Here is a 72,089-nt window from a genome sequence, read left to right on the forward strand (position 1 = left end):
GATCCTTCGGTCTTGGCGTGCATCCGTGCGTCGCTGCGGTCCGGTTCCAGGTCGACGGGCACGTGCACTTTCCGCCGACCACTGGCGACAACATCGATGTACTGTGGAGACCTCACGCCCCACGTGTTGAGCAATTCGGCGGTACGTCCACCCGTCCTCCCGCATGCCCTCTACACGCCCTCGCTCAAAGTCTGTCAACTTCACGTACGGTTCACGTCCACGCTGTCGCAGCATGCTACCAGTGTTAAAGACTGCGATGGAGCTCCGTATGCCACGGCAAACTGGCTGACACTGACGGCGACGGTGCACAAATGCTGCACAGCTAGCGCCATTCGACGGCCAACACCGCGGTTCCTGGTGTGTCCGCTGTGCCGTGCGTGTGATCATTGGTTGTATAGCCGTCTTGCAGTGTCCGGAGCAAGTATGGTGGGTCTGACACACCGGTGTGAATGTGTTCTTTTTTCCATTTCCAGGAGTGTACACAAGTTAAACATTAGTAAAATCAAGAAACTGGTAGGAAAGGTTCCTGACTGGAAATGGAGGAGGAAAGGTCCTATGGACACGTGTCCGGAAAACGCATCGTAGCCGCGGTGGATGGCGCTGACGAATGAAAATTCCTCTGACCACGTGCCGTGTGTTATATGTTTGTTACACGCTGTGTGACTGGCGCGGCGTACTGTAAGCAGCAGAACAGTTCGTTGGTAAAGGGGACTGACGACAGAAATCTCATAGTTGTGATTGTCTTATGCAAAAACCACGGACGAAATCCTCCCCATAGAGAGAAATCCTCTGAAGATAATCCTTCTACTCGTCGCCGTTGTACGATAATAGCGCTTATCATGCAGGATACGGATATCGTATTTTGGTTTACACCATGGCGGGCCACTTTGCTGAAGTTTGTTTTAGGGTTTGTCTCAATATTCTGCAGAACTCGGTTGTTTAACTGTATTGTACGCACAATCCGCCCCTCTCTGCACGTTCGTCTGTTTGAAAGGACCCATGATCACACAAACGCTCAAAAAGGGCTTGAAACATTGTTGGATGTGGCTGGTATCTGTGAAAGAACTTGTTTTGGTATAGCCGTGCTGCCTAAGGACCGTTTCCATCTGCTTGGCCGTACACAAACACCATCTCTCCTTGTTCCAGACATGAGTACCAGACCATACATTACGCTACGTCAATTACACAGCCTGAAACACACGGAATCCACAGCACGTAGCCAGAAAACTTTCATTCGTCAGCTCGCTCTATCGTGGCAACGATGAATTTCCAGACGCATGTTCATGAGACCTTTTTCCTTCAGTTGTCCGTCAGGAATCCATCCCTGCAGTCTACCGTTTCGTTAATGTTCTCCCTGTATAGTACTTTGTCTTTAATTAGGAGTGAACTGTCGTGCCGCGAAACAGCGAAGGCCATCTTCATAGCGCCTGAGGGAAGACGTAATTTTAACCAGTCTCCGGATAGGGTACTGTCTTTTTAGCCATCGACATCTTTTAAGCGGCGATCCTCCCTCACTCTGTCCCCACTGCTCTGAGCTATGGCCGGTGAGACACCTTTTACTTGAGTGCCCCTGTGTGTGCGTGTGTGTGTATGTGTGTGTATGTGTCTGAGGTTTAAGGGCGCTGAACAGCGTGGTCATGACCGCCCATGAGTGCCCCTATTTTACTCCGTTACGCGCCCGTCTACAGCTGTCGCCTGATATATCTTCCATTTTATCAGATGACACCCGACCAGCCGATCGCGTTCTCGAGTTCGTTAGTGCCATTGAGATGACCTCAGTAATTTGAAGCTCTTTTTGGGGACAAACAACACCCATTCTATAGAGGTTTTTCAAGTTTTCCTTCTGTTTTTGGTTTCCCCCACTTTTTTGAGTTTTCCTCCCGTTGCTGCTGGTTTCCAGTTTCATTTTTTAGCTTTTCCTAAGTCACAGACCGGGCGCTAATGACCGTAGCAGTTTTGCACCCTAAAACCATAATAAAAAAAATAGCGCCTGACTGTAGCCCAGCAAATAATGATAAAATTTAGATTTTAGAACTGTCTATATTGAAACTGAAGTCTCTTACAATTGTTAATCGCGTATAAATCTACTGTCGGTCTATACAACGTATTCCAGAGCATTTATTGAAACCCTAGGGCGTCGTTCTACCACAAACAAATTTCGCATTTCACTTCGCTACTTAGCTTTCATCGCCATTTTAATAACTAATGTTTCACACCAAAAAACGGTGCCAGTATTTACCACTGAGCCAGACATCCAGTATCAAATTATCTAAAGAATTTCTCTTCTGAATGTAAATAATTCTACCTTCTGCCGTAATACCTGTCGGCCGTCGAGATGGAACAAATTTTGAAAATAACTATGTTCATTAAACTTGATTTATATGTGAATGTAGACTTTCCCGCCTTCTACTGTTGAGGAAATCATCTCGTGTTTCCATCCATGTGGCAGCATTCCAGTTTTGTGACGTTTCGGTGAGTGTGATTCTCGCAATCTTCTGGGAAATTTAGCAACATTTCGATGAGTGTCATACACATTATGTACTGACCAGAACACGATGAGGATACTGCTCATACAAAGTTCGCGAAATATGAACGCAGCCTCGCGGGTGGAAGCCCGAGAAGACTTCTTCAGTTAATGATTTTAACTTTGAGTAAATATACTTTTAGTTATTTTAACCTGAACGAAAGTAACAGTAATTTTAATGACTATTTTTTCAACAATCAGATAACGAAACTTTACGGATGGACTTCGCTTTAGATACTAAGGAAACCTATTTAATCAAATTCTGTTACACTGCGAATCATAAAGTTGCGTATTTAATATTTCTTTTGTAAATGGACAAACAAACATAGCATTAACTGCAGTTACTGTTCGCCATATCATTTAACAGTTTTATGATAGGATTTAAGCAGAGCAAATATAAGGCACTTGAAATAAGAAGTTAACGAATTTGAAAATTGCTATTACTGTATTAAAGCAAAAGCACATTTACCACAGTTTCTGTTAATGTATGTCCGACTATCCTGTTATATCAATATTTACGAAATAAATGTAGAAACTTAAAGTAAATAATAATAAATGTAGAAATAATAAATGTAGAAATAAATGTAGATAAACGAAACACGCATATTCGTTACCGCTTGGAACCATTTTTGAAGTAAGAAGATGAAATTCTTGCATATCTTCAATTTTTGGATGGAAAAGTCCACAGATACAATTTACATAAGGCTACTTACTCTAAAAGTACTAAGTCTCATCTTCCTCCATTGTTGTTGTTGTTGTGGTCTTCAGTCCTAAGACTGGTTTGATGCAGCTCTCCATGCCACTCAATCCTGTGCAAGCTTCTTCATCTCCCAGTACAAACTGAAACCTACATCCTTCTATAGCTGTTTAGTGTATTCATCTCATGGTCTCCCTCTACGATTTTTACCCTCCACGCTCCCCTCCAATACCAAATTGGTGATCCCTTGATGCCTCAGTACATGTCCTACCAACCGCTCCCTTCTTCTGGTCAAGTTTTGCCACAAACTTTTCTTCTCCCCAATCCTATTCAAAACCTCCTCATTAGTTATATGATCTTCCCATCTAACCTTCAGCATTCTTCTGTAGCACCACATTTCAAAAGATTCCATTCTCATCTTGTCCAAACTAGTTATCGTCCATGTTTCACTTCCATACATGGCCACACTCCATACAAATACTTTCAGAAACGACTTCCTGACATTAAAATCTATACTCGATGTTAACAAATTTCTCTTCTTCAGAAACGCTTTCCTTGCCATTGCCAGTCTACATTTTATATCCTCTCTACTTCGACCATCGTTACTTATTTTGCTTTGCAAATAGCAAAACTCATTTATTACTTTAAGTTTCTCATTTCCTAATCTAATTCCCTCAGCATCACCCGACTTAATTCGAATACATTCCATTATCCTCGTTTTGCTTTGGTTGATGGTCATCTTATATCCTCCTCTCAAGACACTGTCCATTCCGTTCAACTGCTCTTCAAAGTCCTTTGCTGTCTCTGACAGAATTACAATGTCATCGGCGAACCTCAAAGTTTTTATTTCTTCTCCATGGATTTTAATACCTACTCCGAAGTTTTCTTTCGTTTCCTTCACTGCTTGATCAATAAACAGATTGAATAACATCGGAGAGAGACTACACACCTTTCTCACTCCCTTCCCAACCACTGCTTCCCTTTCGTGTCTTTCAACTTTTATAACTGCCATTTGGTTTCTGTACAAATGGTAAATAGCATTTCCCTCCCTGTATTTTACCCCTGCCACGTTCAGAATTTGAAAGAGAGTATTCCAGTAAACTTTGCCAAAAGCTTTCTCTAAGTTTACAAATGCTAAATGCGTTTGTTTTCCTTTCCTTATTCTAGCTTCTAAGATAAGACGTAGGGTCAGTATTGTCTCACGTGTTCCAACATTTCTACGGAATCCAAACTGATCTTTCCCGAGGTCGGCTTCTACGAGTTTTTCCATTCGTCTGTGAAGAATTCGTGTTAGTATCTTGCATTCGGGACTTATTAAACTGATTGTTCGGTAATTTTCACATCTGCTTTCTTTGGGATTGGAATTATTATATTCTTCTTGAAGTCTGAGGGTATTTCGCCTGTCTCATACATCTTGCTCACCAGATGGTAGAGTTTTGTCAGCAATGGCTCTCCCAAGGCCGTCAGTAGTTCTAAAGGAATATTGTCTACTCCTGGGCCCTTGTTTCGACTCAGGTCTTTCAGTGCTCTGTCAAACTCTTCATGCAATGTCGTATCTCCCATTTCATCTTCATCTACATCCTCTTCCATTTCTATAATATTGCCTTCAAGTACATCGCCCTTGTAATGGCCCTCTATATACTCCTTCCACCTTTCTGCTTTCCCTTCTTTGCTTAGAACTGGGTTATCAGCTGAGCTCTTGATATTCAGACAAGTGGTTCTCTTATCTCCGATGTCTCTTTAATTTTCCTGTTTTCAGTACCTATCTTACCCCTAGTGAGATAAGCCTGTACATCCTTTCATTTGTCCTGTAGCCATACCTGGTTAGCCATTTTGCACTTCCTGTCGATCTCATTTTTTAGACGTTTGTATTCCTTTTTGCATGCTTCATTTACTGCACTTTTATATTTTCTCCTTTCATCAATGAAATTCAATATTTTTTCTGTTACCCAAGGATTTCTCTTAGCCCTCTTCTCTTTACCTACTTGATCCTATGCTGCTTTCACTACTCCATCTCTCGAAGCTACCCATTCTTCTTCTACTGTATTTTTCCCCCATTCCTGTCAATTGTTCCCTTATACGCTTCCTGAAACTCTGTACAACCTCTGGTTCTTTCATTTTATCCAGGTCCCATCTCCTTAAATTCCCACCTTTTTGCAGTTTCTTCAGTTTTAATCTACAGTTCATAACCAATAGATTGTGGTCAGAGTCCACATCTGCCCCTGGAAACGTCTTACAAATTAAAACCTGGTTCCTAAATCTCTGTCTTACCATTATACTGTATAAGATATCTGAAACCTGTCAGTATCTCCAGGCTTCTTCCATGTATACAACCTTCTTTTATGATTCTTGAACCAAGTGTTGGCTATGATTAAGTTATGCTCTGTGCAAAATTCTACCAGGCGGCTTCTTCTTTCATTTCTTAGCCCCAATCCATATTCACGTACTATGTTTCCTTCTCTCCCTTTTCCTTCTGACGAATTCCAGTCAACCATGACTTTTAAATTTTCTTCTCCCTTCTATACCTGAATAATTTGTTTTATCTTATCATACATTTCATCAATTTCTTCGTCATCTGCAGAGCTAGTTGACATATAAACTTGTACAAGTGTAGTAGGCGTGGGCTTCGTGTCTATCGTGGCCACAATAAGGCGTTCACTATGATGTTTGTATTAGCTTAGCCGCGCTCCTGTTTTTTAATTCATTATTAAACCAACTCCTGCATTACCCCTAATTGATTTTGTATTTATAACCCTGTACTCACCTAACCAGTAGTCTTGTTCCTCCTGTCACCGAACTTCACTGATTCCGACTATATCTAACATTAACCTGTCCATTTCCCTTTTTATATTTTCTAACCTACCTGCTCGATTAAGGGATCTGACATTCCACGCTCCGATCCGTAGAACTCTAGCTTTCTTTCTCCTGATAATGACATCCTCCTGAGTAGTCCCCGCCGGGAGATCCGAATGGGGGACTATTTTACCTCCGGAATATTTTACCCATGAGGACGCCACTATAATTTAACCATACAGTAAAGCTGCATGCCGTTCGCAGTACCAGCACAGCAAGGCCCTTTTGGTTAGTGTAACAAGGCCAGATCAGTCAATCATCCAGACTCTTGCCCCTGCAACTACTGAAAAGGCCGTTTCCCCTCTTCGGGAACCACACGTTTGTCTGGCCACTCAACAGGTACCTCTCCGTTGTGGTTGCACCTACGGTACGGCTATCTATATCGCTGAGGCACGCAAGCCTCCCCACCAACGGCATGTTCCATGGTTCTTGGAGGGAGGCTTCCTCCATAAATTACACCAATAAATGCTGTGTGTAGGTTAATTACCGTCTTTTGCGGCTGTAAGATCAGACGCGTGCTGCTTTAGAATACAGCATCTTCAGTGGCCACTGTAACAAAATGGATTTTTTTCTCTTACAATTTTGTTTGCTATGATCATCAATAGTTCACATGCTTTGCTTATTACTATATACATCTTTAACTGTTATAGTATCATACAATTTTTCGTTGTTTACTTCCTTGTTTCTGTTCTTCGACTTGTTCGCGTTGGGATTTTCACCACGTTTCTGTGTCGAGAAAGCACTGTCATCCCACAGTTTCGTGAGTTTTGTTTTGCTGTTGCGGCATACGTTCGTCCTTTCTTCGTTTTGCTAGTGGTGGGAAAGTCTGTCATCGCCTTGTGAGTGTTACGTTTTCTAGTTGGTTTGCGTGTGCGCGGCATTTGAAGGGAGCGAACACGTCTTTAGTCTTGTCTATGTAAATTATTATTTTAGTATGGTACAGTGGTCTGATGGTCTAGAGAGTGTCTGCCTAATTTGTGAATATTATTTCCTGGTCTCTAGGAGGGTTGATTTTCCGTCCAATAGGATTGCAGTTGTTTATCTTTTAATTTATTATGTATTCTTTATCATTACCTTTTGAATCAGGCATTCTCTTGTAGGTTTAGAAGATTTTTCTTGTTGCTGACTCTGTTTTCATGTGTTTTATATTGTGTGTGATACGATGGTAGTTTAATTGCCTGATGTGTTCAGCAGATGTTGTGTGGCTAGTGCCACATCTCCATGCTCTTTTCCATTCCTTATACGTTATCTCAAATTTTCTGCATCACAGCTTTTTCACTGAAATTGGAAAATAAAAGAGTTTTGGTACACATCGGTGTGATCTCTCTCTTTTTTAGACTCTTCCTTATAGAGTTACTGCATTGGTAAACTTTTTTTATTCCTTGTTTGTTGGGGATGTTCCCACTTCTTCGTGTCACATTTTTTCTGCATTTGTGTGTGTGTGTGTGTGTGTGTGTGTGTGTGTGTGTGTGTGTGTGTGTGTGTGTGTGTGTGTGTGTGCGTAGGTGTGTGTGTACACACCAGCTTGTCTGTTGAGTTTCTGTGTTGTTCCCTCACTGTATAGTGGTGGAGATGTTGGTGTGCATGTGAGTGGTGGGTGCTGTCGGTCTCTGGATTTCTGCGTTGTTTTCTTTTTTTTCACGTTATGTGGATTCTCTTACTAGGGATCCTCGGTATCCGTTATTTTTCGCTCCCTGAATAGTTATGTTTAGCTCCTTATTGTGGTTACATTTGCCAAATGATACTTTGTTTAATATAGGACCATACATCTGAGGCTACATTCTTTTTGGACCTTTAGCCGGTTGGATGTCTGGTGTAATGTTGTGTCTGTGAGGTGTTTTTCCTGTCAATGCAGAATGAGTGTTGGCTATTTTTCTTTGTTCTTTATTCGCTTGTTCTATATCCAGGGTAAACATGTTATCATGTAATGTGTTTACCTCTGCATGTAGCTATTCTGCTTCATTTTATGTTATATATACCATATACCATATTCATTTATGTACGTCCACGAATACAGTATGTACGTCCACGAATACAGTATATTCTATTTTCCTGGTAATGTTCTGTGGAAAATACTTTCTTCTATTTTCTTCATGAACACATTTGCTAACTTTCTTGAAATTGTGGACTTCAATGGCAATCTTTCTTCTTTTATCTGGAATTTTTTGTTGAATTGAAAGTTATTTCGGTCGTTAATGAGGCGCAGGAGTGTGCTTATCTGTGTTCTTATGGTAACTGTAAATGTCTGTGTCTTGTTCTATTATCACGACTGTTTCTTTCACTGTGATTGTGGAGTGTATGCTTTCTACATGAAATGAGACAAACGTAGCTGTATTTGGAATATATACATCTTCTATGTGGTTTGTAAGTTATTGTGCTTTCTCCAGTGTTCTGTCATTTTGAGTCTTTTACTGTTATGTGAGCATGTTTAGCATATGCCTGGCAATGGTACAGTTTACTACAGGACTCACCAGAGTGTACCTTATCAACCTTTGTTTGGCCCTGGAGTTTTGGGGTATTAGGTTTCAATTAAGTCAAAGGAGTATTCTGTATGTCATCAAGGGTGTGTTCTATTTCAATACCACGTTTTTCATTTTTGTGTGGAACCTATCCGTTTGTCTGACTTTAGTTGTGTGATTTTATTCCTTATAGTAGCAAGTGAAGCTTGCAAACTGTTCATGATCATAGAAAACAAAACTGTAAGACAAATATTACCATATTGTTACAGTGACCACTAAGATGCTTTAGAATACAGTGAAATGTGTCTGGTCTTGATAAGACCTTCATTACAGTTGGAAAAGACGGTAATTAACCTAAGTTGTATATCTGCAACAACAGAAATACCGAGAAACAAAAAAGAAAACATGTATTACGCCAATGTTACAGCTAAATATTAAAATCTTGAAGAGTCCACCATTACATGACCTTACTAAGACTCTGATAGCTGGTTACTTCTCTCATTACAGGCGTTCCAGAAACTATCAGGAAAAATAAATTGTTGGTTCACAGCCCTAATGTCTTCCCAGTTTCGTTAACTGAATACCATCCTTTTCGCTGTCATAAATCATTACTACCTCAGAAGATACCACACTTCTCAAGTACGACTGTTTTAATTCCATAGGTATATGACAGTGAAATGAAGTGTTGATTTGCGTATCACAGTGTACCTTTACATATCTCTCCCATACTCAAATGAAAATAATCATTTGTATGTTATAGCCGCGCGGGATTAGCCGAGCGGTCTTAGGGGCTGCAGTCATGAAATGTGTGGCTGGTCCCGGCGGAGGTTCGAGTCCTCCCTCGGGCATGGGTGTGTGTGTTTGTCCTTAGGGTAATTTAGGTTAAGTAGTGCGTAAACGTAGGGACCGATGACCTTAGCAGCTAAGTCCCATAAGATTTCACACACATTTGAACATTTTTTTGTTAGTTATATCAATTACTGACAACATACTACAGAAATATAAACGTAACGTTGTTCAGCTACAAGTTCTTTTGTGGATGATTCTTCCAGTGTATCTCAATCTGGTATGTATTCTCCCTGTTTTCACTTTACGTGGCACATCCACGATAGGTCACTTTGGGTGGTAACACCAAAATATTTTGCAGTAGTTACTGTTTCCTTGATTTGTCATCAATAGTGTGATCGAACAATAGTGAATCTTCTGTGTGTCTTCCTGCAATAATTCAGTGGCCACCTTATTCACAACTGCATCTTCTTTTAACATTCTTACGGATGTTACGCCATTACCCATTAGGTCAATTACCTCCACTACTTGAAAGGAAAAGGGAAGCACAAGGAGCGGTGGATCGAAGAAAACGAAACTTCACCAGTTAAGCGCTTTCAGTAGGTACAAACTCGAGTCAAGTTTACAGAGAAATTGGCAGTAGAAAACCGCTTATCAGTACGACGTTGGATCCTGATGTCCTGGTGCCTACACTGATTCAGTTGGCCGTTGTATCCTCCCTTAAGGCCACAAGGCCCACAACTGTTGTAACTGGTAGACTGTGTCTTGGATACTGGCGATGGGACAGAGTTAATACCCGAGCTGGTCCCATACATGACGCACTGAGGCATATCTGGGGGTGTTACTGGCCATGAGAGAACTTCAACATCACGCAGGCAGTTTATAGCGACATGTACCGCGTGTGGGAGCAGGCACTGTCCTGTTGAAAAATGGCACCACCACAGTATAGCATGAAACGTACCGTAATAAAAAAAAAAAAAAAAACAATTTTGCCGTCTGTTATTTAAGTAGTTAGATAGAGGTTGCCTACATCATTTGGCGGGTTCTTTTATCTAAATAAGGTAGAACGACTCAGTTTATAGGATATGTATACAAGATTCATGTAAGTATTAATGAATGAATTATTTTTTAGTCCTACTCATGCATCTACGCTTAAAAACAAACTTTCTTTCAAAGGTTTTTGTTGCTATATATTATACTCCTTCCTGAGCCAAAATAGCAGCAATTTTTCCTGTAGTTTTACTTTTTTCAAACTGTGATGGATTATATATCATTAATTTCATTAATAAATATATGTACTGTGAGGACAGAGTTAAAATGCCTAGCATGTTGAAGGGGTTCTTCCATGGCATCCGTCGGTGAACACCAGATATTATTCTTATTGCTCTCTTTTGTGCAGTCAGTACTTTCTTTCTAATTGGTGAATTACCCCAGAAAATAATTCCACAGCACATTTGTCTGTGGATACATATTATTGTATTAGGGGATTAATTCGTCCGTTTTCTAATTTAGCAATTATCCGAAGAGCAAAAGTAGGTGAGCTTAATTATTTGCAAAGCCCAGTAATACGCTTCTTCCAAATCAAGTTTTCATCAATATGTCCACCCATTCTACACTAGTTACTAACTCCTGGTCATATATTACATCAGTTGTAAGTATGACTTTATTTGCTGTACAGAATAGAATACATTGAAATCTTTTTTTCAAAATTTAGGGAGACTTCATTTTCTGAGAGCCATTTAATAATTTCTTGGATAACGTAATATAGTTTAGAATCCCTTCTGCTACTTTCCCTCGGGTCCCACACCCTACCCCTTGTGGGGGCTGAGCGGAGGGGTGGGGGGAGGGGCTACACCGAAATATTCTATGAGAACCCCCACTCTTTATTGAAAATGACGCTGCTACGGCAAAATATACTTAAGTTTAGTGTTAAGCATTTACTTAGTTTCGCCACAGATGGCGCTGTAATCGGGAAAATAGAAATACGTACGTAATTGTAACTTACGATATACTTCTCAGTGGGCCTTGAGTATCCAATAGCACGTGGGACACAACCTGCACGCTGCGAGGGTACGACCGGCCAGTATTCCATCACTTCTAATTCGAAACCCCATTCACAACATTCTATCCGTCCGTCGTATCGGACAGCGGACAACTCGACACGCCATTGTGGCCGTGGCACGAGGCGAACGCTACTCTACTTTTCTAATTAGAGTAAACGTTCAAAAGCAGTTCCGCTGACTTCAGTACACTTAGCGATCCGCTTTTCAAATGGCCATACAAAGGACAGAGGCATATTTGCGGGAATGTTAGCACACAGGCGTTTCTGATGCCGTCCACCATGTCTTCATGACCTATTGGCACTTGCTGGTACACCATTTAAATATCCTTACCGAAAGAAATAAAGCGACTTCAAATCCGATTACCTGGGTGGCCAATTAATAGCGCCACCTCTGCCGAACCAAGGGCCAGTGTAAACGTGGTCTGATAGCCCCGTGACTCAATTACTCGTTGCGTAGGGGAATCGTAATGCTGAAACCACATACGTTGTAGAAATTTCAGACCAACACCCTGCAGTAGTACCCTTAGTCCCTGTTCCAAAAACGTTTAATATTTGCGTTCATTCAACGTTCTGTCGATAAAACACGGACGAATGAATTTGTTCCCCATAATGTCACATACTACGTTAACCGATATGGAAGTTTATGGTTACTTTCCGTAACCAGTGCGGATTGTCTACACTCCAGTAATGGATGTTACGCCAGCTAACGCTACCATGGTTTGTGAATGTAGACTCATCGCAAAATAGTACCTCGGCATAGAACGTGAGGATCGTCTGCTTTTGTTGACGTGTCCACTCACAAAAACTACTTGTTTAAGGAAATGGGCGCCTTGAAGCTCTTAATGCAGTGGCACATGGTATGGATGATACTTAAGACGATGCGGCATTGTGATAATATTACCAATGGACAAACGGGAATTGCGTTCTAATTGCCGATCGCTTATCCGTGGGTTGTGGTGCACTGCCACCAGTACTACTATTACAATAGCCTCACCTGTAGCGAGTTTGTTTCGTTTCCTTTTGCCAGTCTGTATGCTACCAAGAAATGTAAAGGTGTTCACAACCTTTTAAAAGAACGAACGAGAGCCATGTGTCTCTGGAAAACCCTCGGCGTACAACATGCCTCCAATATTCTTCATAAATCAGGATCATTTCAATTTTTTTCTTCTGTGGTTGCCACATACATTTTTTACTTGCACATCTGGTCTCCGAAAGATAGGGAGGTGTACAGGCAATAACCACTTCGCAAGTATTGTAATGTTTAGCGCCGCTATCTGTTGTACGTCCGCACGATACGTAAGCTCCAGTCACAGTGTAGTACCTGTTATGATACGTCGTAGTTCGCTAGACGATCGCGGTCGCTGGTGAGTAGTCCTCTGTTCGATGCGTCGTAGAAAAACAACGTTGCGAATGGGGTTTCGAAGTACAAGTTATGAAATGCTGACCTGTCCTACCCTCGCAGCATGAAGGAGGGGGCCACGTGCCATTGTATATTCAACGGTCATTGCGTAGCATGTTGTAAATTACGACTGTGTACGCATTTTTATTCCTCCGATTACAGCACCATCTGTGGTGAAACGAAGAAAATGCTTCACACAAATTTTGTGTACATTTCGCAGTAGTATCGTAATTTCCAATAGAAACGGGGTTCCCATTGAAGATTTCAAATTTGACCCCTCCACCCACGCACAGAGCGGGATGGAGAATCGACTATAGTGTCATTAGATGTGTTTCTCCCCCTCCGTGACAAACGAATTATATTTATAATTTTTTTTATTCCATATGCAATTTTCGAGATATTTCAATATGTTGTTGTTGTCTTCAGTCCTGAGACTGGTTTGATGCAGCTCTCCATGCTACTCTATCCTGTGCAAGCTGCTTCATCTCCCAGTACCTACTGCAACCTACATCCTTCTGAATCTGCTTAGTGTACTCATCTCTCGGTCTCCCTCTACGATTTTTACCCTCCACGCTGCCCTCCAATGCTAAATTTGTGATCCCTTGATGCCTCAAAACATGTCCTACCAACCGATCCCTTCTTCTAGTCAAGTTGTGCCACAAACTTCTCTTCTCCCCAATCCTATTCAATACCTCCTCATTAGTTACGTGATCTATCCACCTTATCTTCAGTATTCTTCTGTAGCACCACATTTCGAAAGCTTCTATTCTCTTCTTGTCCAAACTAGTAATCGTCTATGTTTCACTTCCATACATGGCTACACTCCAAACAAATACTTTCAGAAACGACTTCCTGATACATAAATCTATATTCGATGTTAACAAATTTCTCTTCTTCAGAAACGCTTTCTTTGCCATTGCCAGTCTACATTTTATATCCTCTCTACTTCGACCATCATCAGTTATTTTACTTCCTAAATAGCAAAACTCCTTTACTACTTTAAGTGTCTCATTTCCTAATCTAATTCCCTCAGCATCACCCGATTTAATTTGACTACATTCCATTATCCTCGTTTTGCTTTTGTTAATGTTCATCTTATATCCTCCTTTCAAGACATTGTCCATTCCGTTCAACTGCTCTTCCAAGTCCTTTGCCGTCTCTGACAGAATTACAATGTCATCGGCGAACCTCAAAGTTTTTACTTCGTCTCCATGAATTTTAATACCTACTCCAAATTTTTCTTTTGTTTCCTTTACTGCTTGCTCAATATACAGATTGAATAACATCGGGGAGAGGCTACAACCCTGTCTCACTCCTTTCCCAACCACTGCTTCCCTTTCATGCCCCTCGACTCTTATTACTGCCATCTGGTTTCTGTACAAATTATAAATAGCCTTTCGCTCCCTGTATTTTACCCCTGCCACCTTTAGAATTTGAAAAAGAGTATTCCAGTCAACATTGTCAAAAGCTTTCTCTAAGTCTACAAATGCTAGAAACGTAGGTTTGCCTTTTCTTAATCTTTCTTCTAAGATAAGTCGTAAGGTCAGTATTGCCTCACGTGTTCCAACATTTCGACGGAATCCAAACTGATCCTCCCCGAGGTCTGCATCTACCAGTTTTTCCATTCGTCTGTAAAGAATTCGCGTTAGTATTTTGCAGCCTTGGCTTATTAAACTGATAGTTCGGTAATTTTCACATCTGTCAGCACCTGCTTTCTTTGGGATTGGAATTATTATATTCTTCTTGAAGTCTGAGGGTATTTCGCCTGTCTCATACATCTTGCTCACCAGCTGGTAGAGTTTTGTCATGACTGGCTCTCCCAAGGCCGTCAGTAGTTCTAATGGAATTTTGTCTACTCCGGGGGCCTTGTTTCGACTCAGGTCTTTCAGTGCTCTGTCAAACTCTTCACGCAGTATCGTATCTCCCATTTCGTCTTCATCTACATCCTCTTCTATTTCCATAATATTGTCCTCAAGTACATAGCCCTTGTATAAACCTTCTATATACTCCTTCCACCTTTCTGCCTTCCCTTCTTTGCTTAGAACTGGGCTGCCATCTGAGCTCTTGATATTCATACACGTGGTTCTCTTTTCTCCAAAGGTCTCTCTAATTTTCCTGTAGGCAGTATCTATCTTACCCCTAGTGAGATAAGCTTCTACATCCTTACATTTGTCCTCTAGCCATCCCTGTTTAGCCATTTTGCACTTCCTCTCGATCTCATTTTTGAGACGTTTGTATTCCTTTTTGCCTGCTTCATTTACTGCATTTTTATATTTTCTCCTTTCATCAATTAAATTCAATATTTCTTCTGTTACCCAAGGATTTCTAGCAGCCCTCGTCTTTTTACCTACTTTATCCTCTGCTGCCTTCACTACTACATCCCTCAGAGCTACCCATTCTTCTTCTACTGTATTTCTTTCCCCTATTCCTGTCAATTGTTCTCTTATGCTCTCTCTGAAACTCTGCACAACCTCTGGTTCTTTCAGTTTATCCAGGTCCCATCTCCTTAATTTCTCACATTATTGCAGTTTCTTCAGTTTTAATCTACAGGTCATAACCAATAGATTGTGGTCAGAGTCCACATCTGCCCCTGGAAATGTCTTACAACTTAAAACCTGGTTCCTAAATCTCTGTCTTACCATTATATAATCTATCTGATACCTTTTAGTATCTCCAGGGTTCTTCCACGTATACAACCTTCTTTCATGATTCTTAAACCAAGTGTTAGCTATGATTAATTTGTGCTCTGTGCAAAATTCTACTAGGCGGCTTCCTCTTTCATTTCTTAGCCCCAATCCATATTCACCTACTATGTTTCCTTCTCTCCCTTTTCCTACACTCGAATTCCAGTCACCCATTACTATTAAATTTTCGTCTCCCTTCACTATCTGAATAATTTCTTTTATTTCATCGTACATTTCTTCAATTTCTTCATCATCTGTAGAGCTAGTTGGCATATAAACTTGTACTACTGTAGTAGGTGTGGGCTTCGTATCTATCTTGGCCACAATAATGCGTTCACTATGCTGTTTGTAGTAGCTTACCCGCATTCCTATTTTCCTATTCATTATTAAACCTACTCCTGCATTACCCCTATTTGATTTTGTGTTTATAACCCTGTACTCACCTGACCAGTAGTCTTGTTCCTCCTGCCACCGAACTTCACTAATTCCCACTATATCTAACTTTAACCTATCCATTTCCCTTTTTAAATTTTCTAACCTACCTGCCCGATTAAGGGATCTGACATTCCACGCTCCGATCCGTAGAACGCCAGTTTTCTTTCTCCTGATAACGACATCCTCCTGAGTAGTCCCCGCCCGGAGATCCGAATGGGGGACTATTTTACCTCCGGAATATTTTACCCAAGAGGATGCCATCATCATTTAATCATACAGTAAAGCTGCATGTCCTCGGGAAAAATTACGGCTGTAGTTTCCCCTTGCTTTCAGCCGTTCGCAGTACCAGCACAGCAAGGCCGTTTTGGTTAATGTTGCAAGGCCAGATCAGTCAATCATCCAGACTGTTGCCCCTGCAACTACTGAAAAGGCTGCTGCCCCTCTTCAGGAACCACACGTTTGTCTGGCCTCTCAACAGATACCCCTCCGTTGTGGTTGCACCTACGGTACGGCCATCTGTATCGCTGAGGCACGCAAGCCTCCCCACCAACGGCAAGGTCCATGGTTCATGGGGGGATCTTCAGTCAAAATGAACACCCTGTATGTCAGGACCCACCAAATGTTCCCTGTGGAAACCTTTGCGATTTCTCCCCTTCCTACATTGTTAGAATTACTCAGCAGAACTACTTAAAATACTTACACTCTGTTTGTTAAGTATAATTCAAACCATCAGAAGGTAAAGACATCAATTACCAAACAAAAAAAATTAAATTTTTCTAAATAAAATACAAAAGGCGCCTTGGAATGATCATAAAAATAACTGGCGACAGCTTAAGGCTTGTTCTATGAGATGAATAAATGTGTTAATAGCATTGTAACTCGAGCTTCCCTTCTGGAATCCAAACTGTGGTATACTAAGCAAATTGTTTCTACTTAAAAGTAAGACTACTCTTGACTTCATCACTTTATCCATTACTTTGGAAAAACATGTTAGTAAGGAAATTGGAGGGCAACTGTTTGAGAATTTCTTGCCAACTTTCGTATAAGGGGGTTTACCAGTTGCACATTTTAACCCGTCTGTGCCAGTGGCACACTGAAAGGGAGAACCGTGTTACGAACTTCGGCGCTGAAATAGTTTTGGAAGACTGAATTCAGTACTTCAGCCTTGTCCATATGAACTTCCTTTTCAGTGCCGCTATGACATCTGAGCGACTGGATATATCATCTCGACCTGTTTACTGACTTTCTGTAACACTAAAACATGTTGAGGCTTTTGATCAGAATGGTTGGCAGAATTTTACTTCTGGATTCATTCAATACTTTTCGCATTGCTCCTTCTATGTAAATTTTTCTTCGTTTAGCTTTTGCTTGTCAGCTACGCTTTGACTTAGCTTAAACCTGTAATGAAGCTCTCGTTTTACTTTCATATAACCAGTCTAACATGGCAATTCAAACGCGATTGATGTTTCCCGTGTCTCGAAAGCTAGGTCAACACATAGTGGTCTAAGGAGTATTGAGCAGTGTTTTGAATTGTATCCACTTGTGATCCACACTTTGTCCGTCAGAACGTGCTTGTTGATGTTTACATGGAAACTGTGTAATGTCGATTGTGACTCTTTTGGTAAGTCCACGTGCTTAGCCGAGTGGTAAAGCGCTTGCTTACCATGCAGTCGACCCAGCTTCGATCCCCGGCCGGGTTGCAGATTTTCTCCGCCCGTGGACTGAGTCTCGTGTTGTAATCACCATCATCTAATCATCACCCACGCGCAAGTCGTCCAATTTGGCCTCACCTGAAATAATACCAGCAGCTGGCGCCCGGGCATCCCGGACGGGGCCTCTCAGTCAATAATGCCATACGATAATTTCGTTTCATTTCTCTTGCTAAGAAAACATATTTTCATACCTTTAGTAACACACTTTGTAACACTCATAGCAATCGCTCATAGGAATCCGCATGAGGTTACGGAATTACTGGGGTCATTTTGTAGCCACTAAGCCAAATTTCATGAGTTGGTTCTCGGTCTGCTCGAGGATTTTCTCATACAAGACTTTCAGACCAATCCCTGGCTCCGGCACATACCCTCCCTTTCTGTAGCGGACGAAACTAAATCCCCCTTATTACGGTACCATGATGAGTAAGCTTATTGCAAGTCCCCTCATACCACTGTACGTTCTGATTACGTCCCTGTCTTTACTAGGATTCAATTTTGGACTATCATGAATTGCTTGATCAGACGTTGGACGTAGAAATCATCACCGTTTTCAGGCATATCCTAAACTCCATATATTTCCTGTACATCTACATCTACATCCATACTCAGCAAGCTACCTGAGGGTGTGTGGCGGAGGGTACCCTGAGTACCTCTATCGGTTCTCCCTTCTATTCCAGTCTCGAATTGTACGTGGGAAGAAGGACTGTCGGTATGTTTCTGTGTGGGCTCTAATCTCTCTGATTTTATCCTCAAGGTCTCTCCGTGAGATATACGTAGGAGGGAGCAATATACTGCTTGACTCTTCGGTGAAGGTATGTTCTCGAAACTTCAACAAAAGCCCGTACTGAGCTACTGAGCATCTCTCCTGTAGAGTCTTCCTCTGGAGTTTATCTATCATCTCCGTAACGCTTTCGCAATAACTAAATGATCCTGTATCGAAGCGCGCTACTCTCTGTTGGATATTCTCTATCTCTTCTATCAACCCTCTCTGGTACGGATCCCACACTGCTGTGCAGCATTCAAGCAGTGGGCGAACAAGCCTACTGTAACCAACTTCCTTTGTTTTCGGATTGCATTTCCTTAGGATTCTTCCAATGAATCTCAATCTGGCATCTGCTTTACCGACGATCAGCTTAATATGATCATTCTATTTTAAATCACTCCTAATGCGTACTCCCAGATAATTTATGGAATTAACTGCTTCCAGTTGCTGACCTGCTATTTTGTAGCTAAGTGATAAGAGATCTTTCTTCCAATGTATTCGCAGCACATTACACTTCTCTACATTGAGATTCAATTGCCATTTCCTGCACCATGCGTCAATTCACTGTAGATCCTCCTGCACTTCAGAACAATTTTCCATAGTTACAACCTCTCGATATACCACACCATCATCCGCAAAAAGCCTCAGTGAACTTCCAATGTCATCTACAAGGTCATTTACGTATATTGTGAATAGCAACGGTCCCACGACACTCCCCTGCGGCACACCTGCAATCACTCTTACTTCGGAAGACTTCTCTCCATTGAGAATGACATACTGCCTTCTGCTATCTAGGAACTCTTCAATCCAATCACACAATTGGTCTGATAGTCCATATGCTCTTACTTTGTACATTAAACGACTGCGGGGAACTGTATCGAACGCCTTGCGGAAGTCACGAAATACGGCATCTGCCTGTGAACCCGTGTATATGGCCCTCTGAGGACGAATAGCGCGAACTGGGTTTCACACGACCGCCATTTTCGAACCACATGCTGATTCCTACAGAGTAGATTTCTAGTCTCCAGAAAAGTCATTACACTCGAATATAATACGTGTTCCAAAATTCTACAACTGATCGACGTTAGAGATATAGGTCTATAGTTCTGCACATCTGTTCGACGTCCCTTCGTGAAAACGGGGATGACCTGTGCCCTTTTCCAATCCTTTGGAACGCTACGCTCTTCTAGAAACCTAGAGACCTCTCAGAGGGACAATACTTTGTGTAGACGGAGGAGGTCGAGATCGGCAGCAGACTCTCAATATCGACGACCAACTGGGACGTGGAGCGTTCTGAAGATGAAGCACCGGAATGTTCCTGAAACTTCGCTGTTTCTTTCCGGTACGTCTACGACAACTTCCTAATAGGATCTCAAGTACAAGATGAGTTTAACGGGTTCCTTACACATTTTAACTACATTCACCCAAGCTTCAAACTGACGATTTGAAATCGAACTATCCGGTCAGTTACCATATCTTGGTGGACAGGAAGGCGGACGGAAAAAATGTGCCCACAGACTTAGTGCTGACTGCTATCATGATCCATCAAGGAGAAAACGTGTATTTGAAGCCCTACTACACAAAACACGGAAGCTCTTTGTCACGGGGAATCTTAACCGTTAGCTAGAACATGTGAAGAGAGTCTCTGAGCAAAACGGTTCCACTGAGGGGTAGATACGACGAAGCACTATGTACTACATATACAGCACTCCAATACTGTGAAGGAACATGCGCTGCAATTATGACTTATCCCAGCTTATCACCAGGGAAGATGGGATGCATGCTCAGGAACCAGAATGAGTTGTACTGGCATCCATCTTATAGCCTCTTACCAAGAAACCATCCACTTGAGAGGGGGAACAATACTGTTAGAAATTGGAATTACAGAGCAGCCCAAGTCGCATGTATCTATACAATTAGACGTTGTTAACGAATTCTGTTCTAATCAAATTGGATGATGGTGTACGAATTAGAGTGCCAATGCAGACATTACATGCTGGAGACGAGTTTTGGTAACGGGGCAGCAAAATAGCTGGTGAAAGAAGTTGGGAGGACATAAAATGTAGGCTTGCTATGGCAAGAAAATCGTATCTGAACAAGATAAGTTAATACCGAATATAGATTTAAGTGTTGCAAAGCCTTTTCCGAACGTATTTGTCTGGTATGTAGCCATGTATGGAAGTGAAGCCTAGACGATAAGCATTTTAGACAAGACAACAGAAGTTTTTGAAAGGTGGTGTTACAGAAGAATGCTGAAGGTTAGATGGATAAATCGATTAACTAATAAGGAGGTACTGAATAGAATTTGGGAGACAATAAATTTGCGGCAAAACTTGATTAAAAGGAAGGATCGGTTGATAAGATTGATTGAGGTATTAGACATCACCAATTTATTACTGGAGGGAGATGTGTGTGTGTGGGGGGGGGGGAGGTGCAAATAGTAGAGGAAGAACAAGAAATGAATACAGAAAGGTTGCTGTAGTTATATGTGGATGAAAAGACTTGCGCAGGGTACAACAGCATGGAGAGGGCATCAAACCAATCTTGGACTTAATACCACTACAAGAAATGGGTATGTGGATACGTTTCATCAGATAATTTACTCATAGCTACACTTTCTGTCAAATTATTTCCTGCGAAATTTTACCTCTCAACTTCATTCCTATATTTCCTTTCCCTAGAAAGTACTGAATTTCCTACGAGTCCTCTCAGTAATCTCAGATGTGCATTTTATGTCGCTTTAATTGTTAGCGAGTGCGGTTTAGTAAGACAGTGGACCGGCATTCAGAGTGCCTGTCGTTCAAATCTCCGGCCAGCCAATCACATTTAAGTTTTCTATAATTTCCTTACATTGCATATGGAAAATGCTGAAATGGTTTCTATGAATTGGTCCTTTCTCTTCCTTTCGCCATTCGAATAGGGATTATTAACAGTTATTTTCTCACATGGCATCTGGAAATGAAACTGGAAAGGAGGTAGCTGTTTGTGGTACCAAAAGTACCCTCTGCCATACATCGTCAGGTGGCTCACAGATTGTGACGCATGTGTAGATATTCCACCTCTAACGACAACACTGTCAACGGAACATTAATGTCTAGTTTTATTTAATCTTCTCTACTTTTATTCTTTGCAAACGGCGTTGCAGCATTGGTGACACCGGATCTCATCATATCACCGAAGTTAAGGGCTGTCGGGCTTGACTAGCGCTCCAAAGGGTCACCGACCGGGTCTTCGAGTGCTCCTGGCAAGATGGGTGCACTCAGCCGTTGTGAGTCTAGTTAAGGAGCTACTTGACAGCGAAGCTACGACACCAGTCACAAAAGGTGACAACGGCTGGGACAGCGATGTGCTGACCACATACCCCTCTGTATGCGCATCTGGTGACTGCTAAGGGCTGAGGATGACACGGAGGCCTGTCGGTACCATTGGGCCTTCAAGACCTGTTCGGATCATGTTAGTGGGTTCTACTTTTATTTTTTGCAGCTATGACTTAGTATGCATGTTGTACTATTATCAACGAATTACTGCGGATACTGCCATACAGCTGCAAAATTGAGGCCACTTCTCCTTCTGTTTTATTCTTTGAACTGATTTCCGTTAGCCCATAGATACACAGAACCAACGCTTGAATGATATTACCAAGGGCGGTAATCTAAATTTCTTAAGATCATCTGTTAGTTATTTGCTGATATTCTTATCAGTTATCAGAATAATAGAGCATATCGGTTTTGTTCACATTGTCCTATACAATTAGTTTCCTAGGAAAGCTACTGTATCTGTTGAAAAATAAATTCAACATTATTGAAGCATCTGTCTATGAATCAGATGTTTTTTTGTAATGATTCAATGACATTATGTAAGTTTGTGAGATATAGTGAGCGTATGACCATTTGATAGCATTCGACGCTAGGATTTTCAATAACTCATTGTAAATTGAACACCACTTTCACCCTTTCATTGCTGAAATTGATTTTACACATACATACAGTTCAAAAACTCTAATCGGTAATGACTAATATTAGATTTTTATGTGTAAAACTTTTGGATTTGACTGATTTGGAAAACCGGGAAAATACGTCGCATGCGTCTCACGAAAGCTGCTAATGCCGGTTTCCCTTTCACCTTAGCATTCCGAAAATTAAATTTGTTTGTAGAAGAATTATATCGGGATGACAAGCCATAATTACATATGACAATAATGATTTTATCAGCACTAAGAGATATTTTTATCATGACAGCGAAAAACATGAAATTTCACTTAACACTTTTCAACAACTAATTTCGCGAAGCTTTCGCTGATCACAAAGCAGTGCTTTTACATACTGCAAAGTCGCTATAATCAAATTTTTTAACAAAGCAGTAGAGTTAGTGAGCAGTGTAGTAATGTTTCACAAAACGTCTATGATTTATTCAGAGCCATGATTACCCACTTCAGACTCTGCTGGAACGGAGAAGGTGATTTGATCTGATTTTCGTGAAACATATGCCTCCCACTCTATCTCATGAGCCCTATGTTGGTGGTCCATTATATTTTTCGTCGAGATCCGACAGCTTCACGCTAGAGAGTAGCGCTAGACCGATATGGAATTTAGATATCCTAACGCCCAAAAGTACACATTGTTCACGTGCGATTTATATTCCCCATCAACCACGATATGGCTAAACACGGAACCTTGTCATTGGTTTCCAACTTTCATGGCTACCATTAGGTCTCATCACTCAACAACTAAGTAGGTAATGGCTGTAAGTGATCCGGAATCAGCGCAAAAATATTTAATTCGATCAAATTTAATGAATAAATTGAAATAAGTAATGATAAGCTAGTCTGTGATGTTTCTGAGGCATGTGTATCCGTGAGAAACCATAGACAGTATTGACAGTCTCATTACGCGTCGCAGTTTAGACACAGTACTTGTTACTGAAAGAGTAAGTGAAGATGGTTTAGCAAAAGTGTTATTTAGATTTAGCTACTTACCAGAAGCACTGGCCTAGTGCTGCTTACTTTATGAAATCTTTGGCGACCTATACTATAGACGAATGACAGGTCATAGGATGAATAATCCGTGTTTCAAGATTGTGCGTGATGTCTGGCCCTCTCAGAGGTACCTTAGGTGTGACATTCTAATGTGTTTCCTAGTTCTTCTGCCTTTCGTTTTCCAATTAGTCAAGTCAACTTGACACAATTCCCAGTTTATCTACTTTAGGCGCAGTGTAGTTCTGTTCGGCGTATTTTAATCACTAACTGCCTTGAGGCTTACATCTTTTGGTGTTCTGTGAGGAAGAGTGAATGTGATTGATGGACAGTATGTTCCCGGATCGCTAAGGATTACTTTTTACGGTCTGTCCTACGCTTTTCACGAAACGAAACCACATTCGTGACCCGTCATTTGAGCATGTGCGCTGAAGACCACGCCGTTGATCGACATATACGTACTTCTCTTTCCTGGACCCTGTATCCCCTTCTTTGTCGAAAGAAAGGAAGGGTGCCGCTTTAAAGAGATATCCTGCTGAGCGGGCCTGGTCCGTCTGGTTTGCTCAACGAGGCGTAGTCGGTCCAGCACCGGGGGAGCCGCGGAGAGGGTAAATTTCATTACCGCAGCTGTACAAGGTTATACAGTCGGCGAGGGACCACCTCGGCGAGTAACATTTTAGGTCGCTGTGCTGCAATTTCGCAACCGCTCTCCGTGTTCGTGGTTTGTCAGCACGGAAGCAGCAGTTTAAGGAAGTCTTTATCTATACTTCTAATTCCTCCTCTGTATTCATTACCCACCGACCTTTTTTTCTTTTCAGGGACTGTGGAAGAGTAATTCCGCTCCTCTTATATGCTGTAAATTGCCGGCTACCCTTGCTTACTTGTAATATCTACACTCTTTGTAGCGCTTACGATATTCAGAGGATTATAGAACAAAAAACTGTAAAACTAACATAATAATAATTATACTCATGTTCGTTACACACATACAACGCACAGCAGTATCTCAGTAAGTAGTACCTTGAATGGCATTTTATTATCAAGTTAATTAGTCACCAATACAAGTAACAGAAAATTTTTTCTCTCTTACCGTATACTGATACTGTCATGTATTATTGACCTCATCATTAGGCAAAAATGGCGAAAAACATTGAATATATTATGGCGAAAAACATTGAATATATGCTGCTCTCAATGTAATGGTTTTCAGTCTTGCCTCGTATTGTGGACTGTTCACCATAAATGGCTTTCCTCTTCTCGCATGTTCTTCCATCAGTTGCCCTCTCTGGATTATTCCTGTGTAATGATTGTAAGCTCGTGAAGTACGCTAAAACAGGCTATTCATTACTATCAACAGAACTCTGTACAATGATAAACAGGTAATTGACAACACGTGACAACACAGATCGTACTACGACAAGATCAGTGTTTATTGGTGCAAAATTCTTTTGTATTGTCATTTTAGTATGGCGACAAGATAGCACCTCGAAACACGTGATTTTTATACAGAGCGCTACGTGGCGTTACCAATATAAAAACTTAAGTAGCCTACTTACAGTGTCTCATTTCTAATCTAATTCCCTCAGCATCACCCTACTTATTTCGACTACATTCCATTAATCTTGTTTTGCTTTTGTTGATGTTCATCTTATATGATCCTTTCAAGACACCGTCCATTCCATTCAACTGCTCTTCCAAGTCCTTTGCTGTCTCTGACAGAATTAAAATGTCATCGGCAAACCTCAAAGTTTTTATTTCTTCTCCCTGGATTTTAATACCTACTCCAATTTTTTTTTTTTTGTTTCCTCCACTGCTTGCTCAATATACAGATTGAATAACATCGGGGAGAGACTACAACCCAGTTTCACTCCCTTCCCAACCTCTGCTTCCCTTTCATGCCCCTCGAATCTTATAACTGCCATCTGGTTTCTGTACTAATTGTAAATAGCCTTTCGCTCCCTGTATTTTACCTCTGCCACCTTTAGAGTTTGAAAGAGAGTATTCCAGTCAGCATTGTCAAAAGCTTTCTCTAAATCTGCAAATGCTAGAAACGTAGGTTTGCCTTTCCTTAATCTAGCTTCTAAGATAAGTCGTAAGGTTGCCTCACGTGTACCAACATTTCTACGGAATCCTAACTGATCTTCGCCGAGGTCGGCTTCTGCCAGTTTTTCCAATCGTCTGTAAATAATTCATGTTAGTATTTTGCAGCTGTCACTTATTAAACTGATAGTTCGGTAATATTCACATCTGTCAACACCTTCTTTCTTTGGGATTGGAATTATAATATTCTTTTTGAAGTCTGAGGTTATTTCTTCTGTCTCGTACATCTTGCTCACCAGATGGTAGAGTTTTGTGAGAACTGGCTCTCCCAAGGCCGTCGGTAGTTCTAATGGAAAGTTATCTAGTCCCGGGCCTTGTTTCGACTCAGGTCATCCAATTCTCTGTCAAACTCTTCACGCAGTATCATTTCATTTTCATCTCCATCCTCTTCCATTTCCATAATATTGTCCTCAAGTACATCGCCCTTGTATAGACCCTCTATTTACTCCTTCCACCTTTATTCTGTCCCCTGTTTGCTTCGAAATGTGTTTCCATCTGAGCTCTTGATATTCATACAAGTGGTGCTCTTTTCTCCAAAGGTCTCATTAATTTTCCTGTAGGCTGTATCTATCTTACCCCTAGTGAGATAAGCCTCCACAACCTTACATTTGTCCTCTAGGCATGGCTGCTTATCCATTTTGCATTTCCTGTCGATCTCATTTTTGAGACGGTTGTATTCCTTTTTGCTTGCTACATTTACTGCATTTTTATATTTTCTCCTTTCATCAATTAAATTCAATATTTCTTCTGTTACCCAAGGATTTCTACTAGCCCTCGTCTTTTTACCTACTTGATCCTCTGCTGCCTTCACTACTTCATCCCTCAGAGCTACCCATTCGTCTTCTACTTTATTTCGTCTCACAGCTTTCTGGTACTGGCAGACGTAAAGCTGTGAGACCGGGCGTGAATCGTGCTTCGGTAGCTCAGATGGTAGAGCACTTGCCCGCGAAAGGCAAGGGTCCCGAGTTCGAGTCTCGGTCGGGCACACAGTGTTAATCTGCCAGGAAGTTTCACTTCTTGTTTAGTTTGAATATCTGTTTCTTTAGTCTCCAGTGAACTGTTTATATCTTTAATTGACTGACGGAATTCTCCAGTTCATTTGCCTTAACTTTATTTTTGTATTACAATATTTTAGCAGAAAATCATGTGTAAGAACACACAAGGTTATCAAAATACTTTTTCTGGGATCATTTATATTTTAAAATATACTATATAACCTAAGAATTACCACTCTTTTTAAGTTCACCTAAAAACTGATAACATTGATGTGGAAGAAATGCAAATAGTGAGCCTATATAGAGTTACAGTAATGAGTCTTCGTCGAACATCACAAAATGTTAGAGGCGAAACACGTTATTTCATCATTTCCAATAGTTCAATCCATTATTGACATGTGGTATAATACTGGACAAGATTCTCCCATATGGCAGTCTCAGGTAGCACCTGAAGAAGGCAACGAGTTACGTGGTCGAAATATTGTGCCAGAGCGACACAAACATCCGGCAATAGACCCCATTATACCACGTGTCAAGATCTCGTCGGGAAAGTCTGAAGAGTTACAATCCATTATTGTTTGGAAATTATAAGATGGTCCTAATATCAGTTTGTAAAGTCCATATTTCACATGGCCTTCCATTATTTGGTATGAATGGAGAGCTGTCCATAGGTTGATTCACAATTTTTGCGTATCCAAACACACATAGTGAACTTGAAATTCCAATAGAAGGCAACGCCGGAGAATGTGGTGGGCAATCACTAGTAAAGTTTTGAAACGCATTTTTGATCCCCAGTTATGTCTTTCGTAGGAAGAAGAACAATTAGAAAAAATGTCCCAGTCGGAATCATTACTTTCCTTGCAATCAGTATTTGTAGTCCTCACAGATTAGTTCTTCGACTGAAAATAATCGTACACTGCTGACATCTGCAAAGGTTGCTGTATCTCCTTTGCTGGTTTCTCTCTAAATGTTTTGTTCAGATTTGGATGAATTATAGCCCTCGCTAGGGGAAGACAGTGACGTATTTTTCAACTGCACGTCATAGTCGTACTAGGTCATAAAGCAATGTTCACCACAGCTTTCAACGTTCTCGTGCCCAACGTAGGAGTATTGTGTATGCTCTGGTAGAATGCTCCCTGCGCTTAAATTTAAAAAAAGCACTCTTCATTTCACGAGACTTTGCAAAAGCTTTTAAAAAATACGGTTTTCTGACTCTAACTGCAGAGTCAGTTGGGCCGGATGGAGACCTTAAGATCCCAGTGTCGCTCCCGAAAATTTCTAGTGTAGCTACACTTTTTCACTGGTTTCGAAAATCTTGCATTAAAACAAATAGAAAAAAAAACGAAATTTACATTTACCGATCATACTATTAATGGCACTTACAACTGATGTGAGAAATTTCCCTACTTCATGCTCCTTCGAGGTGCTTTCCTCTTTTCTTTTCCTCCGAGGATATGCTAGAATTAGAATGATTCTGGTTGAAGTGTCTAAGGCAATACGAAAACATTTGCAGCCAGAATATTTACCAATATCATCTCAAGAAACCTGGAGGAAAACTGGTAATAGTTATCAGAGAACTACATAATTCTACCGGACTAAATTGGATAACATGGACGGAAATCATATTGGAGTTGGAGCTTCTGCTAAATCTGAATCGAAATTTTATAACTACAAAGGTTTTTTTCCATAGTTTTGTTAGCTGTTTCAGATGCAAGTGAATTACTTTTATCAACTGACGATTGTGTATATGCCCGCAACAGGGATACAAGAGTATTAAAAAGAAGTCGTTTCGGTAAAGAATTGTATGGCAGCGAGCTCCCACTTAGGGGACCTACAAATTTGCAGCAATAAGGCAGCACGTTTCCTTAATGTTTTACTGCCGATGAAGTTTTTCCTCTCATAGAAAACACAGTGAAGCCATATCGTCATAGACAATAAACCAATGAAAGGAGCATTTTTAACTACACATTATCAACGAGAAGAGGATCTGTAGAATGATCATTTGATTTGTGAGCGTCGAAGTTCCGGTCTCTGGGACCATCAATAAACTGTGACCGGAATAAAGTTGCTGTGATACTTCCAGCTATTTGTGCATTACACAGTATTATAAGGACTTGTAGTGAAGTATATCCTGTCATCCGTGCAGCGCTGTATTGAGAGACCTAGTGGCAATTCACACGAGAATTCAGATAACCAAGCAACACATACAAACAATGTTATGGAATTGAGAAATGAACTCTTTAGTTTCTTTCTTAGTCCAAAAAATTGATACATTTCCTTTTCAGGGCAAAGTATGTGTGTACCTACATACCGGCGGGCTTACATTTTACACTACATCCAAAAAACCAGTAAAAAGTTTTATTTACGTTTTTTATATGATACCGTATTAAATGTATCCATTTAGTTGTATCTTATTTCTCGTCCGCAAGCAAAATAAGTGAGTTTGAGGTACTGAGGATTCATCGGCTATCCTCTCCTAATCTATAACTTGGCGTTTCTGTTTCTGTATACACCACTGCTTTAGTCATAAATACAAATGTGCTTCTCCACAATAACAACAAAATTGATATTGGACTCACTATCGTCTCTGATTTTCCTGGGTACATTAGAGACCAAAGCAGGTACGAGCGTATATTGATAAGCTCTCTCTGCAGTGAGGTGGCAGAAGTAACGAGGACCACCTAATATCTTATCAGTTCTTCTATTGCCATGCGTAGTGCAGCAACTCGACGTGACACACACTCAAAAGCGGTTGGAGGCCTCCTGCAGAAACATTGATCCGTGGTGACTCTACAACCATCATCCGCATATCGTCGTCTAGTTGCTAGCATTCCTACCTCTGGATCGCGGGATACCTGTCTAGATTTCCGGCCGGGCTCGGATATTTTCTCTGCCCCAGGACTCGGTGTTTCTGTTATCGTCGTCATCATCACCATCATCATCATCATTCGTGACAGTGGCCAGATTGGATTGTGTAAAAAAATTGGACTCTTTAAAAATTGGGACTTTCTACGGGCGCTGAAGACCGCGCAGTTGAGCGCCCCTCAAGCCAAACATCATCATCATCATCATCATCGTCCTCATCATCTACAATCATCCATAACTGCGGAAGTGTTGGAAGTGCAGGGTCTTGTGCATGAACGGATCACTCGATTATCTCCCGTAAATATTCTATTGTCCAAAGTGTTCTTCAAACCATTCGCGAACTGCAGCCGGTGACATGGCGCAGTTTCATCCGTAAAAATTCCATCTTCGTTTGGAAACATGAAGTCTATGAATGGCTGAAAATGGTCTCCAAATAATCGAACATAATCGTCCACAGACAATGATCGGTTCAGTTGGAACAAGGGCGCAGTCTATCCCACGTAAACACAGGTCAAACTATTATGGGGCCACCACAATCTTACACAGTGTCTTGTTGATAACTAGGATCCATAGCTTCGTGAGGTCTGCTCCACTATCGTACCCTACCGTCACCTGTTACGGACTATAATCGGTATTTATTTGAGCAGACACCGGCTTACAGTCGTTTAGGGTCCAATCGACATGGTCGCAGGCACAGAAGAGGCTCTGCTGGCGATTTCTTGCTGCTAGTAAAACGCAATCGTGCCATTGTCCTCTGCTATAACTCATTAACGCCCATTTCGCCGCACTGTTGTATCCGACACGTACGTCGTAAATCCAACATTGATTTCTGTGCTTATTTCACATAGTGTTGCTTTCCTGTCAGCACTGCCCACTCCACGCCAACCTGCTGCTCTCGGTCGTTAAGTAGAGACCATCGGCCACTGCGCTGTCCATGATGAGAGGTAATGCCTGAAATTAGTATTCTTCACACACTCTTGGCAACGTGAATCTCGAAGTATTGAATTCACTAACGATTTCGAAATGGATTGTCCCAAGCGCCTAGCTCTAGCTACCATTCCGCATTCAAAATCTATTAACTCGTGCGACTATAATCAACTCGCATACCTTTTCGCATCAATCGGCTGAGTACAAATGCCAGCTCCACTAATGCAGTGCCCTTTTCTAAGGCGTGTACGTAACACTACAGCAAGCTGTTTACGTGCATATCGCTATCCCACGACATTTGTCATCTCAGTGTATAACGCGCATATCAGGTGGCGAGAGTGGAGCAGGCCGTTTCCATCTGACAGTCAGGTGACACACCACACGTCGCGTCAGTCAGGATAGGTCCTGTTCCGTAACACCGCGGTGAGTGTTCCACCTGAAGAGGCAAACTAGATGCATGCCTCTTTCAATGCCAAGCTTCGTCTCACTTTAAGCGTTACTTCGATGAGCGCCTGCTGTTGTGCAGAAAGGCAGCGTCAGTCAGCGTTACGTCTAGACTTTAACATCTTTTAATTTTTTTTATTTCACACTTTATGACACATAAATTTGGTTGGCTGAAAGATTAGGTAGTAAATTAGCTGCACCATTTCACAATTTTTATCAGCTTTTAATATGCTTCTCTTCGACTTTACTGTATAAAAAAATCTGTTTCAATGAAAGATTAAAGATGTAATTACCTGCTTCCTCACTACGCTGACAAGCGAATGACACAGAGCGAAACAAAAGCAAAAAAAAAAAAAAACAAAAAAAAAAACAGATACACGAATATTCTTATGTATGAGAAGTCGTTGCAACAGCATCACAGGAGGAGAATGACGCAGTACGAAATTCAGTACACACTGTGCTGTGTTGACACAGTGATAACTACTTTTGAGAGGGCGAGAAAAATCCTGCTATTCAGACAGAGCGCGAAGGATGTATATGAAACGGCCGGAGGCACTTCTCCTCAGTTCTCGGGGCTGCCACCGGCACAGACAAATGAGAGCGCTGCTTCTACAGTGCGCAGACCGTCGGAGCTCGTGCCACCGGAAACGCAATCTTGTGATACGGTCTGCCATTTGCCGCTCCGTTTCGTGGCGGTCCGTCCTCTGGCCGGGATGCGGGCTAAGAAGTGAGCGGCCATCCGTTTGCAAGACAAACGACTGCCGTCCTCAGGGCGCCAGAGGGTCAGAGGCCAGTGACCCTCCTCCCAGGCAGATAGCAAGTGTTACTTGACAACCTGCTACCTCTTCACTGCTAACAGGCCTCCGCAGACGCCAGGCAGCGTCAAGAAGCGGAGATCAATGCTCGATTTTTAAATCATTTGAGTTGCTGAAAGTCGAAAATTACACATCATTTTCTAAGCTAAATCTATGGAAATTTATGTTTGTTTCCCCTTTTAGAAATAAAACATAATTATGTCACTTTTTTTTTAGAAATTCACCCCGTACAGAGATGACATAGGGCTAAACGTTGTATGAAAACAATTCATTGCGAAAACACTGTTGAACCTAATCTTCGAATATTGGTGTTTCGCTTCTAGGTAAAAAATGCAAAAAAATTTATTTCACTGTTTTTGGAAATTTTAATTCCAAGGGCGTGAGATAGGGTAGACTGATTCACTGAATCATCATCGTCCAGGTCAGACCGCAAAGATTAGTAACTTGAAGTTTGGAGAGGGTATGGGTCTTATACTGCACGCATCATCCAACATTCCACTCCAAAGGTAGTGAAATAATGGATGAAAGGTTTTTTGAAAGTCTGAGTATGTCACTATTAATCGAATTTTCAGGCTAGAGCTACGAAAACCGATATTTTGTTTCTCAGCTACAAAATGAAAAGATACGTGTTTCAGCATTTGTGGAAATCCAACCACTATGGAGGCAAATAGTGGGTTAGTCTTTTGAAAATAAGTAATTACTGGAGACCTACTAAAGCTTTTTAAGGCTACATCTATGACAATTAGTATTTTACTTACCGATTAGAAATTAAAAAAAGGCACGTGTTTCAGTGTTCCTCGAAATTCAAACCTAAGGGAGTTCAATAGAGCATTAAATATTGTAAGAAAATACTCTTATTTCGTTAAAGTTAAAAAAAATTAAAGCTTATTTTTTTTATTTCTCAATTAGATATAAAAAATATTTGTTAGGGGATGAAAGTTGCGATGGAAATATCTCCATAAGGATTTAAAAGGCCTGATTAACAAAAACTTTGGACTCCAGCTAACAGAATCGCTTTCAGAGGTACATACGGAAAATACCATGCTTATTTGTCTTTAATTAGAGTGTAAACTTACAAACTTACAACGGGTTGCAATTTGTGAACAAATAATCGACGTGGCTCATTGAAAGATCTAGCGAAGTCTGCTCTGTCAGTCGCAAAAACTCTCGTCATTATGGTAGCTGACTATAGATTCCTTCTTAGAACTCACATGATGAGACTCTGATCGAGAGATCACACAAGTGATGGAAAGCACCGCCTTTACTGTCACGTGTTTCGTTACAACTAAACATGAGGGGACACAATAACGGTTTCATTTCGTGTGACCGACTTCTTAACTAATTATTTCAATTCTAATACAGGGTTTCCATCTTGGAACTTATAAACTTAGAAATGGGGAATGTAGCTTCGAAATCACTATGCGAAACCAATGGGCATAAAAAAGTTTATGACTCTGGTTCCAAGATGTTGCTGTTCGTGAATTACTGGCTGCATTCAATAAGTAATGAAAGAAATTTATTTTTCTTTGTCAATTTTGGTCCAAAACTTTTTTAGTTTTGCTTGCAACATCCTTAAATACTCCGGCGTCATCCTGTATGTTTCCAGTAACTGTTGGTAGATGGCAACGCTGTAGATAAATAGTCTTCAAAATGGTGTCCATAACTGAGATGAGTAGCAAGCAAAGAGAAGTTATTTGATTTCTTGTCGTGGAAATTCAAACCATCACAAATATTCACAGGCGTTTACAGAATGTCTACGAACACCGGGCAGTGCGTAAATGCAATGTAAGAAGCTTGGGGAAGCACCTAGCGTTGATAGAAGAAGGAGAAGGATACCTGTCTGCTCTACCACGGGCAGACCGGCCACAAGCAATACTAACACTTGCGATGTTGCAGCGTGCCGAAATTGTTATTCGAAATGATAGACGAAACACAATCACGAAACTCGGTGATCGACTTGACCTTCTGTCGGTAGTGTTGACGTAATTGACAGTGATGCAGAATACTGAGATCTTTATGCCCGATACGTTCCTCGAAGCTTAACTGAAGATCACAAAGCGGACACAAGTATAAACTGTGGCGAATTGCTTGTTTGTAACTATTCTGATATTTATGACTTCTTGTCAATAGTCTGAGACTGAAACAAAATGGAAATTCTTGGAATCGCTTCGTATAGTATCTCCTTCTAAGAAATTGGAAACAGTACCCTTCAGCTTGTAGTTATGGCTACAATCATTCTGCCACATATCGCCCTTGAATGGACATGAAGAAAGCAGTATTGCATGATCGTGCCTAAAAAAATGCTAACACATTTCTCCTTCTCTACTATAACGAAAGGCTGTACACAAGTCTGTGCATCCAACAGGAGATCTTGAAATTTGATGAGCTTTCCTTGCTCATCAGCTTACTGCTAGGATGTAGCTCCTTCTGATGCCTTCTGTCCACAGAAGAGCGGACTCTGCCGAAAGCACTGCAGCAATGGTGTGAGTGAAATCGGCAGTGTTCAAGGCTATCCCAATACGACACTGTCAGTGTGACGTTCGAAATGCGACATATTATGATAATTCCAGGCTGGCAGCCATCGGGCAGCGCACTCGCTTCATATTCTCCGTCATTCGCCGCTACACGGCTGGATAGCGCAACAGGTGAAGATAGAGGCCTCCGCATATGGCGCTACCCACAAAGGAGCGAATACACTGCGAAAGAGAGTTGAGGGGTAACTGTTTTGAAACTCTGTCATTTCCTTCCATTGCGACGCAGATGTGTGAAATTTGGCTTAAAAGCGCCTACAACCTTTCTCCGTATTTGTGCCAAAGTGTAGTGACTTCACATTGGCATCATATTTCATCACAATTCTGCCCAACGCCACCATTGACGTGGCACACCGTGATCAGCTATCGTCACAACCATTTCTCCCTTACCCCCAAAAACACCATTTGCCTTGACATCTCTGAGATTGAGCTCATAGTATGATGCCGGACATCGAAATTAGGAAAGTTTTTTTTTGGGTCGCGAAGGAAAATATTTCGGACACATGGACGCTTTGAATCGACAGGAAATGGGGCTTCAAGAGATGGTATAAAATGCGTCAATGAAACCAGACCTTCGCTTGCAGCGTTCATTTACACACATTCCGTAGTGAAAACGACCGTTTGCAATGAAATGTGCAACACAAGGTGGTTCTTGAGATGGTTTGACACTACTGACATCCCAGGACGATTCAACCCTACTCTTGAGTACATCATAGGACTGCAACCTCATTAATAGAGATCTGACCCCTAGTGCGACTGCAACTTTGGCTCTGGTATGCGGGATGGAACCGCTATAGATCGCTGAAAACCATCCAACGAGATTTGGACGATATAAAGCAGTGTGTGATGTCTTTTCTTTTGGACATGTCAGAAAGAACAGACACTACACATTCATATAATTTGATAGACCTAGCTGGGCAATGAATCCTCCTCCATCAGAACAGATGAAAAAACACGGCCGGCATCCTGTGGGAATCTCGGCAGCGCGAATATAGAAGAAATCGACAGAGGGTGTTGGTGGGTGGTGTCTGATGGGAGTGTGGCTGGCAAAGGTAGTCCGTGCTGTTGCGATAACGCTGCTTCCCGTATGGCGGAGTGGTTAGTGCACCTGCCTAGTAAGCAGGAGATTCCACCTTCGAATCCTGGTCCAGGACACATTTTCACTCGTCGCCGTCGATTCTGCGTAATGTCCCAGTACAGCTGACAGCAGTAACCTCTCCTCTTTCATTTCCTTTCTTCCCCTCTCCATTTTCAATTTACATACAAACCAGAAAAAGCAGTTAGTACATTTTTAGCTCTTTAGTTTCGCATCCTCCTGTTCCGCGATAAAGACAGGGTGTGACGTTGATACATACATCAGTAAAGCAGCAAAGGGTTGTTCTGCGACCTCCCAGTCTGTCTACTCAATCGGTGCCACCTGCAATCTCAGTAGAGCACATGGAAAGTGTAGTTGTACAGAGGCAAGTCTTGACCGTTGCCTAGGTGCCTGTAAGCAGGCAGCGCCTACGACACTCTTCAGTTTAGTGGTTCTGCACTGTGGCTTACAGGTGTCGAAGGGGTTACCTGAATGCAGGCGCCTCCGAATAGGTCAAGGGTTGTCTGTGTAGAGATACATCATTTTTAAAGTGCCCAACAAATGTGTAAAGATATATATGAAAGTAGTATCTGTTGTTTCGGATATGCACTCACATTGGCCGAACTCATAGGAATCGGTAGATTGATGGCCGCGACTAATGAGTATAGTGGACAAGGGGACTACAAATGTAGTATGTGGACAGTAAGTTGGAAGTGTGGGTGTTACGGGGAGCGTGACAGAGATGAGTCCCTGCAGTTGCACTAACCTCTGCAACCTTGGTAGCTCAGTTTGACAGAGCTCAGCCATCTAAGTAGGAGATCCTGGGTTCGAGTCCCGGTGGGGGGACACAGTTTCATCGGTCCCCATTGATATTTATGAACTCCTGAAAGCAGCTGATGGTTTCAGTTTCATTGTAAGTTCAATATCTAAAGACATGTGGATGGCACTGATGGTTTTGAGAACTGGAAGGTCCTACAGGGATCTGTCAGTGGAGCACCCCCCAATTCGTGCCGCAGCTCGCGCCCTGTGCCTCTCCCTTCGCCCCTACCCCCCACCCCCCACCCCCACCGCAGGGCGAATTCAAATCATATCCAAACTTCCGTTGCTGTTCTACCCTGAAAATGGACTGTCATACTACACTCCAAAGGGGCCCGATCACGTTCAGTGAAGTTGCATCCTCGATGATTATCCAGCAGAGCTATATCGTCTGGGAGGAGGAGGGGGAGGGAGAGGGAGAGTTTAGGAGTGTCAAATATTGTCAAGCACGTCGTTCTGCTGCACGTCACACTCAAAAATATTGTTTTCTACTGCCAAATGTGTGTAAAAGAAGATTCCTAGGAAAGGAGAGGTTGCACTGAAGCCTTTATGAAACCTCCGGAGGCCTTTTCGTGTCGAATTACATCGTTTTTATGTTTGGAATGTTTTTCTGGGCTACCAATAATTAATCTGCATGATTTTAATGATGGGCGGTCGATTCAGACCCCCACAGCACAGGCGTCAAGAGAAGGGATGAGATGTCGGTGAGTAGGGAAGGGAGTGTGACGACATCTTTCCATGGTGTGGCACGTCCACACTGGTATTAGAGTTACAGTGAATTTTAGTTCATTCGTCACGTTACCTACCTAACACCCCAAGTGAACTTCCGAGCTCTGATCTTGTTTTCGTATGTGTCGACACTTTGCTGTTTGATGCGTTGTCGAGCCAGAGGGTACCGTCGCAGGGTGCCACACTTTTGCACCATTACAGAGAAAGAATGTAGACATCTTTGAGCCAAATTTCAAGCTCATGGCTCGTAATGGGTGGTAGTTACGAAGCATCAAAGAAGTGAACCTTTAATTCCTTGGCGCAGTGTAATATTATCCCGCTCTTTTTCGTTTGTTATCTCACGCAGATATTCGTTGAAGGCACAGCGAACCTTGAAAGTCAGGCATCAACACCACCCCCACAAACATCAATTAGTAGAGGCCACTACCCAGAATTAAGGACTGTATTCTGTGATACAAACCATAGTCAATCCAACTGAGGAAGTTAAGTGTTTCTGATTGCCATCTTTGGCTACATGTAAATATTATAATTAAATGAATATGAATTTTATCTGTAGAACTGTATGCCTGTTGTTGTGGGATGAACATCTACCTGTTATCCACAGCTACAGTTGCAGACACAACAATGGGGGAGCTACTGGTGCCGCAAGAAATTGACAGAGACGCACAACCAGTAGAGTGGTACCTAGAAGGCACATCAGCTCTCACATTAAAGTGACGCAAGGTAGGTGGAAGGGAATTAAGTTGAAAAACAGAGCTTCATAACCAATGAATTGGGGAACGATGCGGCGTATTTAACTCGTGATTGAAACTATCGTATTTTCAGGAAAAAATATTTTTACGTTGCTTATTGAAGTACCCTCGTAACAAATGAAAATGGAAGTAAAAATGAATTTTGCACGATTTGTTTCCATTACTACAACAATGTTACTCTATATACATTTGCCTTTCTCGTCATATTTTGAACTGGTTGGATTATATAAAATTAAATCCTTGCGCACTTACTCTGATGTTATATGAAAAAATACATTAAATACTTGCGTACTGACTCTGATGTTATATGAAACAATGAAATAGAACATGAAAGGTAAGAAAACAAAGAGTCAGAGTCCGCGAGTTTCACAGCCATGAAAGAAAAGTAACGTCTGCTGTGAATCTGCAAATCACACTGTAGTGGAGGCAACAGCACAGATGGGACAGCCGCAGCCAGCGCTGTGTCAGTACAAACTCACCCAGTCATGTTCTAACAAGACTATTTATAAATTCGCTGGAAGAAGCTCAGAATGGCCACGGCACAGGTGAGTGAAAATCGACTCTTGTTAGACTGACTATAAAGAAGATCGGCAGCTGCGATTTCATATATACCAGGCGTATTGGGAAAGTAAGGTCAAATTAGGTGTGAAATAGAAAAACCTGTGAAAATCCGATGGAAATTAGCACAGATATGTCGGTCAGTGTCTTTAGTGCGCATGTACATCGCTTCACGTCGCTCTTTTCAGTTCAGAGCGCAAAGTGATCACGTAGAAATGCCTAAAACAACAGTGTCAGATCAGAGATTTCGCCTGAAGCTGTGCAGCCCAAGTAACATAAGTGTCATGCAAATTCTCAGCCGCATTCTGCAGGGTCAATTAAGACGCTCCTACAGCGTTTCGATGAGAAGTGTTTGATCACCCACAAAACAGCCTTTCATTGGCTCCCTCCGTTGTAGATTTCTGATCACATGAACCGCTTGCTACGAAGACAACATTTTGGCCCAAACAGAGAAAGGCAGACCAGCGTAGGGAACTGATGGAAAGCACAGGAAGCTGCTTTCTGTGGAGAGGGTATTGGAAAGTTTTTACGACGCTACGACAGCTGTCTAAGTCGGTCCAACAACTATGAAGAGAGGTAGCAGGAACGTTGGGCTAACTGTTGCGAATAAATAATTTTCGATTTTCATTGTGACTTTCATTTCACCACCGATCAAACTTTACTTTCATCGTATACATGTCTGGCGCACTTGTTAGATCGGTTCCTGCTGCAACAGTGGCAAGTTATCAAGATTTAAGTTCGAAGTACGAGCGTTAGGACACAGCATCTCCAAGGAGGCGACGAATTGGGGATTTTCCCATACGACCACTTCACGGTGCACTGTGAATATCAGGAACCTCTAAAACATGAGATCTCCGACATCGCTGAAGCCGGAAGAAGATCCTCCAACTACGGGTCCAACAACTGCTGTTGAACGTGACGGAAGTGCAACCCTTCCGCAAAATGCTGCAGATTTTAGTGCTGCGTCATCAGCAAATATCAGCGTGCGAATCATTCGACGAAACATTATCGATAGAGGCTTTCGGAGCCAGAGACCCACCCGTGCGCCCCTGATAACTGAACAATTAAAGCTTTACGCCTCGCCAGGGCCCATTATTACCGACATTCGACTGTTAATGACTGGAACCATGTTTCGTGGTTGGACGAGAATCGTTTCAAATTGTATCGAGCGGATGGGCATGTATGTGTACGGGGACTATCATATGAATCCATGAAACCTGCGTGTCAGTATGGAGCTGTTCAAGCCATTGAAGGTTTCTACAATGGTTTGGGACGTGTGCATTTGGAGTGATATGGGACCCCTAATACGTCTAGAAACGTCTCTGACAGACGACACGCCGGTAAACATCCTGTCTGATCACCTGCATCCATTCATGTCCATTTTGACTTCCGACGGATTTCGGCAATTCCAGCAGAACAATGCGACACCCCGACACGTAACGAGTTACTACAGAGTGGCTCTAGGAACATTCTTCTGACTTTAAAACATTTCCGCTGGCCACCAAACTCCCCAGAAACTAACATTATTGAGAATAGCTGGGATGCTTTGCAACGTGCTGATCAAAGGAGTTTTCCCTCCCCTCGAACTCTTACGGATCTATGGACAGCTCTGAAGGACTCATGGTGTCAGTTCCCTCCAGCACTACTTCAGACATTAGTCGAGTGAAATCCACGACATGCTGCGGCACTTTAGTGTGCTCGCGAGGGCCCTACACTATATTAGGCTCGAGAATCCTGTAAGAGATTATCGATATCGGAATCTGTGGCAGAGAGGTAACGCCACTTTAAACGTAAGAAATATCGACTTTGGCGAGACTGCACTAGGAGGGGACTGAGGTAGCTGCGATGATCTAGAACTTACAGGATGACAACAACTGGTCTCCACATGCGTACTCTAAAGTTTCCGCACTTAACTTGCTGGCGTGTCTGAGCAATCATCGGCACTCCGCAAACCGACGGCAGCACCACAGCTTGCTGGTATTAGGCAACCTGAATTCGAAGTGACCCACGTCACGCCAATGCAATAGGTTAGTGACATCTGCTAGTGCTTCACTCTACATTTCACAGTTATGAACAAAAACGCACTTACAGCCGAAGTGCCAATTCATTAGTCCATAGTTTGGTGATTTCATTGAACAGTGTTTTTATCATGGGCTCTGCTGTTTCTTACAACTTTTTCTTAAAATTGAAGCTGATTATTTTTATACATTTTTCTCTGATATGGTGTTTGTTAGAATGCTGAATTACTGTGAATCCAGCTAAGGAGGTGAAATTTCCAAGACATTTAGTTTGAAGTGACTGTGTTTTACATTGATACAGAAAAATACATGTATTAAAATGTTACCGTTGAGAAAAAACAAACCGCTCTTTTTAGTACCAATAATTGTTTATTTAGAGCCAGTGCTCGTCATAGAGGGCCGTCTGCAGGACACAACTGACTACGCTTCCACAGGACACTAGTGCACAGAAAATTAAAATTTTCAAAAAAGTTACTGTATTCCAATTGACTTTAAAAATACGCAGAATCTGTGATTATGACAATGGAGGAGAGATATTAGATCAAGTGATCATCGCTCATGTAATGCAACAAGCATGTTCAGTTACATCGTTAAATTTCTATTGACATTACGGATAGTATTGAACACATCCCATAAGACAATCATAGAATCTTAAGGTATGCTGCCCGTATGCATATATTACTAAAGGTTGTAAGGAAAAAAATAGGTGTAGAGCAATTTTAGTACCGTACTAGTTTGTAGATATGAACGTAATTATTGGGATTGTAGTCTAGAACTGTGTGGCTAGGTTATTGGATCTTGGGAACCTTAGAGTGGAGATATGGTCAGCTGCAGCTAATCATTCTGAACCAGTGGGGTTTTTGTGAGAAATGCCTATTTAAGTCAATGGTTTCTCATAGGCTATTAGTTTTCTAGGTCTAGCTGCTACAGTTATCGTTAGATTTCCTTTCTACAGGTGTCTCTTGCAAATGCTGGACGGTGGCCTACTGACGATGGCCCTATAAGACAAAAATCAGCTCGAATTTAAGAAATATTAGTGAAACAAAACAGCAGTATGTTGAGTTTTCAACGTTAAATATGAAATTTCTCTACAAATAAGTGACGAAAGAATCCACAAGGAGTATTGTAACTGTATACAAATATGATTCAAGTAGAACATCAGGAGGAATCCACCTCGTTCGCGTCCTTTAGATTCGGAATTTACAATGTTGTGCATTTCGATGTATTTCGTGTACCATTCATATCTCCGTGTAATTAAACTACATAGTTCTACATGATTTGTTTGAATTTCAGTTGTCGATAATTCTGTAATAAACGTAGCAGTGCAGACGGCAAAAAGTTAATTGTGGTTACCGGTTTTTATTTTAGATTCCACATGACGTGAGAAAACAGTGAATAGAGGAGCTGTCCACTACCGACTGCCACCCGTCACGAAACTAAAAGCGGTCCCATGGACTGGTTCCTCACGTCCATGTGGAACCTTGCGCCGGGCATGGTCTTGTAGATTTAAACTGGTAACCACTATTAAAAATAAAAACTTTCAGTCATCCGCACTGCTGTTTTTATTGAAATCTCGAGTACGGTCTCTGTGTTTCGTAGTGATGTCAAAAACTGTTAACTGTCTTTGTTACATTTGAACTAAATTAAGAGAGTCGCTCTAGTAGTACCATATTGACTGAGTGACTTCTCTTTGGTTTAGTATCCCATCCAGTGAACCAGTGGCACGATGTCGATAAGAACCAAGAAATGGCTCTCACTGGCAGTCTGGACGCCATGCTGCCATAGGTAACGAAAACTTATTCGTGCCTTAAACGAACTTCAGTACCGTATGTAACATCAACTCTGCAGTGTGAAATTGTTATCAATAAGAAAACAGGCTAAAGGATGTGGGTTTTTGCCACGTGCTAATCTGCTTTATCATATCTCGAAATATTGCCTGAACTGGAGAAAACATCGATTCTTTTCAGAGTTTACGGATAGACCTCACTATCAGCGTTACCTCTCGATAACTAAACTCGTTTGAAACTATCTACGGGCGCTTCGTCGTTCAGTAGGAAGTCTCCCTGCTCATAGTTACAGTGAATGGAGAAACTTGCAGAATCCTAACGAACAAACTCATCGGCTAGAGAAATGACAGGCTTATATACGGCGCGAACACGATAACTATTAACAACTTACCACAGTGATGTAGGGAAGTATCACGGTATAACTGTATATGGATGTGGCGATCCACTTTATCATGGGATAATTATATATTTTTAATTTTATAATTATCTTTTACGTTTTCTATTTGGGATGAATTTAAATATTGTGGGCTAACATGAGACTTTTAATTAACTTATACCGCGATAACACTCGTACGGATAAAGTAGCTTTTGAAACAACGCGCGACTCACCGCCTTCTAGTAAAGAGTTCGCGTGAGCGCTGCTATTTTGAAAAGAAAATATGCGTATTCTTACGCAAACTGTAATTATTAATACGGGTCTCAAGGGCTACTGGTTATTTATGTACCAATTCTCACAAAGATTAACTGAGATATAGCGGAGCTTTATTAATGTTATGATTTTCAATAGTTCTTGTTCATTAGTTGCATTGCAAAGCTGGAGAGAATCTCATCTGCCGTTAGGCGGCCAAAATGAAACATACTGAAATCATTCAGGGCTGTGAATTTTGGTAAATGAAATCCACTATTGTCTTTAACTTTGAAGTTAATGAAAGATCAAAACTGAGAAGTCTCTCGCATTTACACTTAATATTGTGACATGAAATTTTAATTAAATAGTACAGTCAGCGTAATGGCCGACTTAATCCTGCTAGGGGAGATGAGCTCCCTACAATAAGAAGTTCTGTAAAAATTTGGTTAATGAGAATTAATGGTTACGATCATGAGAGGTGACAACTAACTCAATAATACACTTTTTCTAATAACAATTTTTATTATATTTTGCAAAAATACAGAAAAGCTTACATTAATTATTATCCAGCACTACAATGGTGGCCTGCCTCGGCATCTACATCTACATGATTACTCCGCAATTCACATTTATGTGCTTGGCGGAGGGTTCATCGAACCACAATCATACTATCTCCCTACCATTCCACTCCCGAACAGCGCACGGGAAAAACGAACACCTACACCTTTCTGTTCGAGCTCTGATTTCTCTTATTTTATTTTGATGATCATTCCTACCTATTTAGGTTGGACTCAACAAAATATTTTCGCATTCGGAAGAGAAAGTTGGTGACTGAAATTTCGTAAATAGATCTCGCCGCAACGAAAAACGTCTTTGCTTTAATGACTTCCATCCCAATTCGCGTATCATATCTGCCACACTCTCTCCCCTTTTACGTGATAATACAAAACGAGCTGCCAATTTTTGCACCCTTTCGATGTCCTCCGTCAGTCTCATCTGGTAATGATCCCACACCGCGCAGCAATATTCTAACACAGGGCGAACTAGTGTAGTGTAAGCTGTCTCTTAAGTGGACTTGTTGCATCTTCTAAGTGTCCTGCCAATGAAACGCAACCTTTGGCTCGCCTTCCGCACAATATTATCTATGTGGTCTTTCCAAGTGAAGTTGTTCGTAATTTTTTAACTCATGTACTTAGTTGAATTTACAGCCTTGAGAATTGTACTATTTATCGAGTAATCGAATTCCAACGGATTTCTGTTGGAACTGATGTGGATTGCCTCAAACTTCTCGTTATTTAGCGTCAACTGCCACCTGCCACACCATACAGCAATCTTTTCTAAATCGCTTTGCAAATGATACTCGTCTTCGGATGACGCTCAGATTGTCACTCAGGTCATTTATATACACTCCTGGAAATAGAAATAAGAACACCGTGAATTCATTGTCCCAGGAAGGGGAAACTTTATTGACACATTCCTGGGGTCAGATACATCACATGATCACACTGACAGAACCACAGGCACATAGACACAGGCAACAGAGCATGCACAATGTCGGCACTAGTACAGTGTATATCCACCTTTCGCAGCAATGCAGGCTGCTATTCTCCCATGGAGACGATCGTAGAGATGCTGGATGTAGTCCTGTGGAACGGCTTGCCATGCCATTTCCACCTGGCGCCTCAGTTGGACCAGCGTTCGTGCTGGAAGTGCAGACCGCGTGAGACGACGCTTCATCCAGTCCCAAACATGCTCAATGGGGGACAGATCCGGAGATCTTGCTGGCCAGGGTAGTTGACTTACACCTTCTAGAGCACGTTGGGTGGCACGGGATACATGCAGACGTGCATTGTCCTGTTGGAACAGCAAGTTCCCTTGCCAGTCTAGGAATGGTAGAACGATGGGTTCGATGACGGTTTGGATGTACCGTGCACTTTTCAGTGTCCCCTCGACGATCACCAGAGGTGTACGGCCAGTGTAGGAGATCGCTCCCCACACCATGATGCCGGGTGTTGGCCCTGTGTGCCTCGGTAGTATGCAGTCCTGATTGTGGCGCTCACCTGCACGGCGCCAAACACGCATACGACCATCATTTGCACCAAGGCAGAAGCGACTCTCATCGCTGAAGACGACACGTCTCCATTCGTCCCTCCATTCACGCTTGTCGCGACACCATTGGAGGCGGGCTGCACGATGTTTGGGCGTGAGAGGAAGACGGCCTAACGGTGTGCGGGACCGTAGCCCAGCTTCATGGAGACGGTTGCGAATGGTCCTCGCCGATACCCCAGGAGCAACAGTGTCCCTAATTTGCTGGGAAGTGGCGGTGCGGTCCCCTACGGCACTGCGTAGGATCCTACGGTCTTGGCGTGCATCCGTGCGTCGCTGCGGTTCGATCCCAGGTCGACGGGCACGTGCACCTTCCGCCGACCACTGGCGACAACATCGATGTACTGTGGAGACCTCACGCCCCACGTGTTGAGCAATTCGGCGGTACGTCCACCCGGCCTCCCGCATGCCCACTATACGCCCTCGCTCAAAGTCCGTCAACTGCACATACGGTTCACGTCCACGCTGTCGCGCATGCTACCAGTGTTAAAGACTGCGGTGGTGCTCCGTATGCCACGGCAAACTGGCTGACACTGACGGTGGCGGTGCACAAATGCTGCGCAGCTAACGCCATTCGACGGCCAACTCCGCGGTTCCTGATGTGTCCGCTGTGCCGTGCGTGTGATCATTGCTTGTACAGCCCTCTCGCAGTGTCCGGAGCAAGTATGGTGGGTCTGACACACCGGTGTCAATGTGTTCTTTTTTCCATTTCCAGGAGTGTTGATTGGGAACAGCAGAGGTCCCAGGACGCTTCCCTGGGAACACCTCATTTCACCTCAGTTTTACTCAGTGGTTTGCCGTCTATTACTACGAACTGCTAACTTCCTGACAGGAAATCGCGAATCCAGTCGCACAACTTTGACGATACATCATAGGCCCGCAACCTGATTAGAAGACGCTTGTGAGGTGTCAAAAGCTTTCTGGAAATCTAGAAATACGGAATCAACTTGAGATCCCCTGTCGATAGCGGCCATTACTTCGTGCGAATAAAGAGGTAGCTGCGTTGCTCAAGGAAGATGTCTTCTGAAATCATGCTGATTACTTATCAATAGGTCGTTCCTTCCGAGGTGATTCATAATGTCTGAATACAGTATATGCTCCAAACCGACGTCAATGTTATAGGTCTGTAGTTCGTTCTACCCTTCTTAAACACTGGTGCGATCTGCGCAGTTTTCCAATCTGTAGGTACAGACCTATCGGTGAGGGAGCTGTTGCATATGATTGGTAAGTAGGGAGCTATTGTCTCAGCATAACCTGAAGGAAACCTAATCGGTATACAATCTGGACCTGAAGACTTGCCCGTATAAAGCGATTTGAGTTGCTTCGTAACCCCTAAGGTATCTACATCTAAGAAACTCATGCCAGCTGCTGTTCGTGTTTCAAATTCTGGAATATTCCATTAGTCTTCCGTGTTGAAGGAATTTCGGAAAACTGCGTTCAATAACTCCGCTTTGGCGGCACAGTCGTCGGTAACAGTACCATCGGCACTGCGCAGCGAAGGTATTGACTGCGTCTTGCCGCTTGTGTACTTTACATACTACCAGAATTTCATCGGATTTTTTACCAAATTTCGAGATAATGTTTTGTTGTGGAACCTATTAAAGGCATCTCGCATTGAAGTCCGTGTCAAATTTCGCGGGCCTGTAATTTTTAGCCAATCTTCGCGATTTCGCGTTCTTCTGAACTTCGCATGCTTTTTCCGTTGCCTCTGGAACAGCGTTCGGACCTGTTTTGTGTACCATGGGGGATCAGTTCCATCTCTTACCAATTTATGAGGTATGACTCCCTCAATTGCTGTTGCTACTATATCTTTGAATTTGAGCCACATCTCGTCTACATTTGCATAGTCAGTTCAGAAGGAATGGAGATTGTCTCTTAGAAAGGGTTCTAGTGACACTTTATCCGCTTTTTTAAATAAAACTATTTTGCGTTTGTTTCTGGTGGATTTGGAAGAAGCGGTATTGAACCTAGCTACAACGACCTTGTCATCACTAATCCCTGTATCAGTCATGATGCTCTCTATTTGCTCTGGATTGTTTGTGGCTAAGAGGTCAAGTGTGTTTTCGCAACCATTTACAATTCGCGTCGGTTCGTGGACTAACTGCTCGAAATAATTTTCGGAGAAAGCATTTAGGACAATCTCGGAAAATATTTTCTGCCTGTAACCGGTTTTGAACAAGTATTTTGCCAACATATCAGGTTGAAGTCCCCCCAACTATAAGCGTGTGAGTGTGGTATTTATTTGTTACGAGACTCAAAGTTTCTCTGAACTGTTCACCAACTACATCATCGGAGTCTGGGGGTCGGTAGAAGGAGCCGGTTATTAACTTAGTTCGGCTGTTAAGTATAACCTCCACCCATACCAATTCGCACGGAGTATCTACTTCTACTTCACTACAGGAAAACCATTACTGACAGAACACAACGTAGTGTGCGCGTCCGGGATAACGTCTGCCTGCTGGTGCTTGCAGAGTCTAAGTCCCTTATCAGCGCTGTTACGTAATGAAGGTCGTTCGCTCCCTATATAAGCGAGCAGTGCACGCCAGTGGAACCATTCAGCTGTGAGCTCTATCTGCAACAGCATTGAAGCACTATGCCTCGTCGACGTGTCTATCGTCATCGCCGCCACCGCATGCCAGTTTACAAACACATAATAAGCCTGGAGAACAAACTTGGAGTCAATGGTACTGCACAAACTGTTATATTGAATGGACCTTTTTTTCCGTGGATGCGGAGTTAATTTTTCACTCGATGTTGCAAGTGGAGCAGCTGGCAGTGGGTGGCTTACACTCGCAATTGTCCACTGTGAGAATGCATCGTTACCTGGATTGGAATCATTCGCCGACCGAGATGTCATCGCCTACAAGACGTGGCAAAAACAAAAACAGGAGAGTCAGTTCAATCAAAGCATTGTCTCTGATCTTCCTGGCCTATGTTACACAGACATTATACGAAAAAACTGTGTTTTGTTAATTACATCGATACATGTGTTTTGATAATAACAACTTACGTTCTTTCCTATTTGTTATACATCGCGCAGACGTACTTAGTCTTTAGATAATTTATGTTTCACATGTCTCATAGCAAAAACTTCTTTTCCCTTTCAAATACTTCTTTTCCCTTTCTCCAAATGTCCATTTATGTGACGTACCGTCACAGAAGGTAAGTCGAACAATGTGATATAGGACACAAGTGGTCTGTCAACTAGAGAAACTACCTTAAATAAGCCTTTCACAGCAAACAACATGCACCACATATGCATCACACGAGACTTTCATTATTTCCTATCTATCTTAACGCACACTATTAGTGCTAGAGAAAAAAATTACTGTTTGCGTTTTTGTACAAAGTGTAATGCAGTTTAATTTTGCACCTGGATACGTTTTCTTTAGAGGATGCGAATTTACATTTATCCAAGAAAAAATCTGAAAAGTGGCTTCCAGACACACCCACGCCCCCACATTGAGGCTCCATCGGTCATTGTACTCTCTCCAAACACTTCAAAAAAATTTGCACTACACGAATTGTCTTACGTATTCGACCTTTTCTGGTCTTCATTCAGGATAATGAATATCCTACGCGAAGCTCATGAGCTGTAGCTTGATGGGTTCTAGATGCCAGTTTGAGGTAGTTTTTCGGCTTGACAGACAACAAATGTGCTATAAAATTTTAGTCTGGACTTGCTCTACACCACCGTGCTACGTTGTAAATAGCTATCGTTTAAACCCTGTATTTTGACACTTGATGAAGCAAGGGAGGATGCTGAGAAACTTACCGAAATGCAATTGGAAAGTAAAACTGTTGTTTTACGTGACATCACTTCTCCTACAACACAGCTGACAGTCATCCTCTTCAGACTCTGCCGAGATTAGTAGCGTGTGGATTAATATGACCTTCAATACTCTCAACTCTCCTTATCACTCTATACAGAGGAAGAAATGTTCAACCCTGCTGGGGGTAACTTACAGGAATCCTTAGTGTCATTTCACAACTATCAGCCTCTGTTCGATAGACGCACATCAGGTGTCACAGATATCTACACTCCTGGAAATTGAAATAAGAACACCGTGAATTCATTGTCCCAGGAAGGGAAAACTTTATTGACAGATTCCTGGGGTCAGATACATCACATGATCACACTGACAGAACCACAGACACATAGACAAAGGCAACAGAGCATGCACATTGTCGGCACTAGTACAGTGTATATCCACCTTTCGCAGCAATGCAGGCTGCTATTCTCCCATGGAGACGATCGTAGAGATGCTGGATGTAGTCCTGTGGAACGGCTTGCCATGCCATTTCCACCTGGCGCCTCAGTTGGACCAGCGTTCGTGCTGGACGTGCAGACCGCGTGAGACGACGCTTCATCCAGTCCCAAACATGCTCAATGGGGGACAGATCCGGAGATCTTGCTGGCCAGGGTAGTTGACTTACACCTTCTAGAGCACGTTGGGTGGCACGGGATACATGCGGACGTGCATTGTCCTGTTGGAACAGCAAGTTCCCTTGCCGGTCTAGGAATGGTAGAACGTTGGGTTCGATGACGGTTTGGATGTACCGTGCACTATTCAGTGTCCCCTCGACGATCACCAGAGCTGTACGGCCAGTGTAGGAGATCGCTCCCCACACCATGATGCCGGGTGTTGGCCCTGTGTGCCTCGGTCGTATGCACTCCTGATTGTGGGGCTCACCTCCACTGCGCCAAACACGCATACGACCATCATTGGCACCAAGGCAGAAGCGAAGACGAGACGTCTCCATTCGTCCCTCCATTCACGCTTGTCGCGACACCACTGGAGGCGGGCATCACGATGTTGGGTCCTGAGCGGAAGACGGCCTAACGGTGTGCGGGACCGTAGCCCAGCTTCATGGAGACGGTTGCGAATGGTACTCGCCGATACCCCAGGAGCAACAGTGTCCCTAATTTGCTGGGAAGTGGCGGTGCGGTCCCCTACGGCACTGCGTAGGATCCTACGGTCTTGGCGTGCATCCGTGCGTCGCTGCGGTCCGGTCCCAGGTCGACGGGCACGTGCACCTTCCGCCGACCACTGGCGACCACATCGATGTACTGCGGAGACTCCACGCCCCACGTGTTGAGCAATTCGGCGGTACGTCCACCGGGCCTCCCGCATGCCCACTATACGCCCTCGCTCCAAGTCCGTCAACTGCACATACGGTTCACGTCCACGCTGTCGCGGCATGCTACCAGTGTTAAAGACTGCGATGGAGCTCCGTATGCCACGGCAAACTGGCTGACACTGACGGCGGCGGTGCACAAATGCTGCGCAGATAGCGTCATTCGACGGCCAACACCGCGGTTCCTGGTGTGTACACTGTGCCGTGCGTGTGATCATTGCTTGTACAGCCCTCTCGCAGTGTCCGGAGCAAGTATGGTGGATCTAACACACCGGTGTCAATGTGTTTTTTTTTCATTTCCAGGAGTGTATTTGGTCCAAGTTTGTCTCAGGGAGTCAATAACGATGACGAACTCAATCAGTGTGAAAACCTAATACGTGACTTACCTTGATGTGTTAAAGCTACAGCAAAAGAAGTGTGGATCAATGAATGACAGAAGATTTCCAAAAGTAGGAAGGAACATACATACAAATACAACCTTCACTATCAGAGTATCAGTGGAATTACTCCTGCCTACGATCATGGAACTCCTTAAAAGTTGTCACTTGTATGCATCATGGCTGACACAAGAAATATTTGCAGAGGTATCACAATATTCTGGTTATGTACCTGTCTTGAAGAAGAAGACAGCAACCACATTATCTTCAGTTACATGAACTGGCATGAATGCTAAGACGTTCTACCACAGCCTCTGTGGAAACTGAATTGTACCTTGGCGACTTCAGTAAGAATTACAAGAACATAACTCTGAAATACAAGTTCTCATATATGTTACAGTCAACTTGGATTTGAACCTGTAGCATGAACTACTAATAAACATGTTATATGTTCCGCAGTGCGTTTAACATGTCGTGAATGGGCTGACAGACACTCGTGCCGTGACTTCCTTTCCACATCGTATCTCGCTAACTGTGAAATTCCAAATGACTAAACAAATTTGTGTAATTATGATTATAAAGTTGATGTGTTTTTATGGCTTGCACCTTTCGATACGGTCTTGCAGTGTCAAACTAAGTGAACAAATGCTGTAACAGTGTCGCATTGTCAATACTATCATTCATTCCAGTGGTTGTGTTAGTACTTCGATACTAAGAGAACTGCGTTTTCATATGCATGCAACGTAAATCACATTTGATAAGAAATATAAGTGAGTTTAAACACAGAAGTTCCCTAAAACGATGTTAGAGCACATGGAGAAAATTTTGTCGTATCCCTATGTACGGCTTGTTGAAATCGTGAATATAGGATCGCAGTACTTGCCTGTAATTCAGTCACGAGAAGAGCAGCTGGATTGCTTAGCATAGACTGGGTCCTATGGTATGCTCTAAGTTTGAAAGAAGACGACATAGAAAATAGGTTTCGCAGTACACGTTAGATTTGCTCAATGTATCTTAAACATTATTTACAACGCACATGCACTCCGTCTTCAGGCCGTGACATCCTCAGTTGAGGATGTGGATAAGAGGGGCGTGTGGTCAGCACACTGCTCTCCCGGTCGTTATGATGGTTTTCTTTGACCGGAGCCGCTAATATTCGGTCGAGTAGCTCATCAATTGGCATCACGAGACTGAGTGCACCATGAAAAATGGCAACAGCGCATGGCAGCTGGATGGTCACCCATACAAGTGCCGGCCACACCCGACAGCGCTTGACGTGGGTGATCTCAAGGGAACCGGTGTATCCACTGCGGCAAGGCCGTTGCCATTATTTACAATAGCTTATGGTAAATTATTATGTGGCAAGAAATCTGTTAACCGTTTACTAATCTGTAGGTAACGGAAAGGGATATAAGTTATTTGATATTATCGTGGCAACAGATGAAAGAAAACGTTAGGGTATAATTTAAATGAATTTAACGGAATCCCAAGAGAATTAACTGCCACACCTGCAATGTTTATAACTGTCTTTCTCCTGCCTTTGCACGGGAAGACATTGCCATAAGCGCTCTGTTTGCAGTAAACAGCAAGCGCAGGATTATTCGCCTCCCATCTGTCTCACTACAATAGCACTTTTTTCAGTCGTTAACGTACAGTGGTTTTGCGGAAAGTTGTGTACGTGACACACAGGGCGGCAACTCAACAACAAGTCTGTCCCGACACATATAAATTCTGACCACCTAATGATTGAAATCTGAACTTCTCTGTTAGTCCGCGTCTGCGTAAAATATTACGAGATGGCAGGTTCACTGTGATGGAAAACTGTTTTAGTATATTTACTTTGCCAAACTACACTCGGCGACAGACCGTAATCATCAGTGTATTTCTTTAGTCAGAAACATGCTAAAAGGCAACAACGTAATATATGAACAGGGAACATTCTGTAACAACATACTCCTTACTGTTTTAAGACAAGTAACAAAGGAGACAGAACAGAAATAAAACAGGTACAAACACACACACACACACACACACACACACACACACACACACGCACACACACAATTCAACTTACACAGGACGCAGAACAGAAATATCACCCACACACCCACACAAACACACACACACGATTCCTCTTCGATCACAGATCGGCCCCTAAGTAAGAGAAAGAGGTCGTTAGCATTTATGCCGCAGTTTTCTAAATTTTCTCTGATATGTAACTCATGTCGCGATACACAACTACGACATGATGGTATAATACTTGATTTACTGCCAAGGGGGATAGTTACGCTTTACTGTCTTTTCAGAGTCGTTAAAAATGGCGAACCAACGTGAGTGCATGACAGATTACGTTATAACCTATCAAAATTGTATTATAATGCTACTGCAAATTCCAGTAGTAATAACACTGGCGTTTGATAGTCCACATTTTCGTATTTGTTAATAACAGCCGTACGTATCCTGCAGGTGACATTGTATAAGCCGAAAAAACGACAATAAGAACTAGAACTAGGCAATGCCTTTGAAATTAAGTTACCATAAAATTATTCAAAGAATATCTGGAACCAAACAGTAAACGTACAATAATACAAATATACTAACGTTTCTTCGTAATTTATTGTAACGATGATAATTTCTGCATGTTTTAGAACAAAGATGCTCAATGATAACGACGTTGCTTTGCTGGAACTTCCTTGTGGAAGTAAACAAACAAACAGTGTTGTGTGCCAAGGCGAACCCACAATTCCACATTGCTACTGTCCGCCTACGCAGGCTGGGGTATCGAATCAGCATTGTCGAGACAGTGTCTGCTGAAGTGTGTGGTCCTCTGCCGTGAGCCCAGCACCGCCCAAGCGCCATTCTGACAGAATTTCCTGCTACAGCACCGACAAGGTGCAAAATGTTGTACTCAATAATTCAAACAATGCATGAAGTATAGAGCATTTTAGTGACCAGGAAGGAGAAATCGCAAATGGAGTCCCGCAGGGTTCCATTTCCGGGGCCACTCCTATTCATTATATACGTCAATGACCTTGCACTTAACATTCAAAATCAGGACTGGTAGTTTCTGCTGACGATGCCAGTGTTATAATAAGTACCATTAGAGAGACAGTAACAGAAGGCTTTGTGATATTCTCCAAATAGTGACAAACAGGTTCTCAGATAATGGACTATCGCAAATTTTGAAAGAGTACACTGTATTCACTTCTGTACCAAAAAAAAGTAGTCATAGTAGGGATCAGTAAATAGGGTAGTTTTCTGAGTGAGCATACTGATGAAAACTTGAACTGGAAGAAGGATATTACTGAGCTTCTCAGGCAATGAAGTTCAAATATTTTACTATTCTCATAATTGCTAGTCTCGGAAACAAACGAATCAACCACGTGACGTATTTCCCGAATTTCCACTAACTAAGGTCTTACGGAATAATTATCTAACCTTTATTATCGATTATTAAAGCTGTAAGTAGCTCATAAGGAAGTTCAATATGCAGCAGTAACAATCGTCGACCATTTTCTCAATAACATAAAATATCTGAAAGGTAGAAAATTTAGTTTCAAAACTAACTTAAAACTAGTTATGATAATGTAGTGCCTGTGTTGTTAAGAACAACGATGTGACGTTCCCTCAGACACGTCTGCATGACCGAAGGAACACGTACTGCGGTGACTAAAGCCGTTAAGAAACACATCAAATGTATTTGCAGGTGTGATCACTTACAAACATCAGCTGTACAAGCGAGTGACGACAACGAAAACTGTACCGGATTGGAACTCGAACTCGGATATCCCGCTTCACGCTAGCTGTCACCGTAACAGCTTTGATTATCTTGTGGATTATCAGTTACAACATAGGCATGCATTTTAACTGTGACCGTACCTTGTGTTCCGACTGGTTGCCTTGTGTCTCGATCCAAAGTATTACTGAAAATTTTAATATAATATCAACATTTTTAATGTCTGTCGTGATGAGCACTTTTCTGTATGTTTTAACAACTTTGCGCAAAGTGATATGGTATGTTTGCTGCGCGCAAGTAGTACACAACCATTAAATCCCTAGACAAAACAGAAATTATTTTAATCCCCTTACTTACTTGTGGTTTGCTACGCGGGATTAGCCGAGCGGTCTCAGGTGCTGCAGCCATGGACTGTGCGGATGGTCCCGTCGGAGGTTCGAGTCCTCCCTTGGGCATGGATTTGTGTGTTTGTCCTTAGGATAATTTAGGTTAAGTAGGTTGTAAGCTTAGGTACTGATGACCTTATCAGTTTAGTCCCATAAGATTTCACACTTATTTCAACATTTTGGAACTTGTGGTTTAGTGGATTTTATTGACGGAAATCTCTGTGACTTGTCAAGTACAGTACAGGTAGTTTCAAGAACTGATAAAAAACGTAAATGTCATGTGAATAGGGCCTCCTGTCGAGGAACGGATGAGAATCAGTGGATTTCTCGTTATCATATTTTTCCTGTGTCTCTCAATTGGGAGGGCGGTGACTGATATCGTTATCTAGCCTGTAGATTAAAGTTTCCAGCTGATGTGCCTAGATCACTTAAGCCAAATGAAGGAATGGTTTGTCTGAAAATGTGATGACAAGTCTCATTCCTTGTTCTTACCGAAACCGAACTTTATCTCTGTCTACAATGACCTCGACGTCGACGGGACGGGAAAGCGTAATTCCCGTTCCTTCTTCCCAAATGTATCACAACTTGTCAGTCTGTTTTACTTTATTCTTTATTTATTGCATATTACAATCATTAAAAAAGTAGCTGTTTTGAGTGAACATGTCTCAAAATTGTAAACTGGTACACAGTTAATTCTTGCTGTTTGCGTATGGTCGCCAAACAGTGAGACAACAAAGAGAATATATAAATTTTCAGTCTGAGCACTATCCACGAACATCTTATCATTCGTGGCTCCGCTATCGTGCTGCATAGGTTTCGTAACATTTACCACAGAAAGCAGGTTGCATGTGCTAAATAATATTTCCAGCTGGATTTTTTCTTTTACAATTTTTCAAGTGATCTCCACTGAAATCTCTGAAAGCCATGAATTGTTTCTGTTTGTCTGACAGGTTGTTCAAAAATGTATGTAGATTTCTCATAAACTTCCGACTGTTTTCTTGTGGGAATACAGCCGATCTTAAAATTACACGTCGAGGCAAGCACATTTCTCTAGGTTCTGATCAACACAAAAACTGCTTCTTTCGGTACCCATATGTATACTTTTTGTTCCATTTTTTCGCGTCTTGTTGTTTTTCTTTACTTCGCGTTGACTCTACTTGAAATTTATGCTAGGATGTAGAGTGTTATTTCTAGGAACTGTATCACTTGGTGACGTGGTGTGCAAACAGGCACAGAACGCCTACCACTTGGGAATTCTCCATATTTTTCAAATAAGGAATAGGGTCATCTGCGACTCATATTTTGTAATACGTTTGTAATAAACATTTCTATGCAACAAAAAACTAAACAGGCTGGCTACTACACGAACAACATACCCATTTACCTCAGTTCCAAGATTAGAAATACGAATGTCTGTCACACACACGTGAGCAGCTTCTAATAAATCCGAGCGATGACTGGTAGCAGCGCATGTCCCAGGTATGACCATTAGGAGGTTAGTTATCACGTTCCTAGAGCTTTTGACAACGCCCATTTCTCATGGCTAATAGTATTCCTCGGAATTCGAGGATGGGAGCAAGAGATATATGTGACGTCATTAGTCTTAACGGTTTCCTCCTCACTTTCGACTGTATGAAATTATTCATCTGAAAGCTACCTCGGGCGGAATGGATATCGTTTGTCATGTAGGTTTGCTCCACATTTCAAGTTACACTGGATCTGAGACTTCACGTACATACTACCAAAGTATAATCAAACCATTAAACGTGGAGGACATTTACGTAAACGATGTAAAATATAGTGAAAGCCTCATATCTGTTAATACTATGTAACTCGAAGTGTACGAGAGTGAAGGATATGGGGTCAAGTGGCCGATATAATTACCAAGCAACCGCTCCGTATCTTCTTCGAATCCAACCGAAATTTAGCCAAAAAGTGTAAAAGATTATTGGCAGAGCTTCCTTTAACTAGACGTCGCACCTATGTTGTCGTTAATTTAACTAACTTTCAGAGCATCCAAGACACTTCTAAAGACAGTAAGATGCTATTAAATGATTTTAATTACATGTTAACTTTGAACGATGGAAGACAGCATTAGAATTCGCTTTTCAGTATCCTTAATTGCTAGTACTAATGCATATTTTATGATTTCAATTTAAGTCTTTTTTATCAGTGTTCTGTGTATTATGTAGTGTCTTGGATCGTAGCTGTTGAGGGAAACTCCCCACCACACACCCTTCGGAGTAAAATATTCCAGTGCATAGCCCATCAAAAACTGAACACAGATGATGAAAACAAGAATAACGTGTACTGAATTGTGAAAAAAGCAGAAACGTTGAAACAATGAGCTGTCCAGGCTTAAGAAGTGCAGCTTCGAGCACAATGGAAGAATCACAGTGGCGTGGTTGTGTGGTGACGTTGCTGGATTGTGCATGGGGAAAACATGTTCAGATCTCTCTCGTTCCCCATTTTCCTTTCCATAATGCTATGAACTCAAACATAAATGAAAACAGCAAAAAAACGGCTGTGTACTATGGTACAATAACGGTGTTCAGGAGCAAATACTTCCGAAACGGAATGCAAGTCACAACTTGTGGTACTTTTGTGGAACGAATAGGAGGTACGTATGCCTGTAGGTCCCCTCATTATACCTCGTTGTCGGAAACGGACGTTACACAACGACAGAGACACAAATTTGAATACAGCAAACAGACACGTCAGTGATCGGACGGACAGTTCATAAATTTCTGAAAAATAAAAAAAAGGAATTGGGCATGAATGGGACTTCAACCCGATTTTCCTCTTCGCAGTCCAACAGCGTGACCACTTAACGACGCCGTGTCTAAATTCATTAGCTAGGTGACGTATTTTTCCTGTTTTCATGTTTGATCTGTGTTCAGTATTTCAGGGGCTATCCACTTGGCTATCCATCACCATAAGTCAGGGGGTTTCAATGGAAAGTTTCCGTTAAGAGTATCTGTGACTCATTTAGTCTCAAGGAGAGCGAGAGAAATTGAAGATTACTTTCGCTGAGGCACCATGTAGAGTTCATACGAGTCCAAATATTGGTTGAAGATCCATTGATAATCCGAAATTGGACAATAAAATTGCCTCCACATTCTGGAAATTTTACAAAAGAAATTTTAGAACAAAGGAAGAGTGAGGGCCATGTGGCCCTAACGATTTCAGTTAATGTAGTTCTTGTTTGCAACGCCAGGTCCGAAGAATCGGTGAAGAACACCAATGTTTCTGGCCATTTACTGAGCACTCGTCTACGCCCCAACAATTCCAAAATCAAGTTGCGGGAACTGACCGAAGAGAAATGAGCAGTGGATTGACGTCTTATCAGTCTTCAATAAAGGCCAGTCCTACGCTGTTATTCAAACTGTAATTAGATAGTCTACTTGGTTTCGAAACGTTCGATTTAATAGTACAGTAACTAGTACACTCGTAAGAAAGAGTGTCAGCTAAGGTTCAACTCCTTCCCATTTCCATCGGTTAGATACCAGAAAAAGTTCTCTCTACGAATATGAAATGAAAAATTGAGTAGTAAGTCACTTACCGTTCTCTTACATTTTTCGAAGCACAACAAAAACGAAATTGTTAAGGCTTTCGTGGCCACTTGTTGACAAACTGCCTACTGGCTCCTGTCTTGCGTTCTTCGGCGGACGTTCGTCTGATGATTTTACTGACGTTAGGTAAACGGATACTGGCTTGCCATACTGTGGCGAACGGCCGTCGCAGGTAGCGAGAGGAGAACCGCACCGGGAATGACCACAGTGCAGCCCTCGGACTTTGGCGGGCCAGGTACATACAGTCTGCGGCCGCGAGCTCGGCTCCAGTTCGCCACTGACAATGAGGAGTGAAGCTCTGACAATGCCAGCCACTCGTGTTGGCGAAACGTCAGTAAAATCATCAGACGAACGTCGGCCGAAGAACCCGAGACAGAAACCAATAGACAGTTTGAAAAAACGATTTCTCCTATATCTGACGAAGGAGAAGGTACCTGTACACACTCCAAAAAACGTTCCCGTCCCGCCTAGCCATGAATATATCCACATATATGAGGCAACTTTTTATATTATACGGAACAGCAAAGTTAATTATTAAAATTTATGCTTATAATATTCAACAGTACGTTGTACATTATCTAGTACCTCTATCTTCCCCTACTCCTTTCCTGCTACAGCCGTTGCAGTGTTGACGTTTTGAAGACGTAAATTATGTAAGTACTCGTGTGCCAGTAATGTAAAATATTTCTAAATTATTTGCGAACTATCTCTGTTGCGCCTGATCTAAGTATATATTTTAAATTTCTACGAAGTATCTGGTAGAATAATTCAATAAAAATAAACAATAAACAAGACTACAAGTAACTTTATAGGTCGGGCAACCACAGCTATAAAGCTTGTCCATAAAGTGAGGGTCTATCAAACAATTTAATATCAGAAATGGTAAAATAGCATCTATTAAGCAGAGTGAAAGTACAAATCGGCAGTATCTGTTTATTGTATTTTTACAGCATGATGACCGGCTTCACACTCTCTAGGTGTATCTTCAGTTCATATAAAACTAATGCTTCAGGTTGCGAGCTTTCATAAAAAATGGATGGTGGCCATCAACTACGTACCCTCAGACTCAGAGTTGAAATATTAAAAGTTTTGGCAGGTTTCATTGTCTAGGGGGTGGGATATGTAGTTGCCGCATTACATGCCAAATACTGCTGAGTCTACAATATACACTCCTGGAAATGGAAAAAAGAACACATTGACACCGGTGTGTCAGACCCACCATACTTGCTCGGGACACTGCGAGAGGGCTGTACAAGCAATGATCACACGCACGGCACAGCGGACACACCAGCAACCGCGGTGTTGGCCGTCGAATGGCGCTAGCTGCGCAGCATTTGTGCACCGCCACCGTCAGTGTCAGCCAGTTTGCCGTGGCATACGGAGCTCCATCGCAGTCTTTAACACTGGTAGCATGCCGCGACAGCGTGGACGTGAACCGTATGTGCAGTTGACGGACTTGGAGCGAGGGCGTATAGTTGGCATGCGGGAGGCCGGGTGGACGTAACGCCGAATTGCTCAACACGTGGGGCGTGAGGTCTCCACAGTACATCGATGTTGTCGCCAGTGGTCGGCGGAAGGTGCACGTGCCCGTCGACCTGGGACCGGACCGCAGCGACGCACGGATGCACGCCAAGACCGTAGGATCCTACGCAGTGCCGTAGGGGACCGCACCGCCACTTCCCAGCAAATTAGGGACACTGTTGCTCCTGGGGTATCGACGAGGACCATTCGCAACCGTCTCCATGAAGCTGGGCTACGGTCCCGCTCACCGTTAGGCCGTCTTCCGCTCACGCCCCAACATCGTGCAGCCCGCCTCCAGTGGTGTCGCGACAGGCGTGAATGGAGGGACGAATGGAGACGTGTCGTCTTCAGCGATGAGAGTCGCTTCTGCCTTGGTGCCAATGATGGTCGTATGCGTGTTTGGCGCCGTGCAGGTGAGCGCCACAATCAGGACTGCATATGACCGAGACACACAGGGCCAACACCCGGCATCATGGTGTGGGGAGCGATCTCCTACACTGGCCGTACAGCTCTGGTGATCGTCGAGGGGACATTGAATAGTGCACGGTACATCCAAACCGTCATCGAACCCAACGTTCTACCATTCCTAGACCGGCAAGGGAACTTGCTGTTCCAACAGGACAATGCACGTCCGCATGTATCCCGTGCCACCCAACGTGCTCTAGAAGGTGTAAGTCAACTACCCTGGCCAGCAAGATCTCCGGATCTGTCACCCATTGAGCATGTTTGGGACTGGATGAAGCGTCGTCTCACGCGGTCTGCACGTCCAACACGAACGCTGGTCCAACTGAGGCGCCAGGTGGAAATGGCATGGCAAGCCGTTCCACAGGACTACATCCAGCATCTCTACGATCGTCTCCATGGGAGAATAGCAGCCTGCATTGCTGCGAAAGGTGAATATACACTGTACTAGTGCCGACATTGTGCATGCTCTGTTGCCTGTGTCTATGCGCCTGTGGTTCTGTCAGTGTGATCATGTGATGTATCTGACCCCAGGAATGTGTCAATAAAGTTTCCCCTTCCTGGGACAATAAATTCACGGTGTTCTTATTTCAATTTCCAGGAGTGTAAAATATGCATACACACATGAATCGAGTGGTCGATATGTCATTGACTCGGTAATTGTGTGGTTTGAATGCAAGATAGAAATTTATAAATGAAAAATTACAATTAAACAAAAACTGCAGGTATTATTTTAACGACTTTAAATGATGATTACCATAGCAGAAGTACCTTTAAGAATGCCATTTATTGCTGTAAAATATTTATTGGTGTCGCTAGTCTAACAATTACATAAAATATATGTTGAATAACAGGGAAACAATAGATTCCTACTTCACATAATTAGTAATGAGCAACAACATACCTCTCGAGATATTCACTTCTAAATGCGTACTATGTCTTTACAGCAGAAGCCACGGTAATATCACGAGTGGACAATTCGGCACTACGAAATATTTCTCTCTCCTGCTACCACGCTCGAACTGTTCAACACTTTCCAAGTATTCCCTGCGAGCGTCCGCCGCGCCTTTGTGCCCAGCACTACCCTGTGTCGTGTGTGACCCGATGCCATTCCCCCATTTCCCTAAACTCTCCACTGACTTCGGTATTCGCCCACCGTAGTAAGGAACGCTGTGATTGGGTAGAGCGTTCCCGCCATGTCTCCAAGCCACAAACATTTTGAAACACAAACTAAATATGGGATTTACATTTAAATAGCTTGAAATTAAATAAATATTCCTATGGGTGGAACATAAACACGCTCTAACACACATTATTAAATACATAAACAAATCTAATAAACATATATCAAAGGAGAAGAAAGAAACATAGGGCAGTAGCCTTATATCTCTGTGCTTTCTAAAACACAGTAAATATTTGACCTATTTCTTCATGAATAGTATATATCGGATATAAACAAAGGCACAGACGAATAAATATATTTATAAGCATCATGCTGCCGTTTCTTCGTGTAACTGTGGAGTACTTATGGCCTGACGCGATCGATAGTAATCGGATTGTGGTGCAAATAATGCTAATGTACATGTTTCTTTTTAAGGTATCATGCATTGGAAACTACGATGCCCTCTTGGACGCTTTCTGCGCTACACTGAAGAGTTCGAGACTTAGAGACGCAGTATTAGCCGAGCGGTCTCAGGCGCTGCAATCATGGACTGAGCGGCTAGTCACGGCGGAGGTTCGAGCCCTCCCTCGGGCATGGGTGTGTGTGTTTGTCCTTAGGATAATGTAGGTTAAGTAATGTGTAAGCTTAGGGAATGCTGATCTTAGCAGTTAAGCACCGCAAGATTTCACACACAGTTCGAGATTTAATTCCGTTTTAATCAAATGTCTGGTCAGGAGTTTACAATACCATTCATTAAGATGTAAGCCTTTCAAAATATTCTCGAAGACAAAAGAAACAATACATCGCGACGGATATCCGAATGGGACGGAAAATGGGAGGTGTGATGTACATGTACAGAAAAGCATTGAATGATTTATTCAACAGAAACTGATTCACAAGTTGAGGAAGTCAATAACGCGTTTTCGGTTCCTGATAAAAACAGTTATGCAGCTGGGAATTGTCTGATAGAGTTATTGGATGCCTTCCTGAAAGATATAGTGCAAATCCTGTCCAATTGGCGCGTTGGGTGGTCAAAATGCGTAGCTGGTTTGAGAGCGCTGCCCATAATGCTCCAATCGCTCTTAGCTACTGAGAGGTCCGGAGACCTTTCTTACCAAGGCCGAAGATAAGCAATAGAAATTCTCGGTGTGTGCGTTTGGGTATTATCTTTCTCAATTTACGCCCAGAACGGCTTGCAATGGGGTATAGAATGTCATCGACGTACCGCTGTGCTGTAAGGATACCGTAGATCGCTACCAATGAGATCCTGCTATGAAAATAAACGGCACTACAGATCATTAGTTCTTGTTGTCGGGCCCTATGTTGGGCAACAGCCAGGAAAGTATCCCACCGGTGTTCGGGGCGTCTGAATACTCGACTTCGATCGTGAATCTCGTTCACTGGAGAAAAATTGTCTTCAATCATAAGTCCCGCTACGATCTGGCCTCGACGACCAGCGAAGACGTGTCTCGGGGAACCCCGGTCAGTGGTGGGGTTTTCAACCTTAATGTCATCAGCGATATGGTCCGACAGCCATGAGTGATAGTCTGGAGCGCCGTTTAATATCATACCAGGACCCTTGTGGTTGTCATTCTGACACCCTTACCATACAGCGGTACGTCAACAATATTGTACACCCCGTTTTGCTGCCTTTAATGACAAGCCACGAGCGAGCATACGAGAATTTCGGCAGCGAAGGCGAATGGTCGATTTCGGTTTATTTTGAGCATTTTGGGATAGTGTGGTTCATGTAAAGGAGATCGCATGTAGGTCGCTTGTGCCACCTGTTCTTGGATACTGTTCGAGTGTTTGAGCTTCCAACCAGGGCGGACTAAAGATAGACATCGAAACAATTCTAAGGCGGGCTGCTAGGTTTGTTACCGATAGTTTCGATCAAAGTGTAAGTGTTACGGAGATTCTTCGAACACAAATGGGAATCCGTGGAGGGAAAGCGATATTTTTGTCGAAGAACACTGATGAAAAATTTCCACAAATTACATTTGAAAATGACTGCAGAACTATTAGACTGTCACGAACATACATTCTGATTAAGAATTAACAAGATGAGATAAGAATTTAGAGCTCATAGGGAGGCACAGAGAAATTAATTTTTCCTTCGCTCCATTTAAGAACGGAAAAGGGAAGGAATTGACCAGTAGTGGTGCAGGGTACCTTCAGCCACGCACCATACGGTGTCTTGCTGAGTATGAATATAGATGTAGAAGCCATCCACTTGTTATGTCCAGATGAGAACGTTGGGAGTGCTATAGAGAGGCCTAGGAGAAACACAGGCCGCAGCGCATACATCACGAAGCACGAAGGTATACCTGCGCCCGCTCACTCGCTCACAACAGCAGACAAACTACGTTTCTACACCTGTTAACTCGTAACTAGGCACGCCCGTAAAATTAAAACTGAATCTTTTACTGGCATCTGCTTTTATGGAATCTTACTGTTGGTAGTCCTATAATGATCTGATGTTCATAGGTCTACTTATAATGTGTTACGGCTGTACTGGAGTACAGTAAAATAAAATCGAGCTAAAATGATAATCAGTTGGATAAGACACCACTTCTTGTAAGAAATGAGTACTGTTAAGCAGAAGAGACTAAATGCAATAAACACGCCGTTATGACATGTATATCGACTATTGACCTTAAATTAAATTTTGTTGTAGTACTATTCAAAAGTGGCTCTGAGCACTATGGGACTCAACTGCTGCGGTCATCAGTCCCCTAGAACTTAGAACTACTTAAACCTAACTAACCTAAGGACACCACACACATCCATGCCCGAGGCAGGATTCGAACCTGCGACCGTAGCGGCCGCGCTGTAGTACTGTTAACCAATAAGACTTCATAATAGCAGATTCCGGTGGAAGATGGAATTCTCGTTAGTACTTACACACCTAGCTGCGAGTTAACAGGTTTTGAAACGCGTTTTGTCTGCTGAGCTGAGCGAGCGAGCGAGTTCAGGACAACATTCGTGACGTACGCGCCACGGCCTGGTCTTTCTCGTGGGCCTTGGTTGTTGGCAGAGCCCACCAAGCAGCTCGGGATTTTGGCGGTATAACGCGCCATTTGTACTGAATCTAGCAGGATATCTCTAAGGAGGTCGTCCAGCAACTCCTTCAATCAGTGACAAGCTGAGTAACTGCTTTCATAAGGACAGAGGAGGACGAACGCATTGTTCAGTTTCTGAATTTGTTCAGTTCTTTCTCTGGAATGAATCATCAATTTTTCTGAAATTACAATGATTTGCTTGTCTGTACATGTGCACCACATCTACCAATTCCCGTCCCATTCGGAAGATTCTTTGCAGAGGGCGCTTCCTTTTTTATGTACTATATTTGTCCGTTATGAGGATACGAACTACATAGCAACAGGAGTCGTAAGGTGAGCCTTACCTACTAGAATGTTGTTCAGTTTCCCGCATTTTCCGGCGGACAGCTTATTGTCGGGTTGGATCGACTAAGCATAGCGAACGCGCGGTGACGGTAGTGGGCTAGAGATGCTGGAGTAAAGAACGGAATAGATGTGGGAAAGAAATACGTGAACTGGAATTATAAACATTTTAGTAGCTCTTTGAGTTAAATATATCATTGAAAGAGGAATGTTTAGTAACCTGAGTCATTTGTGGATTGCATGAACTTTAATATTTCGTAGTATCATCTAAGGAAGAAGTGTGATAATGTTAGTTGTGCTTTCCATTATTCGATGATGAATAAATCGAGTTAACGGATATCACCTATTATTTCCGAAGAACGTGATCGGATCTTATGCTAAATTTTGTAGCAAATAATTACACTTACGTCAGGTACAGTTAGGCTATACTTAAGTTTCTCTGTGCGAGGGATTCATCCAACAGACCGATAGTCAACCATTAGGATGTTGGTCAGAACTTAAAATAACAGGATGAGAGATTACAGGTGGCGTACCATGCCACGACGCAGTCTTCGGATTTACTAAACGCGGGAAGGAAATGTACTTAATAATGCAAAGCATTAATAGGGTACACGGACTTCGCACGAGCAGCGACATTTTCTCACCCGCGCAAGGTAAGCAGCTTACTTCGCAACAGAAAACTCCTCCATTAGGTAGAGAATAAGACGTATTACAGTAGTGAGAGAGGCGTAACGAGCGTAGTATGGGCCCATCTGCAAAAATAAAAATCGAGGCCCCTAAATTAAAATGTATAACTGGGATTCCCATGTCCGCCTGAGACCTCGTCGGGACACTCTGAGATGGGGCTCTATAATGAAGTAAAAAAAATATGTAACGTAATTACTTTTTACCTAGAACACAGATACACGGAACCTGTTGCGACCGAAGTAATTGCTACACCGTAGTTTACGGAAAATTTTATCTTCATTATTTTTTTCCTTTAATGCATTTATTTAACTCCATGGGAGTCGGCCTGTAATTTAACTGGCATTGTTAGATTGATTCCATAGAGTCTGGCAGCAGTCGATTTCTTTTATTAGTGCACTGGGTCGACATCAGCGAAAATACTCTTTCCACAGTGGAGCTGTGTCCGGGAATAGATAACGAATACTCGCATAATTTTATCAGTTGACAATTGCATTCTTGGTTTTCGGTTTCTTTAAGAAAGTAAATCCACCTTTCTTCCATGGAGTGTTCAGATTTCCTTCTTCCGAGTCACGCTTCTCTTGACTCTTCACACAATTTTTAGTGAGGTATATAATAAGGTTTTAATCGTCACTCAGTCTGGGGTTTCAGATAGCATTATCCAATCAAATACAAGGTATTTATTAAAAGAAATAGCTATGATATAGAAAAAGAAATGCTATGATATAGAAAGAAGTTCTATGATATAGAAAGATATGTTTCTCACTCAAATATCGAAACCAGAGTAATTATTTATTGGTGAGTTTTCTCATTCTTTAATTTGCTCAGATATCTCTTGGTTTACATATCATTGAATCGGCAATCTTCCTTTCATTCATATATCTCTGAATATCAACTAATATCACTGTGTCTCTCATTTAAATTATCGAGATTTTATTGTTCTCCACGCTTTTTACATTTGTTTTCAAAGAAAGCCAGGTTTGAGTGCAGAAACATAAAGTAAATTTCACATCGGACTACTGAAAAAGTCTGAAATTATTTTAAACGCCCTTTCTTCAGCGTCAAAAATTGTTTTAATGGTATTCAAAGCTTATGAATTCTCTTAACTGAGGATATTAACGAGAGCCATCTGATTTTTGAGTGAGGTAAAAGAGTCTAATGAATTGCATCAGCTTCTCTGTCCATACCACGTATTTTGAAAAATAATGTATTATTTTCTTGACGATTAGTTCAATTTCGATAGTTAAGACGCCAGTAGTGCTTGATAAAATATTGTGGAGAATGTCGGCAAGGCATCAGATTCCTTCTACACCCTTTCTTAGTTCTTCTTGAATCTGGTGAAACATATTCCGCTGGCCTCGTCGATGAAGCCCTCCGATGTTGATATTGGTACTGTCTCCACAAAAACGATTATTTTGTCTACACAAAAACGATTAATTTATCTAATGGCACATGCATTTGACTTAATCTGTCAAGACAAAACTTTGCAATTGTCTCCGGCGTTTCATTGTTTAGTAAATTGAGCTTCAACAGCTACCGATGGATTCTGTAAGTTTCACTCAAATACTGAACAACCAAAGTAAACAATATTCAACCCTGCGGTTCGATAAGTCAGTGGCTATGCCCTAAAATGAAACTTCTTGCAATTGTTTTATGCAATCTGTCACAAAGTGTGGAGCGAGAATATTTTTAACAATTGCTGTAGCTTTGGTCCTGGCTGTACACTGCTTTGCGGCGACTTCTGAGGCAGTACACATTGCACCATTCAGTTTTACCGTACAGTCAAGAGAACTGAAGGATCGACTTACAAGTTGTTATTAGTTCTGCAGCGGCAACGAGCAGTTCTTCATGGGTATCTTCTATACCCATGGATGTACAAATGGGCTTACATGTCGAAGCTAAAGTGAGTCTATTTGTATGAATATTCGTAGAAATGTGATGCCTCACGTCTGCCTTACCACCGTGAGTTACTGAGATGCAATTGCTACAAATCTCATACAACAGTTCCTGATTCGTACGTCTTTTCTCGAAAAAAGACCACTCTTTTGTGTAATCGGTGCTTACATCGCCGATCCAGGATACGAAACATCTAACGCCATCTGTGAGACGACCTTGTCAACTTAAACTTGTTGACATAAACAAAACTAACAGAGGCTGCATTTACACTTTGCGCTAACAGATAGCGTTACTTTAGTACTTGAGCCAAGCTGGTAAAAACATCTTGCAAAGTCGGGACAAAATTAGGACTTGTCGGGATTTTGGGACAAGAAGGTCCATAATGGTGATGGTCCCGATACATCGAACAACAGCTCTATGTTGAACCCATCATGTGGGTTGTATAATCCCAAGTAACATCAACAAAGCTATTATTCTCTCACTATTTTAATGTATTAAACAAAACTATTAATATCAGTAAATGTTCTTAAAATGGAATATATTACAATGATTAACGATATCGGTAAGTGTAGTCCTATACTTCTATCTGTTTTTTAATGTTCTTGTACTCATAGATCTTCACACCACAAACCTTGATCGATAGTGACTCTGGACCATGCGACGTGCTTCCTGTGGTGCGAATGATTTCACTGACATCAATGGATCTAGCTCTTTCACTTTCGGCTCAGAGGAGACTAAGTTCAATAGTTCCGTCACAGAGTTCTGTAGATAGTTCTTTATAAGTTTGAGTTTCAAAAATGAGCTTTTAATGTAAGGAACAGTAACAGGAATAGTTAGAAAGAGGTAAAATTCTTTGCATGTATCTGGAAAGCTGCCAGCAACAAATTCTCTATTACTAATAAATTTTTTTATGTCAACTGCAGAGATTAATGAGGCATTTATTTTTTCAGAGCGGTTTTGAACTGGTCTGGAGGTTCACTGGACAAATACTCTTCATATTCACACATTTATTTTGCAGAGTTATTTATTACTGTGAGTCTCTTCGTCAGAAGCGGAAATTAGAAGTTTAGAGAAAATAATTTTAAAGAAACCGTTAACCTTATAACTGCCCTCAAATACGCTTTATAACTGATCTACAATAATGTCCAAACACCCATAAAAACCTTGCTTCTTTTTACCTACCAGCTACTCGTCTTAACGCTATTCATCAAAACACCAAAGTTGAATAGTACTTCTATTACTTTTTTATGCTCCTAACATATTGGCACAAGCATATTCACTCCATTTTATTAACAGGTGTCTCTTTCCAAAGATTGTATGTTTCCTTTCCCATTCCTAATCGATTTTGATTTTTTGTTTCACGAAAACCTAAAAAGGTTTCATTGACTTTCAAGTCACAAAGATTTCCGATGACACCCTGTGGGTTGCCTGAAACCTTTTTGTAATAATCTGTGGTGTATCTGTAATGACTGAGAATGCACGTGACAGAGCATTTAATAACTCAGTTTGAACGAAGGCTGAGATAGTTTTGCGTGTATATTGGTCTACTTATTAGATCGCGTAAAACTGGACTGCACTCTACGAGGTGTTCGATAATTGCTAAGAAATTTCTATCGTTTGACTTCCCAATGTCGTCTCTATATCACCGAAAAGCTTTATTATCGATTGTCAGTGTTCGGGCCACTTCCAGAAAACTCTCATCGTTTGTTTCGGTATATTCTCACCTTTATTTGGTTCTGAATCCATACCCGCGTCAACCGTATTCTTTTTTTTACGCCACGAATTGAAAACAAAGGATGCTCTAAAATGTGCATAGATAGTTTCGTGTCGCACTACACTGCTGGTTAACGATTTGTTTCTCGTATCTTTTCCATTCGAGCTGACAATAATTTTTCCTGCAGAGAGCCAAATACGGTTTACAAAAAAATGGTTCAAATGGCTCTCAGCACTATGGGACTCAACTTCTGAGGTCATTAGTCCCCTAGAACTTAGAACTAGCTAAACCTAACTAACCTAAGGACACCACACACATCCATGCCCAAGGCAGGATTCGAACCTGCGACCGTAGCGGTCACGTGGTTCCAGACTGAAGCGCCTAGAACCGCACGGCCACACCGGCCGGCCACGGTTTACATTGAAGAGAGTAATTTTTAGGTGAACAACACAACCATTCTCTTCAAATTCCCTGTCTTACAGTGTCAAATTTTCGTAATGTTTAGTGGGGAAGGACCTGTTTCCTTGCTTAGCGTGATAAGGGAATGGACTGAGTGGCAGTGAATGTTTTTGTCTAACAAATCACTTTGCATCTTCGGCACCTTCGTCTACTTACTAACTTGTACGATCATTTGAATGACGTCCGATATTACTATACTAGTTATATTTATGGTGGATTTGTTATAATCCTTTTTTTCTCCTTCACAACTGAAGTTACCACATTTCACTTCAAAAGCGAACTTACTTGTGACATATTATCTTTAAAATATTTTATTTTTTTGTGAAAGCAAGTACGAGAAAGAAATTTAATTTTAAACTGTTCAAGCTAAGTTTGAAAAATGTCTCACAACTTTACCATACACATATTAATAACCTACTGACCCTGCATGGTGTCTGTTCGCTCGGATAAGTCACAAAGACACGCCACCTTATGTGGTATGAATTCTATTCGCAGTTTTTCAATGGCGTTAGCCGCATTTGGGCATTAAAATGAAACAATGGTAACATGAGAAAATTTGTGCCTGATAAGGACTCGAAATCAGATCTCCCATTCAACGCCATCGGTTGCCGTGGCGGTTAAGGAGAGCGCTCGCGTTGTGCGGGGTATCTGGGTTCGAGTCCCTCTACTGTAAAAATTTTCACCTGCTACTAATGATTCATTCCAATACCCATATGCGGCGAACGACATTATAAATCCCTCAGCTTTGTTATTAGCTTCCCGAGGAGACAGCTTGCCTGAACTCAGTTGTCTGAGGGCTAGTTGTTACTAAACCAGAACATCATAGTGGCTAATTGACACTACTGGCTAATAAAGGTGTGAGAATAGTTAATTGTTCAGAAAAATGGGCATAATACGATGTCAAGTCCACAAAAGATCAAGGAATAGTAGTCGTCAACCTGAACGTCACATTTTGGTACACACTTTCATTTTAGTCACTGTTTTGCAATGAATAATATACGTCGCTCTTTTGTCACGAGCGAGGAGCATGCCTGCGTACAAGTGTTACGAGAGAAGCAAGAGCAAGCATTGTTTAGACACCCTGACAGCTTTGCAAAACTAAACTCATCATAGGCAGGTTCTACAAAACCGTTTTAATTTGTTTCTGTGCAAACTGGGATTTGATTGACTGTTTATCTTTACACGTATTTCCGTACTCACATCAGAATGTATTTTATTTTTCTATTAATTTTCAGTCTTATTAACCACATTTTATTTGCTTTTCTGTGGGGCCTCTCAATTAGAGGACCGCGCAAGTTGCAGAACCTGCAGCCTCGAACTTCACGCTCCAGACGACACATCAAAGTGGCAGCTCAGCATCAAACATTCTCAAGGAGTAAAACGTGTAGGTGTGGCGAAAAACTCCAGTGGTGTAAGCGGGTTGTCGCGACATTTCTGTTAAGACGTTATTGAGTAGAACTTTATTTCCCCCATAAGCTATGATTGAATTAATGTATATGTCGGGAAGTTGAATGAATGTAACGAAGCTAAACAAAGCAGTAAAACCCATGTAGGAACAGATCTGCATGGGTAGCGTATAGAGTCTTACGTTATACAAATTGTAAGTTAAAATAAAAACGGTGAATGGAGACTGAGAGAGAGAACATTACAAAGACAAGCACTGCGGGGCCAGGTGGTTTAGATATACAGATGTTCTTACCAATAATAAAGGAAAGAATGAAGAAAAGTACTAAGCAACTAATCGGTAGGACGAGAGGAACGCCGGCCGTTGTGGCCGAGCGGTTCTAGGCACTACAGTCCTACGGTCGCAGGTTCGAATCCTGCCACGGGTATGGATGTGTATGATGTCCTTAGGTCAGTTAGGTTTAGGTAGTTATAAGTTCTAGGGGACTGATGAGCTCAGAAGTTAAGTCCCGTTGTGCTCAAAGCAATTTGAACGAAAGAAACGGGGACCAACGATAGATGAAAATGCAGCTGAAGTGAAGAAAAAGATAGAGGAAAACGCGGCAGCATGAGCAAAAGATCAGAAAGCAGATTTCACACTAAGCTGAATGAGAGGATCGAAATATACAAGAAATGGAATCGCGTGCCTGAACTAAGAATCCTGCGGGATGAAGCAAATTGCGACCGTATCCACCGAGATCTATTATCAGCTTAGCACACAGTTAATCTACGTACAAATATAGGCAAAAAGCGCAGTGAAAAACGTAACCGAGTTTAGTTAAATAAGTAGATGAAAATCGCCAGGGTCAAGATGGAATTGACAACAATTGGTCGAACTGTGACAAATAACAATAGCGGCTTCGGTAACTACGTGATGGCGGTTTTGAGAAAGAAGCTGTACAGGTGTGCATATCATAGCATTATTGGTTTGGATGAAGTAGAGGCTTACGATAGGGATTACAACAGATTTCGGCCTGAAGGAAAATTAAACTATTGCAATTTTGGGACGTTTTATAAGGCCGATAACCGAGAAATGGGCAGAGACAAAGAAAAGTAAAAAATGAGAAACAAATAAAATAGATTTTACACTGGCGCACATGAAGAAGGAACAGCTAACTGGGCAGACTCCCTAATGTGAGAGAGAATGTCGTACGACTAGTTACAAAAGGATATCGTAGAAAAATATTCGACACGGGAAATGTAATAAAGGGCAAAGAATGAACTAACAAGGGGAGGACGCGATTGGAATTGCGGATTTTGCTGAAAATTTTGTTCATTTTTAGTAGACTATTAAAGCAGCATAATGAGCCAGTAGTAGGGTGCATTACTCTGGCAATTCCGAGAAAGTCGCAAGAGAAGTGTGACGACTCTATTATCTAGCTGATGGATATGTGTGCAGCAGCAGGATGTTGGAGTCCATAGTGTACGGTGATGGAGTGGTTAGCTTTCGATCGCCGTAAGACGAGCGCGTATAAGGCGACGGTTCGACTCACGCTCCCACATTCATTTTTGTAGTACAGCTGTAAATTCCGTGACATGAACAAAAATCGCATCTACGCTGTTCGTTCTTGCTACATTAGCAACGTCTCGCCGCTGTACAGATTAACTGCCAAATGTGGCCTGCCTCTATGTCTGCATCACG

The sequence above is a fragment of the Schistocerca gregaria genome, chromosome 3, assembly GCF_023897955.1.
Source record: "Schistocerca gregaria isolate iqSchGreg1 chromosome 3, iqSchGreg1.2, whole genome shotgun sequence".
Classification (NCBI taxonomy): domain Eukaryota; kingdom Metazoa; phylum Arthropoda; class Insecta; order Orthoptera; family Acrididae; genus Schistocerca; species Schistocerca gregaria.